Raw genomic sequence first — 70,669 nt, forward strand, 5'->3', positions numbered from 1 at the left:
AATCTCCAGCTAGCAAAAGCCCAGCCTTCATAAAAGTTCTGGCCGGGGCTGATGACATCCTGTGCATTGCCCTCCAGGGAAACAAGTCTAGTCGGGAACAGACGAGCAAATAGGTGTAGGAACATGTTGCAAAAGCTACGACTGGTACAAGCCTGGAGTTTTGCCAAACAGGAAAATAAGAAGTATCCTTTTAGGACCTCGTATGTCACCTGGTTAAGTAGGAAGGAGAAGCGAGCTATGGGGGAATGATTCAGGATGGGAGTAGGATTGTTAGCATGGGGTGAGGGGGCAGGCTCTTCACAAATGCTGCCGTGCATGATACTGCTTCAGCCAGACTGGGGGGGGGCTGAAATTCCACATGTCTAACAATTTCCCAGACATGGCTCATGCCACCAGCCAGGCTGGATGGAAAGCAGTGCAGGAGTGTGGTGGGTGGGGAGGAGCGGCAGATGTGAAGTGGCGTGCAGGGTTAAGGTGGGCAGGGACAGGAATGGGGCGAGAACCTGGGCCATGAGACCGGGCCACTCACACAGACAGATGAGGGGTCTGTACCATCTCTCCCTACCCTGCACTTGGAGCTTCTGTGACACAGATAGAATCACAATCATCTCTCCTTCCTTCACTGTGTCCAGGAATCTTGGGGAAGTCTTTCAGAGATTCAATCTCTCCGCCAAAATGGGAGTAATACTAGCCTTCTCCCCCAGTAGGGTAAGGCTGGAGTGACAGCAAGGGGAGTTGCACTGGCCTTCTCCCTGTAGGACAGTGAGCTGGGGTGAGTGATGGGAGTGACACTGGCCTTCTCCCTGTAGGACAGTGAGCTGGGGTGAGCGATGGGAGTGACATTGGCCTTCTTCCTATAGCACAGGCTGCAGTTAGCATTCACTGATAAAGACATTTTCCTCTTCCACTCCACAAGGCCTACAAGCCCCTATCCCAGGCCTCTCTTGGCACTCATGGGCAACGCCAAGCCCTGGACACACACAGAACGTCCATGTGGCCCAAGCCTGAGCTTGCCACTGGCCTTCTAGCCCTCTGCTGCGATGTGTAGATGTGCACAAAGGAGAAAGCTGGGGTCTGAAGGGGTGATGTTCCACACGCAAGTGAAGCCCGTCCAGTCCTGCGCCTTCAGGCCAGTTCCCTCCTACCTGTCAGCCTCCTCTCCAAGACTGAGGACTAGCCCTCTCCTGTGTTGCAGCGAGGAGAGCTCTCCTTTCTGGGGGTGGAATAAAGACTGTGCGTAAGGATTGTTGCTCCTCCTTTTTGTAAATGTTAAATTCTCTTTCTTGTGATGAAATGACAGGAAGCACTTGTCCGTGCTGATTTATAATGACTTTGCCAAAATGAATTACAGCAGACCATGTTAGTCTCCAATTCTAAGCGATTCCACTAATGGGTGCTGGGAACTCCCTCTGGTCTGGGGTTCAGCAGAGTCTAGCACTTTCCTCTTCCCTCCCAGCCCTGCCTCTCCAGGGACACTGACCTGCCTACATTTCTTGGCCTGTTCTTTCTGCAAATCCTTCCTTCTGAATCATTCTAAAACACATCTTTGTGACAAAGAGATGAAGGATCTCTCAGCCACATCTCAGTTAACAGGTTAGGATTTTCCTGTCCCTATTTTGAGTTAACACTCAAAATAAAACAGTGCAGGTTCTCAGGATCCAGGCCACTGTCCTATGGCCAGAGGTTCATAGACACTTCCAAGTATCACTTGAAGTTCATTACATTTAATTTTTTTCCAAAAAGTTTTGCATTGACAGGTGTACAATACTTTGGTGTCAACCTGTGGCCCTCTTTCCCCTCAGTGGGTTCTGCCCTGCCCATCTACCCAGAGAAAATCCAGCTCCCACCCCACCACTCCCAGGCACTTAGCTGGGAGGTGACGTAGGTATGAAACTGTGAGACAGCCCTATCCCTCACTGTCCTGCACCTGCAGATAGCATTAAGGGTGGGGGCGGTGGCCCGGGGGTGCTATGAAACCAGAAGAGCTCTTGTGGCCAGAGTGGGCCTCTGTGACAAGGGAACAGGCCCAGTCTCCAGAATGTGAGGAGGGACAGTGGCCTGGCTCTCTTCATAGGGAGGACTGAGAGACTGGGAGGAGGGGCAATTAAAACACAACAATCAAACCAACCTTTAAATAGTAACTTTTAAAAATATAAAAACAGCTCATTACAATGACTTTTCATTTTCTTTTTTTCTTCAGGAATAACTTTCTTCTACCCCTCGCCCTCCCTTCTGGCTAGAGTTTTAACAAGAGGTGACGGGTGAACATCTGAGGCCCAGACTGACTCCAGACGCCCCATGCCCCCAGCCTCGGGAAGGCACAGGGTGTGGTGCCGGCCTCCACGTCAGGCCTCCCCACCGCGTCAGGGACGCTGCTCAGCCGGGGAGCAACGTCATCAAAGACGGGTGGTTTCCGCTGCAGCCCCTCCTTCCTCCTTACCAGACAGAATCACACATTATAAAATAATCCATAAAAATGCGGTATAAAAATTAGCTTCCATATGCTACATCCATGGAGAGCCCACCACCAGGACTCACAGTGGCCTTTAGCTTTCTTTAAAAGAAGAAAAAAAAAAAGAAAAAACAAAATCCTAATACCTCTCAGAACATTTTGGTACCAAAAGTGGTACCTGCCAGATAGTATTCTACTGATAACCTGTTCGGGCCCCTAAGAGAAAATGAAAGTTGCAAGGAAATCTCCACAGTGTGCCAAGATCTGTGTTCCCCCCCCCACCCCAGGAGCCCCTCTGCCCTGCACAACATGGGGCGAGGGGAGCTAACCTTGTCGCTCACAACCCTGTAGGGTTAGTACATTTCCCCTTTTGAGGGGAAGAAGAAGGGGCTGGAGGCAGAAAAAGGGGAAAAGGCATTTTATAAAAGGACATCGCTTCTAATTCTTTTTATTCAAATTAAAAAAAAAAAAAAAGCACCCACATCAGTTGCTATTTTTCTCTGGTAGCTCCCTGAGCTGAGTTGCTATGCTTTCCTCTAACTTTTTGTCCTTTTTAGGCTGTGTCCAAAGATTAAGAAGGGCTGGAGGGGATTTCTTTGAACGTCCATTTCTTGTCACAATAACCAAGTATGCACCAAAGAGAAAGACGGAGGCTGAGGGGGGAAAAGACAGAACGAGCGACGGACAGACGCCTGAGAGAGGGGGAGACAGGGCAAGGGGCAGCCGGAGCCCAGGAGACCACAGCAAGCTCCGCAGTCTCTATGCATGGGAGCCCAGGCTGGACCCAGTCTCAGTGCTGTCCCTCGGTCCATCCGCCTGGCTGGCACTCGAGCTAGACGTACACAGAGGCACACTTGTCCTGGAGGGCACCCTGCGTTCAGTCTGGTTGCCAGTTGCAGCTCCTTTTTTGCACCCTAAGGTTTTTCTCCCCACTCTTCCTCTCCTCCCCTTCCCCTACCTCCCCTTCCCAGATTGGACCATCTGTTTAAAAAAAAAAAAAAAGCCACCACCACGAGTGGATTACAAATACAGCAGGCGAAATACACGGCGAGAGTTTCTGGTGGGAAGGGGCTTCCTCCCCCACTGATCAGTCCGAGATAGGAAGTCTGTTATTTACATTTTTCACAAACCTTGTGCACTGCACAATAGGGAAAAAGAGATCCTCCCTCCCCTAGTACAACAATGTGGTCCACTCCAGCATCCCTGACCAGAGGCAGAGGGGACGGGTCAAAAGAAAGGGGAGGAAAAGACAGAGATTCATGACATGGGTGTCTGTGGGGACCCGGAGCCATAAACCTCCAAATAAATCTATTTGTAGCACGTGCCAGCATTGTTAAGGGGGAGGAGGCAGAGAAAGATCCATCTGAGTCTGCAGACACACGTCAATCCGCACACAGAGTCCAGACCGGACAGGGGCACACACCCTCTCAGCCTGCCGGAGCGCAGCCCCGGAACGCTGGGCTGCTCGCTGCCCCTCCTCTGCCGTCCTCGGGGGCCCTCGCCCAGAGGGCTCCCTGTCAGAGCCGAGTTGGTTTCTCCCAGAGTTTGACAGCCCTGTCGGAGTCCTTGTTTAGTAGATGACCTCATAAACTGTGGCCTTCTTGTCACCAGAGCCTGTTACAATATATTTGTCATCCGCTGAAATGTCACAACTCAAGACGGACGAGGATTCTTTAGACTGGAGGAGGGAGAAGCAGTAACAAGGCGCACCGGGGTGCAGGAGAAAGAAAGATAAGAGAATTCATTTTCTCAGCTCGATACCAGCTCCGTGCTCTCAGAATCCAGCCCCCCGCCCCGTCCCCTCTGACGCTCCAGCCTGAAGCACTGCGCAGCAGAGACATGGCCTAGGAGACTTTAAGCCTCCACCCAGGAAAGCAGTTTCTGGATTCTCTCTCCACCTGCTTCTCCATAAGGAAAAGCTCAGTAAGGGGCTCCAACGTGACCTTTAAACTAAGGAATAATGACCCAAACAGAATACTGTAGCATGAGCTTTCTCTTTTGAGCTGGGAACAGGCCAGAAGCTCAGCCCTCCGCGTGAGGAAAAGGATGGAACCTAATTTTTGAAGGAGTTAGGGTAACTAGAGAGACTCTGAAAGTAACATGTGACACATCGGACACAGTGCGGTTCCAGCACCTGGCCTATGGACTGAGGGAGGGCACAGGAGTGTGAGTGGACATGAGGGAACAAGTGTGTATCTGAATGAGCACATGTGTGGAGAGGCCGTGTGAGTGTAAGAGGGAGTGTGTGTGTGCATGTGTGTGTCGTGTGGGCACGCATGCTGGGCCCAGGATCCTGAAAAATTACAAAGTGCCTCTTCCTTCCCTCTTCTCCTTTTCTGCGCCCTCCCTTTCCCATCCCACTTCCCACCAGGCAGAAACACTAATTTCTGTGAACAGGTAACATGCTCTGAAAAGGCTGCTCGCCCGGCACCTTTCCCGTGAACGCACAGCATCCAAATCAGAGCAAAGAGCATATTTTTAACTCCTCACTCTCTAAATCCCACAAGAGCCTCTGCTTAAAAGCCCTTGCCCTCCGGGGTTGGAAGTCATTAGCGGCAGAGTGGTGTGTCCCCGCTGAAGTCCCCAAGTCCTGTCCCCTGAAGAACCCATCCTGACCCCCATCAGGCAGGGGCAGAGAAGTGGCCAGGGCAGATCTGACCCTGGCTGCAGGTGCCTCCTGTTCTCCCTGTCACTGTCTTCACCCCAGTCAGCACTACCAAGTCCTAATTCCAAGTAGAATGGGTCAGAGGACTGAGATGGTAAGAGCTACCTGGAATATGCTGGCTCCGTAAGGCGTCCTCCAGGCGTTGAGAAGGTTATCTTTCCCGGTGCTCACGAACCACTTGCCTGGGGGGGGGGAGACAAACACATCCTCAGGTTATAGCCTGCTGCCCTCTGAAGCAAGACCTGCCCCCAGATGTGGCCGGCTGCCATAGAAACACACTGAAAACTGCTAACTAGTGCTCAGCACGGCTCTCCATGTCTGAGAGGCATTTTTGCAAACATGACACATAGCTACCCCCCCACCCCCAGAATGCCTTTCCCTGCAATCTAGGGGGAAGGTTACGGGGGGCTGGGTAAAGGTAGTTTTAAAGTTAACTGCAGTGATTATACTCCTCCCAAAAGATTCTTATAAAGCCATGAAGGTTTTCTGACCCTCCTAAATTCTACTACTAGAAGGTGGCAGGAAGTATTGTACATAGCAAAGTCCTGGGAGTCTAGAGACCCAGCAAAGACAGCAGTCAGTTGGCAGGCGCCCATCCTCTGAGCAGGCACCCTGCCAAGCGCTGTATCTATCAGCACGCTAATGCTGCCCCAAAGTCATGTGGCAGGCACCATGCTGTTCTCGACCACAGAGAAAAATCTACGAGGGTTCAGAGGGTGGGATACGCTCAAGGGTACACAGCTTGTCAGCAGAGGAGCAGACATTCTAGCCCAGGGGCACACAAATGTCAAAGCCTGTGGTTGTCACCACCAGGAAGAATTGCTTATGTCCTGCTCCTTTACCCCAGGACAAGAAGGACTAGCTCTGGCCCAGTGTCCTGAGAGCTCAGTACTCAATGATGACATCTGTATCCAAAAGTCAAGATGCCCAAAAGGTATTGAAAGAGCCTGGGCCCAGGGGTAGGAGGCCTGATTTGGCACCCCAGGTTATGCTTTTTCCATGGGATTTGGGCCCCTCATCTGTACACCAAAGGCAGGGGGCTGACCCTGTTGGGCCTGCTGCCCTGGCTCCCCACCTCCCTCTATCGGGCCTGGGCCCACCCAGGCTCACCACAGTAGGCAAACTTGAGGGACAGCACGCAGCTCTCATGCAGATGCAACTGGTATTTGTCAGGCTTGGTGTGGTGCAGCACCTCCACATTGCTGCTCTCCATGCCCACGGCCAGCCACTCTCCGGTGGGGCAATAACCCAGGGAGAAGATCTATGATGTGGGGGGGTCAGACACTCAGCATTCCCTGCCCTCAAGGGTAGAGGAGCTTCCCAAGGGTCAGCTCAGAGGCTCTCCCCGGCCCACCCCTACCATCTGTAAAACATGACCCCACCACCTGACCACTACCCCGGGGGCAAGGGGTACCCTTCTCCACACCCATCGTATAGGTGAGCAAGCTGAGGCTGAGGCTCTAAGAGGCTGTTGACTCTAGAAAGTAAACAGCACAGCCAGGACTCAAACCTAGAGGGAGCAGACTCTACTTCCAAAGTTAACCTTTTTGTCTAGGTGATTTCTACCTTTCCTTAAAAGTCAGTAAATAAAATACTAAATATTTAAGATTAAAATATTAAAGTAATAAAGATAACAAGGAACAGTGAGACTTAGCATTTACGGAACCCTTTCTATTAGTCAGGTTTATGGCTAAGGTTTCTAGAGCTATCATTTCAGGTGCTCACATCAGACCCTAGGGGCGAACTACCATCACTTCCATCCCGCAAATGAGGACGCCAAGGACCAAGAGCTCAACAGTAGTGGAGAAAGGCCTCGAATCCCAGTTGGGTCAAGTATGTCTAACTCCAAGGCCTAGTGCACTCTATTTCACTGCTGCTCCCTCCAGGAAGCCTTCCCAGATGGTTAAGGTTGGTCCCTTGGCAATGAGCACCCTCTGAGTGCCCTTTTGTCCCCCGACTTGGCCACTGGGCCCCAGAGGGCAGGGAGGAGAGAGTCTCAGGCCGCACACCTGGGAAGTGAAGTCGTGCTGCTGCAGCTGTCGGCCCTCACGCAGGTCCCAGGAGCGCACGGTGTTGTCCAGGCCCCCGGTCCACAGCTTGGTGCCATCATGGGAGATGTCTATACAGCTGGCCCCATCAGTGTGGCCCTGGAACTGCCTACAAAGAGCAAGCAGGGAGGAGGGTGAGCCCCAGTGAACCACTGACCGCCAGGCTGGCAGCCGTCCCGGGTAGACTGACCGGAAGAAGAGATTGAGGCCCAGAAGGGGGTTGTGCTATGTCCCTTGGTAAGTCTGCAGAACAGCTAGGCCCAGCCCCTCTCCTACTCCACCTCAGGGCTGTGCCCAGGGGCAGGCCCCCAGGGAAATGGGGGTAAAAAACGGGACCTCACACCGGCCACCTAAGACTGAGTCTCCCCAGGGCAGGCCTTTAGCAAGCCCACGTTGCTGTGGAGGGGGTGGAACTGGACACTCAGGAAGGTGAGGCAGGCAGGAAGGCCCTGGAGAAGTTTCTAGGGAGGCGACTGATAACAAGAAAGCAGCCCACTGCCTTCAGGACATAGCTCCTTAGCCTGCACCCAGTAAGTCCCCAATTTGGCCTCTTAATCTATCCTTCTCACCCTGTGTGAACCACAGGGTGGAAGCCACAGACTTGCCTATGGACAACGCGAATAACACAGATGGCAAACAAGGCCAGCCGCTCCTGCCTGCCTTCACACTGCGGGGTAGCTCAGAGAAGATGCAACGCTGTTCCCGTGTGACACAGGGAGAGGTGGAGACACAAGGGGTTAAGTGACTTGCACACAGTTAAAGTGGAGACAAGATTCAAACCCAGTGCTTGAGTCCCAAGACCCCATGGTTCACCACCAGGTGATACTGCTCACCTGCGCCTGTCTCCAGGTCTTGAATCCCATCCTCTCCCCTTGCTCGGCTAATCTCAACTCCACCTCCTCTCCATGGCCCTCTCTAAGGCTCCACTATCCCACACAGGCAGGGTGTGCTGCCTTTTCACCTGGGAAGCCCTAGGCACATAGGGCCAAAGTCACAGCAAACAAGGCTGGGCCAGAGGGGAGCAAACTTCCCCAGGACGAGGCACTGGTAACATTCCCTCCTGCTGCCCTTACCTGACCAGGGTCTGGTTGTGCAGGTCCCAGACGGCGATATTCCCATCACTGCAGCAGGAGAAGCAGACTTTGGCGTCAGGACTGATGGCCAGGGCGTAACAGGCTGGAGCTGAGGATGTCAGCTCGGCCTTGATGCGGGGTGTGGGTGAGGCCAGGTCCCAGATGGTAAGCGTGCTGGCCTCACCACCCACAATGAGCGTGCGCCCATCAGGGAGCAGCTTGCAGGAGCGGATGTAGTTGTCCCTATTCTGAAGAGAGAAGGGGCAGGTTGAGTGCTGCCCACTCCCACCACCCCAGCTCACAGCCTCCCTTCACACCTGGCAGCTGCCAGATGCCCCTACTCCTCAAGTTCACAATCCTTCAATAATTCATGCATTTCCTCACAATCCCCTGCAGGTCAGTGCCATCCCTACTTAGAGATGGTATAACTGGGGCCCAGAGAGGTTAGACAGCTTGCCCAAAGTTGCTCAGCCCATGTGGGGCTGAATGCTAGGCCTCCCCCCTCTGCCCACTGGAGAAGAGGCCGCAACCTGGGGTTCTCACCAGGCAGTCCAGCTGGGAGATGGGGCTCTTGCTACCCGGCTGGCTAATGTCCCAGATCTTCACACAGCCCTTGCCCCCTGTATAGACATGCCGCGTGGGGTTGCTGATGGTCACGGCACACACCACCTCCCCGTGGCTGAGCGTGTTGATCTGCCGGGCGTGTCTTGGGATGCCGGGGCCTGCCAGGGCATCGTGGGGGAAGGGCACGGGCTGCATCTGCCCATCAGCACTCACGTGGAAAGAGTACGCTCTGAAAAGGTGAGAACTGTCACTTCTGCCATCCACCCTCAAAGTTCCCACAGCTCCTGCACAGGTCACCCACACAGAGTGGCCAGGCTCCTGCCTCGTGAAGCCTAATATTCTCACTAGGCTGGGGACTGCTTCCCATTCCAAACTTGATTTTTTTCTCCCATTCATACATCCTTGCTCCAAATCAGATCACAAGCTCCACAGGCATCTGGCATGCCTTCTCTGTCCCCCTACCCTGGAAAGGACCCCGCTGAAATGTTACCTCCTGCTTTAGGAGCCAGGGGTATTAAGGAGGGAAATCTGTGTGTCCCTCCAAAGAGAAACATGGCCCCAGTAGGGTGCATGCTTGGCCTGGCTACTGCCTCAGGCTGCTCTGGGTACTTTCTCCATTAACAGCGAGACCTTCCCTGATGATGTGAGCACTGTGTCAGGCAGTGTCCCAGCACTGCACGTATGCTCAGCCTTCCAATTTCCCAACAACCGTGCCTTTGCCCTCCAGGGATGGAATGCTGGAGGCTGGGAAGGGTCTGTGCACAGCAGCCCACGGGCCTTGCCAGCAAAGGCGTCCCCAACGCTCCTGGAAGCTCCGTGTGATGTGGCTCGGAGCGCTCCTTCTCTCCCAGGGCACAGTGACTATGTACTCAGCAGCCCCCACCTCCTCTTTTAGAGGGTACCTCTAAGGCAGGTCAGGAGTGAGATGTGGCAGCAGTTTCCTGGGGTACAGCCTGGCCTAAGTCCCTCTAGAGGGACAGATACCTTATCCAGCAGATATGCACCAGGGCAAACTCAGGGTTAGAGGACAAGGGTGGCACCCTCCCCTGCCCGTCTCTCAAAGCATGCAACAAGTATAGCCAAAGCTTACGGTTTCCCTCCAGGAATGGAGGCCAAGCTTGAGGGAAGGCCTGTGGCCCGCAATGGGGGGTGAGGGTCAAAACCAACCTGTAAGGCAGACAAGGAAGCCCTTAGTCAGTGCCGCCACCACCCCACCTCCTCCACCCCACCCACTGGGCACTGACCCCTGACCGCACAGCTCACCCTCTGGGGAAGCCAGGAGATAAGCAGAGCAGAGAGTGCTCACAGCTCAGACCCCAGCTCTGACCCAGTTCCCTGGCCCTCTCCTCTCCTCCCCTGGTGCCTTAGCAGGCCTCACATGGACAGGAGGCCACCCAGGAACAAGAGGCAAAGACAGAAACTATCTCCTGAAAAGGAACCTCTTTCTGCCAACCCCCAAACTAAGAGTTCCTTCATAGTAACAAGACATTTCTTGCTATAACCAGTCCCATTTACCAAATCCCTGCTCTGTGGACATTTGTTACATGACTCACTTTGGGATTCCCACTTCCCCAGGCCCAAAAAGGTATCTGTCAGCCTCTTTTCCCAGATAGAAAAGGGGTAGTCCAGAGAGGCCACTTTATATGAGGTCCTGAGAGGACTAATACGCTGTTGGGTGGTGACCCCAAAGCCCATGCCCTCTGGTTTAAACCTCAGACATTTCTGATAATCCTTCTTCTCCCTGTGCAGGCAGCTGCCTGGCTTTGAGACCAGAAGGCCCCTCAATCCCCACTAGTTCCCCACACCGTGCCCAGTCCCCAAGAAAGGAGCCAAAAGGTCTACGTACAGCTCCAAAGCTCACCATTGGCGATCGGCCGTAGGCGGCAGCAGCGGCAGCAGCAGCAGCACTCATCTGGGGTGGGATGTTGTGGAGACCTGCATAGGCACTAGGGCTGGTGAGGGATCCGTTCATCTCATGGTGGCCCATCATGGCAAAGGGTGCCGCATAGGAGCTAGTGATGGAGATGGGCGTGCGCAGGGCAGAGGCTGTGGGAAGGCAGGTGTCAGCAATGGACGAACCTCAAGGGACCAGACCCTCCTCACCCTGACAGGACAAGGCCACGGCCCCCTCTACCCAGCAGCAATCCTTTCTATGTTCTATAGCTGCCTGCTCCAGGCAGTCCTCTCAGATTGAAGGGATCCCTGTCTTCAGGCTCCTCTTAGAGCTGAGAGATGTACCCACCTCCTTTTACAGAGCAGGCATGGAGGCCCAGGGAAGGGGCTTGTGCAGGCCTGGAAGAACTAAGGACAGAGTGGGAACAGATCTGGGGCACCCTGCCTGACTTATCTGGTGCTCCTTCCACATGCCTGGCCTAGCAGTGGCCCCAGTAAACCCTGAAGTCAGTGTTGAAGTCTCAAAGATCCATCTTCTCCTCAAACTTGACCATGAAGCCCGCAAAGGCCCTAGGAAAGCCCCAGCATGGACATGCTCCCTGTGCTCTGGCCCCAGCCCTGGCCTGGGGCAGACTCCCTACTGGCACCCCCCACCCCCACCCCCAACACCCCAGCCCTTGGTGCCTACCCATTATACCTATCGGGTCCATGCCTGGAGGCTTGCCCGGCATGGACCGGAGCCCTGGGGTCGTGCTGGTGCCTGGAGTTGGGGCATCATTCCTCGGAGTTGGTGTATTGGACTTGAGCCCCGGGGTGGAAGATTTGTCATTCTAAAGAGGGAAGATGCAGAGACCAAGGGAAGCCATGAGGACTCCTTTCTCCTAGCTGGGCATAACACCTCGTACGGAACCAGCAAGACACCCAGCACCAGCACCGGTTATGAACCTTCTGCTGAAGAGCCTCTCCGTCCTTGCCCAATCACACTGGGCGGGGACTGTGGTGTCACTACTATTTTACAGAGGCAGAAACCAAGGCTCAGAAATGTTAACTAACTTGTACAAGGCGCAGCTGGCAGGCAGTAAAGTCAGAGTCTTTTAGGTCTTCACCTCTGCCCTCCAATCAGTGCCTCTCTAGTTCCAGCCCCTGATCATCCCCTCCCCATTCCCAGCCGCCTCACAGACCCACTTACGTGACCAAGGTCTTTGGTCTTGGAGGAGGGTGTGCTGCTGGAAGAGGCCACAGAGGCGGGACTGGTAGGGGCATCCTTTTTCAGGCCACGGGCCTTATCAAGCCCATTCTCAGGAGGGGAGTGTGCGGGGCTGACCCGGGGCGTTGCTGGGTCCTGAGAATACAAGTGACAGAGATGTGCTGCCAGCTACAGCCAGACTGGCATCTTCCCTGGTTTGGGAGGGGGAAAGGGGGGGCATGGTGATGGGGAGAAGAGCATGGCTGAAAGACTAGGGGTTCCCAACAGGGGGCACCAGCTCTTAACCATCTAGTCTGACCCTTCATCCCACAGATGGGAGACTGAGGCCTAGGAGGGAAGAGTAGTGACCTGCCCCAGATCAAACTCAAGTTCAAGACTCCCATCAGTGCTGCTGGGCTTGCCCTGGTGTGGATTCCTTCCAGCTCCTCCTACCCTGCTGGGGCTGACCCTGGGGGCTCAACTCTCACCTCAATAAGGTGGGGGAGGTTGAGGGAGGGGTGGGCATAGCTGACCTGAAGGAACATAGAGAACAGAAGCTGGCCTCTACCTGGGATCTTTGAGGATCTTTCTCTGGGACCCACGGCAGGAAGCCCTCAGTGCCCACAAAGGCCCAGCCCCAAGGCAGCAAGGCCCTTCCTGACCTCAATACCCCAAGACATTGTTACCCTGCTCAGGCTGCCAGTAGTGCCAGAACAGAGGACAGATCTCCCTCCTGGAAGGACCTGTCCCAAATCATCCCAAACCAAGAGCCTCCCTGCAACCCAGGCCTGCTCGTACCTCATTGGAGACATCCACCACCAGATCGTCACTCTTGTCCCCGTCACTATCCTGCAACCAACAGAGAGAGGCCAACTGGCCAGTAAGAGGCCATGTCCTTCCCATCCCTCCTTCTGCCAGCCTGGCCCTGAGCAAAACCCAAAAGTCCAGCTTCTTCCTCCTCTGCTTCTCCCCTCGACGAGCTTAGCTCCTCGGGGGCCCGGTCTCCCAGCCCAGCCTCCCCAGCTCTGCAGTTACTTCACTGCCTGCCACTGGGCAGCCTCACTGACACCTGTCCCCTCTCCCTAAGGGCTGCCTCGTAACTTGTCTCTCTGATGCCAGAACCATCTTTCCCACTGGGTTTATATTCTCTGTGACTCACAAGTCAGTGCAGAGTGCTACTCTCACTTCATCATCCACCCCACGGCGGGACACGTGAGTCTCACAGATATGCAGGGAAAATCAAGTGTGCCGTGTGCCCACGGCCACGGAGCAGCCTGGTGACTGAAGAGGGCTGGGGGCAAGACCACTGAGTCCCAGCACCCGTTTCCCCTTCCCTTGGCCCTTTGCAGCCTGGTACAGGGCAGATGTGGATAGCCATGCTTCCCCTGGGGCCTCTTGTTTCAGAGGCATCATATGATAAGGCTATTAAAACCCAAGGTAGAGTGGCCGAGTAGGTGCACACCTCGGCCCACCTGTGAAGACTGCAGGGTCAAAGTGTGAGGCACCAGGCAGAAGGGGATTCTCGGAGCACTGCCGCAGCAGCGCAGGTAGCCTGCCTGTGGAGGGACACAGAGCACTCCCCACTCCCATCCACTCCTGCCTCACAGTGGCTCACATGCTCAGGGTGCATCTAAACACCCCAGCTGTACTTGTGTCCCTTCTTGGTGGGCAGCCTCTCTGACTCACTCCCGGACCCCAAGAGGGCTGGGGCCACAGAGCTTGAGCCTTGCAGACACCCCCATCCTACCCAGCACAAGCCCCAGCTGACCCACTGCGCCTCAAACGTACATATCGGCTCAGGCTGTCCTTCTCCTCCGCTTTCCGCTTCTTGGCTTCCATGCTGTAGTCTGCGGAGCCCCGGTGCTTCTCACTGGCCCGGAGGCTTTCCGAGGGTGACACAGAGTTATTCTGGAAATGAGAAGAGGATAAGGGGTAAAAACCTCTTGCTGAGTGCAACATCTCAAACATCCACGGCACAGCTAAGCACAGGTGACCACCCAGGAGTCCAGAGGAAGGAATAGCAGCTCAACTCTGAGGTGTCTTACAGACCTCAGCTCAAGCATAGCCTCACCAGGGAAAACTCCCCAACTCCCCAGATGGGGACCCAGGGAGACATGCTGGGAACATCCCCACTACTCTTTTATAACAATACCATGGCTATTAAATAATTAACTTTGCAGTGAGACCATGCTCCATGAGGGCAAGGGTCACTCGTGTTCTCCTTCACTACCCACCTCATTACCTCGACACACTTAACTTGTTCAAAGGAGGGATAAGTGGAATTTCCACTGAGTCTTGTAAGATGGATCTGAGCAGACAGACTGGGGCCATGATCAACATTTCATCTGCTGAGCCAACAGGAATGGGGAGACTGGGAGGGGAGAGAGCGTCAGGCTGCCTGCAGGTTGCCAGGCAGATGAGCAACCCAGCACCATCCTCCTCTTCCTCCATGGGAGGCCTTCAGAGACTTTGGAGAAACACCAGAGTTTTAAAGAAAACAATAGTTAAGAGTCGGCATCTGTGGCTCAGTGGGTAGGGCGCCGGCCCCATATACCGAGGGTGGCGGGTTCAAACCCGGCCGGGGCCAAAGTGCAACAAAAAATAGCCAGCGTTGTGGCGGGCGCCTGTAGTCCCAGCTGCTCGGGAGACTGAGGCAAAAGAATCGCCTAAGCTCAAGAACTGGAGTTGCTGTGAGCTGTGACGCCACTGCACTCTACCGAGGGCGATAAAGCGAGACTCTGTCTCTACAAAAAGAAAGAAAACAACAGTCAGGAAGCCCTTCCCTCTGAAGGACAGGAAAAGGTGCAAGGGCAGAGGTGATCACGTGCTCCTTTGTAGCAGGCAGAAAGGAGGCTCCCAAGAGGTTGGGGCACACGCCCCAGTACCCCCAGTAGGACATAGCATGAAGGAAACCCAAGTTTTTCAGGCCAGGGAGAGTTGAATTTCTCTCTCAACTATAAAGCAAGTGAGGACAAGAATCCTTTGGGCTTGGAGACCTGGAAAGGGGGAAAAATGAGAAGCACTTGCAGGTGGGCCTGGGGGTGCAGCAGTCCTGGAAGCTGAGATAGTGGTCAGGAGCCACCTGCATCACATGGCTGTTAGAGGAGCAGGACAGAGGAGCTGCTAGCAAGGGCACCTGTGAAAAACCTTTGTCTCAAGAGGACCAACGCCCCTCTATGACGCTGGGATGAGTTGCTTCTCCCTGGGAGCCCCAACTTTACCTTCCCACCCTCACCCTCCATTTTCTGAGCAGCTGCCTTGGGTCAGGCCTGGTGCTGTGGCCCCTATTGCTATGGGGAAGAAAAGGTCTGCCAGTCCCATCCTGGTCCCTGTGCAGCTCAGGGGTGCCCAAGGAAGACACGGAGGGGCGTCTCTTCGGAAAAGAACAGCCTTGCAAGGCAAGTGGGCTGAGCCTTCACTATTTGTCTCCCCGTGTCACTGGAGGCCAAGGCCAGCTCGGGGGAAAGGGTCACTTGGAGGGAACAGGGAAGGGCAGCGTTTGTGGGGAACAGCACGGGAACCAGCCACAGAACTTAATTTCCTTTCCTAAGCCGGTTTCTGGGCAGTCCTTCCCTGCCAAGTTTCTGCCTGAAGCAAATTAAAATGGCAGAGTTATCAAGCCTTGAAGAAAAAAATGGAGGTTATAACAGGGACTGCAGCTCAACCTTCCCCCCAGCCGCACAGGGGCGGCGGCGATGCGCACACAGCCGCAATTCAATTAGCTGCTACAATCGCCGGCAGAAAAATCACCGTCATTTCATTTCATTTCCTCCAATGGTGGCGGCCACCCTGTGCTAAGCAGAAACGCTCCCAGCCCCTCGCTGGCTGCCCCAGCGGGTGGGCGGGCTGCGGAGGGGGCGTGCGGCTGCTCATGTTTCTCCTGGCGACCTGGTGGTGCGCGCCCCGAGAACAGCGAGCTCTTTCTTCTCATGCAGTCAGGCTGAAAACCCTCGCCGCTACCGGAGAGTCATGTCAGGCATTTAGCGGCATCGATCCAGCCCGCCTTTGGCTGGCAGGCAGCCAAAAAACTAAGTATTTTTTATTGCTTCAGCTAGGCAAGGAAATATGAATGAAGCTACCTCTAATTGGACTCCAGACTAACCCCTCTGGGACAGCTTCCAGCCCGTCCCTCATACCCCTCCCGCTCCGACACAGCCCTGTCCTTCCTGCCCTGGGCCTCATCTGTTGACAACCTGGTTTCCAAAGCCTGATTACTTCAGTCTACACCCCACCCCACACCCCGTCACCACATGTGCAAAGCCTAAAGTGCCCCGGGGCCTGAGCGGTCCAGCCCACCATCCTTCCCACCGCTGCCTTTCCATTCCTTCCCACTGGATTCTCCAGTGGCCCTAGTGCGTCCCTCTGCTCTGGAAGTCTGCCATGCACACATGTCAGTGAGCATGGTGGAGTAAAAAGTTCAGCTCTTGGGGGTTGCCCAAGGGGTTCTATTAGCAGAAAGCTTTCCTACATGGGGCACAAAGTCAGAAGCAAAGAGGAAAGAGGGGGAGGATGAAGGACCATTTCACCGCAGTGGGTCCCCGTGAACCGGGTAATCTAGATCCTGAGTCTTGTCATAAGAGGGGCTTCCCAACAAAGCTGAGAGCTCAGCCACGGAGGAATTATCCCTATGGTACAGATAAAAAAGAAAAAGAAAAACACCCTGAGGCTCAGAGGGGCCGAGGGAACTACCCAGTGTCTCATAAAACTAAGACCAGAGCTAAGCCTTGAGGTGTCCGATCCAGCCGTCCTTCTATCTAGGCAAACTGCCTCTCCAAACACACCGCTGCTAGAGGATGAACACTAAAGCATTCAAAATGGATTTTCAGCTTCAATTACTCCCCTTCAGTACCTAGCCACTCTCCCCGGCCTAAGTGTGGCCTGGCTTTCTGAGCACGCAGGCGGGGTGAGAGGAGAAGCCAGCATTACTACTAACAGGAGGTTTAAAAAGTCAGCCAGGGAGGGAGAGGGTTGGGGAGGGGAGGCGGGTAGGATTGGAGGGACCTGCCCAAGGAAGCTTCGGTCTAGATGGTTAGTTAACTGCCTGACCTTCCAAGTCCTACTTAACACGAGGTAATAACCAAAGCCATCCTAACAGATTAGATGGCCCCAGATACAAGGACGGCGATGAGGAATAAAATAGCTTTGCTAATCGCTAAAGGATTTTTTTTATCCAGACTCCACTGCACTTATTCAGAAGGCTTATTCACTTGAAACAGAACCTCGGAGCCTCAGTGTGATCAGAAAGATTTACAACAAATCTCAGAGCTGGCAGACACGCAGGCGGCCTGGCCTTAATGCTTGCCTGCTAGCACTTTCTTAAACCGAGTGAAAGCCCAGAGCAGGGAGAAACTTCAGGCGTTTGAAGGAAGTAAGGACACAGCGTCATGCAGGAGGCATCCAACCTGGGAGGTGGATAAGACCCCTGGTCCAGAATGTGGGACACCAGGGTCCTATGCCTTGGGTTCAGCCCAATGACTCCACAAAGCCTCTGGCAGGGAAGACCCAGGGCTGGTCAGCTGACCTCTCCAGTTAAGCATCTCTCATATGAAAGGGAGTGAGAGCTCACTTAGCCCAAGCCCTTCATTTGACAAATTGATGGACTTACAGCCTGAAGAGATGAAGGGCTTCCACAACTGAAGGTCACTCTCAACAGGTGCCAGCAGTCCTATTTTATGACAGTAACTACCTTCCCCCCACCAGCATCTCTGGACTAAGACAAAGTCATCAACACATCAGCATTGAAGCCAGGTCTCCCAGCTCTGGCACAAGTAAACAAATAACCCTCAACTCCAACCCAGAGCAAAACAGAGAACCCGAATGACAGCTTTGGACACCATGGACCAGTCTTAGGTCTGCAATTTTAGGGGCGAGCCTCCAAACCAGAAGCCCTGAGTCCCCTCCTCCTCCCAGCACCCCAACACCCCTGTGGGTTCCACCGTGCCAACACTTACCGCACTGGATTCTCTCTCTTTGGGGAAGGAAGGCCAGGGCAGGAGGAAGGTCAGGACCCACAAAAAAAATAAAAAGGGAAAAATGTCAGTCTAAGTCCAGCTAGCTTTTGTGATTTGCTAGTTCACTGTTTTAAAATTAGCAGAAGGCCTAGCTCTCTGTCTTTGTGGGTCAGGCAAGGAAGGGCCATTAGGTGGCCTTTCTCAGATCAGAAATTAGCCACCCCAATTCCAACCCTTCCCCAACACTACCAGTCCCCAGGGTGGGCTAGGGGAGGCCTCTGGCCTACTTCTCCCTGATATTCCAGAAAGGTACCAGTTTCACTCTCTAGCAGTTAAGAGTTGTTAAGGCCACAAGCTTCACTCTCTAGCAGTTAAAGAGTTTTTAAGGCCACAAGCTTGAAAAGGATTATGCCATATAAAATACCCGTAGGATCTGAGAGTTGAGAATATCATTTTAAAAAAAGAAAGAAAGGAAGGAATTTGGGAGTGGTTTTTAAAATAAGCCCTTGGAAGCTATAGCCTCTGTCCTACTACAGGGACAAAAACTTAGCCTCTGGTTCCCAAGACCTGTACCAAGGAAGGATAGTGACACTTCAGGTCCCTAATGCGGGATTTGGAAGGCCCTGGCCACGTGTTCCAATAAATATCCAAGGGCAGAGCACATGAGGTGGCAACTTGTCAAGAGTCTGCCAGGCCCTTCCTCTCCTGATCCCACCAGCCCCTCCTTAGTACAGCTTCCTGAGTCCACCCGGTAAGGGCCGGGGTGAAGGTTAGAGAAAAAGTTCTGACCCCAAGTCTTTCCAATCATCTCCCTGATGGAGTATGCTCACTACCCGCCCTTACAGGCAATCAAGTAACACATCTTTACTAGAGCACCAGCTGTGTACCTTATCCAAGGCACTGATGAGACCCACATGCTAAGGAGAAACCCAAGAATTTGGCCTCTGTCCTCAGAGGACCAACGCTTCTGGCAAGGACAAGACGCTTTCCAGGAGTGGGACATAAGGAGATAGCAACAAGGGCTCAGTCTTACACTCCAACTCTTAAACTCTTACAGGAATTTGAAAAAGGTCCCCAGTCCAACCAGAAAGGCATCCTGAAGAAGTAGACTGGGGCTAGCCCTGAAGGACAGGCAGGGTGCTTCAGATGAAGGGACAGGTGTCTTCAGGACAGACAGTACCAGGTGCAAACCAGGGGTTGGGAAAAGGAGCCCGGGGACAGTGCCAATCAACATCAGCCAGGGATTCGACAGCTGGCTCCAAATCTTTTGTTAACTCCCTGTCCTTGGGTGACAGTATTTGCTGTGTCCACTCACTGTGGGGCCTATGGTCACCCACCCCTTGCTCAGCCCAGCCCCACCCTCTTCCCCAACCCCTGTTCAAGTCGCACCTCTGTGGTCAAGTTCATGGTGGTTCTTCTCGTCCTTTACTGTCAGGTGGGCCTGGTTGCCCAGGGCGCCCAGTGCCAGCAGCCCAGAGCTGCTCCCCGTCACTGGGGGGATCCCTGGAGGCTGGAGGCCTGACGGGTGGGGTGGCAGCTGGACCGGGGGGCCGTGTGTGGCATGGGAGAGATGCTGCGCCTGGAGCTGCTGCTGCTGCAATGAAGTTGGCGGTGAGCGTGCGGAGCATGGGGCAGGGGAGGCGCGGCCACCCAGAGGGAGCAGCAATTCCGGCCCCCTTGCTCCTTCATTTGGCTCCATGGGCAGCAAGGGGGAAGACAGCCCCAAAACCTTTGCCCCAGCTCAGTCCACGTGCTCATCTTGCTGAAAAAAGTCTGGTAATGGACTGCAGTTTAGATAAAGGATTTATGACAGCAAGTGCCCACCCGCCCACCCTCCACGCCCCAGTTTCGGGACAGAATTTCTCAGTGTTTGTTTCCAAGCCCAATATAAATAATGCATGCATTGAAACACCACAGTCATAGGGTTCCCTCTCAGTGGAGGGATCCATGTTTAAGCTTGCAGCAGCTGCGTGTCTGCTCATGCGTACATGCCTTCCACATTAGCTGCTGGCATCTCCCTCCCCGAGGCCGTACCCTGGGGAAGACTCCCTAATTTGAGGGACTCCAAGCCTGCCTCACAGAGCCAGGGCAGGGCAGGCCAGTGCAGAAAAGTCTCCAGAGCAAGATGAGCTGGGGCCCAGAGAGCTAACATCACCAGAGACATCAGAATAGACAACAAGGCAACAGGAAGAGTGAAAGGAAGCTTTGGGACCAAGCAGACCAGGACAACTCAACCTCTAGCCCCTCTGGCACTTCCTAACTGTGTGGCGTGGGGCAAATGACCTCAACTCCCTGAGCCTCAAATTTCCTTATCTGTAAGGGAGAAAATAGCACCAACCCCCAGGAATTACTGTAAGATAATATATGTGGCAGCTCGGGGCACACAGCTACTACTCATAAAGCATCAGAGCAGCAGCTAACACATGCTGGAAGTTTACAGTGGACTCTTGAGCTATTCTAAAAACTCGACAGGCATTCACTCAGTACTATCCTCAACAGCAACAGTACCGATCCTCCGTCTCCTCCCTATCCCTAGTCAAGGACTCTGCTCCCCTGGCTCCTGAGCCCTCAGACACCCCAACCTGACACTAGCCTCAGGGGTTCTCCTTCCCCTTCTTCCCCACACCCACGAGGCTAGCTTGCACCACCCTAGCGCCTCACAGCAGCCATGACACAGTGCATCTTATCACCCCTAAGACTGTGCCAAGAACCATGGGCGCTGTGGGCCAGCTACTCAACGCCAAGTATTTCTTAGGGATCAAAATACTTCTTACGAGTGGCTGGGCCTTGAGTATGCTGGTATCCACCTGTGCACACATTTCTTCTCACCTAGTTCAAGAGAAGGCAACCAACACCTACTGAATGCCAGGGCACTCGGCAAATATTATTTCTAAATCGTCCAACCACCTGGCAAGGGCGGGGTTATGTCCATTTCACAGATGACAAACTGACGCACAGGGGGCTGGAGTGGGCAGCCAGTAACCAGCCAAATGCCACCACTAGTAAGTGGGTTTGGACTCAAATCTGTCAACCACCAATCTCATCCAAAGAATGTTCTGAAGAAAATCCTCCCCAAAGCAAAAGGAGTCAAGACCTCACACCCAACTAAGGGAGCTCGCCTGTCGATGTGAAACATTCTTTGGGAACTACTAACAGACACCAGGACACAGCAGAGGTGTACAGTCCTGGCTAGAGGAGGCAGTAAGTGTTTGAAGTCATAGGTAAAAGGCTCTCCCCCAACTAAGTTGCAAACTGCCAACCCGGCCCCATTTTTCAAAGTTAAAGGCAGCCATAGTAATGCCACATTCCTGGCCCCAAAGGGCTCCCTTTCTCAGCTCTGGGTGAAAAGCTGGTTACCACAGCCATTGCTCAGACCAACTGAGTGCCTGTGGGATGGTGATTGCTGGGCAGTTTATGGACGCTGGACCTCATTTCTGCCTGAGGCACCACAACAGACTCCCAGGTAAGGGGTGGCATCAGCAAAGTCCAATGCAGAGATTCAACCCCTCCCCAGTCAGATGAAACTCAGGCTCCTTTAGGACAGGAACTTATCCACCTTTCTTTTTAAAGTAATTTTTTTATATCTTATTACAAAACTAATACATGCTCATTGTAAGAAAATAAAAATAATACTGAAAATAAGCACAGGTGAAAGTGTTTTTTAATCTTCAATGAAACATTGAATTCAATCCTACCCTCAAGAAGGGTCTACTCCTCATCTGCCTAGATTTTCTCCTATGGAATCTATAAATTTCAAATGTATTTCTACATAAATGGGATCTTGTGAACCATACTGTTATACAACTTGATTTTAATTTAAGAATGTTCTGAAGAAATCCATTTGTCTTCCTTAATGGCAACCCCTGGTGTGAGTGGACCACACAACTTTATCTGTTTTAAAAGGAAAACTTTACTCAGTTTTAAAAGGAATCTCCAGTGGGGCCTCTTTGGTTTTACACCCGTTGCTGGTAGGCCCTTTAATCCTGCTGGTGAAAACCGTTCAGTAAAATCCCAGAAAGCAAGGACTGCGGTATTTAATCCACTTTTTATAGAGCCCAGCCAGTAAGATCCTGTGAGGAAGAGATAAGAAAGAAGAGGGGGAGGAGGGCTTTGGAGGAGTAACTGCTGTCTGCGGACAGGGCCAGCTCCCTCCACAGTCTTTTTCTAGAGATAGTGTGTGGAAAGGCCTGGCTGAATAGTTCCACACAGACTGCCTCTCACCTTGCCAGCTATGATGCCCTCTCCTCGCCAACCTTCCAGGCTCAGCTCTGCCCAGTTCAAACACCACCTCCCCTGGATGCCTCCCCGCTTCTGAGAGCTCTCACAACTCCAGAGCCCAAAAGTCTAAAGTGGACTTCCAGCTCTATCCTTTTTCAGTGTTTGTCCTCGGCCAAGTCAGTTGCCCTCTGGATCTTAGTGTCCTCATCGGCAAAAGTGAGGATCAAAGTGGGGCCCATCTCCTCGGGCGGACAGGGAGCGGAGGCACCACCACATGTGGACACAAAGCAGGTGTGCAATCAACACTGGCAAACGCGAAGAACACATCACAGATGCAACCGCCATCACTTTCATCTTTACTCAATGCTTGGCAACTTGTGAGTTCCAGGAAGACAGGGACTTTACCTTACCCATCCTGGCTCCTCTAATAGTGCCTAGCACGTTTCCTCAGTACTCATTTCTGGGTGAATTAAGTGAAAATGCTGGAAAAAGTACACATGGGGAGGTTAGCAAGTAAGTCAGCAAAGTGCTGTGTGAAAGCAACAGACGGCCTCCCAGACCCGCACCTCCTCTCCAAGGCCCAACTAGATGCAGCTATGAGTTAGTCAGGACAAGGAGCATCAGGGTGGTAGTGGGTGTTCCGCTTCCCCCAAACGCGAGCCAGTGAGCTGCCATCAGGACCTTGGAATAAAGGCAGCTACAGCTGTTTGGAGACAGTGGCTTTCAAAGATGTTGACCTTCCCCGAACGAATGGATAGTTTTCTGCCTTAGAGTGTCATGTAGAAGCATCCTCTTTGCAAAAGAGGAAAAGGAATCTCCCATACAAAACTGAGGAGTTTCTCATTTTCAAGTATAAGAATAACCCACTCTGCATGGCCAGAAGTTCCTCTGAGGTCTTGTTTGAAGCCACCATCAGGCCTGGCTCAGCAGACCCTGAAAGCAGGGACATGAGGGCCAACAACCTCCCAGCCTTCCTCCTGGGGTGGGAGAAGGAGGTGCTTGCTTTTCTCTCCCTTAACATCACACCAGAACACATGCAGGTCAAGGAATATGTCCCCTGAGACATACATTGAGTCCTCCCTCCGTGTGTGTGCCAAGGACCCATGGCCTGGGCTGGGAAGGTGCGGTCACTCCTAGGCGAGGCTGAAGGGAAGATCTCGCTGTGTGTAATTGGATTATGCACATCACACTTCGTGCCTTTACTTGCTGATTTAATGCTTCACTTCTCAGGTTCACAATTTGGGTGAAACCTAGTGGAGCTGTCTGAGACTTTTCAGAGCCAATACCTGCCAAGGGCTCCCACCAGAGGACGCAAAGACAGGGCCGGAGATGCATAAAATGCACGCTTCCCTCAGTCCCTGCAGTCCCAGGGAAGCCAGAGTGGTCCCCCGCCTCCGACTGTTCCTTCTCCATCACACGGCAAGATGGGCACTGCAGCTCTGCATGGAGTGAGCAGGGAGTGCTCACCACAACCCGTGTCACCCCCACTTCACAGATGGGGAACAGACCTAGCAGCAACCAGAGCCAGGACTCAAACCCAACAATAGCTCTCACCCCACCACAGCTGCCTGGAAGAAAGAAATAGATGGACCCTAAGCACACTCTTTGCCATCCTTTTCCCACACATAAAATTCCATCACCTGAATCCAGCTCATCTACACCCCAGGGGAAGGTAAGAACCTTAGGTGCAGCTTCAGAACACCCCCCGTGACTTTGTGACAACAAACTACAACGTTCCTCTTTCTCCCTGCCCCTACTCAAAAAAAAAAAATAATAATTAAGTTAACACTTTCTATCATCCCTTGTTCTAATAATTCCCAAGGAAACAAAGATCAAAGTGTCTGTCAGTGGGTAAGCAAGTGAGAGCCCTCCACTTCCCAGTCCTAAGGCTTTGGGCCACGACACTGTAATGTAAACGGAGGGTCTCCCTGGTCAGCTGTGCATGCCTGATACATCAGCTCACGGGGTCTTTAATCTGCTTGGGAAAGACAGACACAGCCTTATACAAGTTGCTGACCAAGGGTCCAATTTCCCTCCCTGTGCTTAGCAATATTGTCCTAGAAGAAAGGGCACAGGCACGGAAACAGATCTGCAGGAACCAACATAGATAAGCTTCCAGTCTGTCTTCCTTGGGTGGGCATCTGTGGACCAGCAGGGGAGTGCATGGGCCTGCTTCCCTCCCCTCTCCACCATCCTGACCTTGGATGCTGGCCTTCCTTACCGGGAAGGAAAACTCCCCAAATACTTTAATCCTCATGATAAATTTGCCACTGGCAACCTCTATGCCCAGGCCAGATGGACCTAACTGATTTCTCTTTGAGTTGAGCTGAGTCACAACCTCAGCACCCTTCCAACTCTATGCCCAAGAGAGCTACTAAACAACCAACTATAATGGGTGCGCCATATGAACCCTGCCTAGTCCTCCTTCTCTTTCGCAAACAGGGAAACTGAGACCTGGAGAAACACAGTGACTTGCTCAAAATCCTCCTGACTCCCAGATCAGGATGCCAGGCTGCTTCTCCTTCAGAGTGGCAAATCCACTAGCTGCTGCCCAGGGCCTCCAGGAGCCTTCCTTGCTGGGGCCAGGGTACCTGCCCCTCTGTCGTCGGCCCCTTGCCTTCCTCTTCCCCACCCCAGTTCCGGAGGCAGCTCAGCCGCAGGGTCGCTCTCAGCCCTCCTTGAAGAGAAGATAAAGAAGGCCCTGACTAGATTAGTGGCTCCGCTGCAGCGCAGGCAGGGCTCCCTGGCGTGAGCATGCCTCAGCTGTCCGTAATTCCTGCCTTGTGAGGCTCTGTCAGGCGCAGCGATTAGACGACTGCCTGCTTAATGACAGGGCGACGGCTGCATTCACTCAGAGCGGAGAAGCAATTACCTTGAAAATGGGGGTCACAGGCCCCACTCGTTGGCATTAATTGAATTCCAATGTCTGCCTCAAGCTGCCTTGACCTGGCTTGTAGCTTCCTAAATACTACTTAAAAGAAGTGGAGCTAATCCAAGTGGTGCTTCTTCCCCAATTTTAGTCCTTTCTTGAAACGTAAAAAAAAAACTTTATTTTCATAAGAGGATTTTAATTCCAAAGAGGGAAGCAGATGGGGAGCAGGGACCCCACTGTGGCCACTGCAGGGGTGGGAGGGCTCAGCCCAGAAACCCCCAAGAAGATGCCTGGGAAGAAGAATTACAGGGACTGGAACTCACTAAGCATACCCTGCCCTGGCATCCCCTCTACCACGAGCAGAACCGCCTCACTAGGAGCTGGTCACGGGGACAGCGGACATGGGCCACAGGGCCACAACCAAGCTGAGAAGAAGAGCCCTGGCCTGGCTTGCTGCTAGAGATCCCACATCGGTGCCCCTCTCTGAAAATCAAGGGCATCAGCTAGATCAGTGGCTCTCAACCAGGGGCCACTTTGCCCCCCACAGACATTTGGCATTGTCTGAAGACATTTCAGGTGTCGCCAGTTTGTGTAGGGTGTGCTGTTGACACACACAGTGGCAACAAATCAAGGATGCTGGTGAACATCTCACAATGCTCAGGACAACAGAGATTTCATCTGGCCCCAAATCTTCAACGGTGTCAAGGCTGGAGAACCCTGGGCTCCAGGATCACTGAAGATACTTCAAACTTTAAGATATGACTTTCACCTCTGGGGGTGCTGCCTTCCAGCACTGAATGTATCCTCATGTTCTAGTTTTGTCTGCTCTTCCCCCAGCAAGGGCAGAATTCACACTAGGATCATGTTTCCACCCCTCCCCCAACAGCACTGAGCAGCTTCCTATGGAATTAGGAAGGACAGACCCACCAGGCTGTCTGCACCAAGCAACTCTGTAATCATTACGGCTCCTGACAGTGTGTGGAGGGGTCAGGGTCCACAAGCAACGCTCTTATGTCACTGCCACTGGCTTCCCAGTATCCCTGGTAGGAGTGAGGAGGGCCCAGACAGATGAGCCAGCTCACCCTCGCCTTTCATAGATACAGCAACTGAGGCCCAAGGAACAGAAGGGGCGTGCCCAAGGTCACTCGGGAGAACCCTGACTGGAACATAGGCCTCCAGGTTCTCCCCCAGATGAAAAAGTCAAGAGCCATCATTCATCCCGTCACACAGAAGATAATTCTGAGGCCTTCAGTTCCACCTTGAAATAATAACCTAAGAACAAAAAGAGGAATGAAGACCAACCAGGATCCCAGAATGTCAGGGCTGATGGGACCTCAGACAAACAGTCCATTGCCTCCCAAGCCTGACTACTCTTCAGAAAGATCTGGAAAACTTCAGCAACACAGATTCCTAGTCCCACCTGGAGACCTGTGGAAAAGAGCTCTGGGGTGAGTGACCTGAAATCTGTACTGCCCAGAAGCTCCCTGCACCATACCAACCCTGTGGGTGGGGACTGGGAAGCAGCCATCTCACCAAAACCCTTCACCTGAGGAATGAAAGGTGGAGAGGGAAGAGCCCTGCCCCGGGTCATATCTTTAGCCTCACACCAAAGTAGCAAGCAGGAGAAAGATGCTATTGGAACCCAAGAAATGCACTGAAGGTGCAAGGCAAGTGGGAGCCCCGAAGGGGGGCAATCTGACTGCCCTTTTCCACTGAGGGGGCAGACCAGTGGTAGGCCTCAGAGCTCCCTTGAGCAATTTCCGTTCCCTGCAAGATAGGACTTCTAGAAGGTCAGAAAGATGTCTCTAGGTGCCCCAGCTGTAAGTCCCAAGGGCACATAAAGGAAGCTCAGCCAGGCAGCTCAGCACAGGGGCAGCAAGACCTAAACCCAAATTCCACAGCACAGTGCACACCCACAGTACAGCAGAGACGGTTCTGATCCCAGGTGGCCAAAGAAGGGCAGACCTCTGCCAGGGGGAGGCAAACAGGCCCCAAGGGAGATGGGAGGCGGCAGCCAGGTACTGGTGGGTTGGCCTAGCCTTCAAGGTGATCCCAGGCCTCTGCCCTCCTCAATGGCAGGGACACCAGAAGCCAGGGTAGGGACAAGGCTGATGAGTGTAGAGGTGGATTTCAGGTGCATCTGCACCCCTTTAGTTCGAGGTCTGGGAGGCATTTGGGAAGCCAATGGGGAGAGAGCCTCAAATGGGTCCAAGCCCATGGTACGCTTGCAGAAGCTGGAGCCCTGGGGCCGCCATTCTTTGAGGCCAGCTAAGGTCAGGGTCAATCTCTGGTTATGGTAAATGAGAGGAATAAAAGGGCTATACACACGGTGAGAGGTAGACTGGGGAGTCCACGTACCCCGATGATGGCGTTCAGCTCCGTCATGGTGACCTGCTTGGCACGTTCCACCGCCTGTGCCACCTGCTGCTGGTGCTGGAGGGAACAGGGTGTGGTTAGAAGTGGCCATCCTCCCTGTCTGAGAGGAGGCGGGGACTGCATGGCACAGGCAGGGCCTCTAGGGACAGAGTCCCCCAGAGAAGACAGAGGAGCCCCATTGAGCAGGCATAAAACCCAGGTCAGGAGGTGGACAGGCTATTTTACTTTCTCCTTTAAACTGTTTTCAATGAGCATGTATTACTTTTGTAATCCAAACTTGAAGTTCTAAACTAGAAATGCATGCCAAAAGATGGCTATTAGTCAACCACACATACAAAAAAAAATTTTTCCAGGAAATTTGAATACGAACTAGATATCAGATGATATTACAGAATGATTATTAGTTTTCTAAACATGGCAACAATATTGTAATCATGGAGGAGGTGTTCCCCTTTTTAGGTGATGCTGTTATAGTAGTTACCTCGCAATTTACATTCAAAGGGTTCAGAAGAAAAGCACGTGTGTTTATACATGTGTATGTATACCTAATATGTCTAAATAGTGAGGAAACAAAATATATTTCTAGATAGGTAAAGAAAAAAGTGGCAAAATGAACCCTATATTATAGACTTTTGAGAGACTACGACGTGTCAAGGAAGAGTAATCAATTATAACAAATGTCCCACACTCTGGTATGGGAGGAAGGCTATGGGAAATCTCTGTACCTCCCACTCAATTTTGCTGTGAACCTAAAACTGCTCTTAAAAAAAAAAACATTCTTTTTTATGTGTTGCATTCATTCCCACCAGTCTTGAGGTAGCACCAGCCACATACACAGCTGTCTCCCTACTGGGCTGCAAACTCTGAGGGCATCACTACAACCGATTCTGAAACTGATTCAGTCATTTATTGGCCAAAACTCTGCACAGAAACACAGAACTCTGCAAAGGAGCTAACATGGTCCCAGCCACCAAGAAGGAGTGGAGAGCAGGGCCTGCCCCAGATGAAATGAGATCAACTCACCTGTCTGCCCTATACCACGGAGCCTCCTTGGAGACAGTTCCCTCAAACCACCCACGAAGCCCAGCCCTTGCCTCAAGCGGGGGTCCCTTGGAAGGTATGCTCAGGTGGTGATGCGACCCCTGGTCACACTCCCAGCAAGGGCACTCTGTGCCTGGTGGCTGAGAGTCAGGCCCTGAGCACAGGAAAGCAAGGCTGGGAATGCTAGTTTAGAGGGGACAGAGGTACCCACTGATCACTCCCCTCTGTGGACTCAGGTGGTGGCAGAGAACTACTCCTATCAGAAGAAGGAGCAAATGGTCCCTCTGATGTGGCCTCCTGATTTCGAGAAGGCTTTGTAAATCTCCAAATTGTTAGTTTTGTCAGTAGGAATGGCCAGGCGCTGGGGCTCCAGAAGACCCCAGCAGCCACTGGGCTGATTTGGAAAGAAAAGGAGAGAACAGTAACATAAGGTCTTACCTCTTGTGACAGGAAAGGCATGATCTGTGCTAAAATTGTGTTCAGTCTCTTCGCAATCTCTGTCTGCAAAGGCAAAGCGACCACATGAAGCTCAGGCAAATAAATCAAGTCACCAAAATGTCACAGACAAGTGGAAGTGCAGACTCCCCCAAACCACAGCCCCTCACCAAGGAGGGGCTCTGTCCTCTTCACCCTCAGTCCACTCCCTGCCAGGAGGCTTGCTCAACCTACAGCATGAAGAAATCTCCCTGACTCACCCTGCATTGAAGCCAGGCTGCCTATACTTTGGGGAGTTCCAATTTCCTACCAGAGGTGGTCTGTTTGGTTCAGGATATAGTTTGCAACCTCTGCATGAATCCTTAACTAAAAACAAACAAACAAAAAATCCACCCTCCCACATCCCAGCAAAACCCACAACAAAAGTGAAATGCAACTTTGTGAGGGAGGAACTGCTTTGCCCAATTGTGTCCACTGGCAACAGGACACGGGCTCTCAGACAACTGGTGGGGGTGGGGGGGGCAATGCGGGAGGTTAAGAGAAGCCCCTGGGACTGCAGGAGGTAAAGGGTTCCCTGGGGTCAGCCTTACAAGTACCCTGCTTTTCACTGCTGCCTCTCCCCAGCCAAGACCAATCCCTCCTCCACACATGTGTCACCAGCCTGGTATCCCACCATTAATGCTTTAGTTTTTAGGGCATAACAATTGCCTTGTCTAAGAAACTGCTCAAAGAGGTAAAATCACTAGATCTCTAACCCCTCATAGAGGTTGGTCCTGGTAAGGTCAATCAGTTCTCTGCCTCACACTCACACACCCCAGAAAAGTTTGCATTTAGGAAAACATTAGCTGTCTCCACCAGTGTTCTGTCAGTCCCTGATCTCAGACCAAGAATGGTACTAAATGGTTAACCGAATCCAGACAGAAAGGCCTAGAACCACTCACTGACAGACAACTTTCAGAACTGCTTTTCTTATCTCATTCTGAATCCTGAGCCTGCCAGGACTGAGGTCCCAAAGCTGGCTTCAAAGCTTTCATCAGCGCATAGCAATCTTTCAGAGACAAAACCATGACAACAGCCTTTAAAAATCTGTGATCATCTGCATGTCAAATGATTCTGGATGAGAAATGCTCGTGCACTTAAAATAAAAACAATGCTGTCTGAAGGCTTACAAACAGATCCTGGGCCTCAGGAGAATTCTTGGAGTCAACACCCTCCACCCCTTCACCCCCCAGCCACTAAAGGCGACAGCTTGGTCTGCAAAGGGACAGGTCATCCTCTAAAAACCTAATGGGCTTTTGAGGGCCTGTGTCCTGGGCTGCTAGCCACAGTGCCAGGGGCTTGCCAACCTCGAGAGCCCAGTCCACTACAGCAGGGGATCTTGGCAGGGGGACAAGGGATTGTTGCTGTCAGCTTTCTGCCTGGAACACCCGGATCCTCAAGAACAGAGCCAATGTTTCCCAGCAGGCGCCATTGTTGGCATTTGAGGTGGAACAATTCTTGTTGTGAAGGACTGTCCCTCACATCCCAGACCAACTGTGTCAATAAAATGGTTCTCACTTCCAAACTTTCAGAGGAGGGAGCATCACCTCTAGCTCAGACTCACTGGGTCCTGACATTTGCACATTTGTGGTATACTTTAGCAAGGAACACCACACATCAGGGTTTCTCAACCGCCATGCTATTGACATTTCAAGCCAGAGAATTCTTTGTTGTGTGGAGTTGTTCTGCGTACTGTAGGATTTTTAATAGCATCTCTAGTCTCCACCCACCAGGAGCCCGTCATTCATACTGTAAGGAATGTGGATGGATTACTAAATAATTATTACATGAATCATTAATTTAGGTTAAGTGGCAAGAATTCTTCAAAATAGGGTCCTTTCTCATTCTGCTTACTTTTTCCTCCCCCAAATCACCTGATAGTAGGGAAGGAGAATGAAATAAAAAAGTCAGGGTTATATGGAGAAACAACCAGCTAGCTTGCATCTCAGTGCAAATCTACACAGAGCAACAAGTTCACTCTCCTGTCATAGGCTCACATGCCAAATAAGAATAGAAAGGTACATTAACAACAAAAAACAGTCAAAAATAAAATAACCCAGGCTTATGGGTTTTATTTTTTAGACAGAGTCTCACTATGTCACCCTAGGTAGAGTGCTATAGCATCACAGCTCACAGCAACCTCAAACTCTTGGGCTCAAGCAATTCTCCTGCCTCAGCCTCCTGAGTAGCTGGGACTACAGGTACGCTCCACAAAGCCTGGCTATTTTTAGAGGCGGGGTCTTGCTCTGGCTCAGGCTGATCTGGAACCTGTGAGCTCAGGCAATCAACCCACCTTGGCCTCCCAGAGTGCTAGGCTTACAGGGGTAAGTGACTGCACCGGCCCAGGCTTATGGTTTATACGCTCATGGGTTCAAGTCCTGTTAAATTCAAATGACTAGTATAGCAGGCACATAGTAGGTGCTCCATAAATGTTGACTGAAAGATTCACATTAAAAAAAAAAAAAAAAAGATTAGTATCACTTCTTATTGGACATTGACCCCAGGCCATGGATCTGGGCCTGCCTCAGTGTGGGCAGCATCTGTGGAAAGGGCTACGGGAGACAGAATGCTGAAATTTGACTGACAGGGTGGTGGGGTAGACAGTGGCCCAAGCCCTTCACCAACAGTCAAGCCAGACCAACTGCAAGACCCCTAAGGCAAGGGACAGGCTCTGAACGTTCCCTGTCCTGTACCCTTCAGCAATTGTAACTCACACTCTCTAGGGGGGCTGGGTGATGATGAAAGGGTTCTAGCGATTGCCTACTTCCTACTTCCGCTATCAAATAGAGCAAGGGTCAGAATCCTGGCAGGTAAAGGAAAATATGAAAAGTAGCTAAGCTTCCCCTTCCCACACCTTTTAGCAATGGCTTGGCCATGGGCTTCCCACAGGCAGGATCTTCTTGCAGGGCCTGGTCCAGAGTCCAGTACCCCCTAGCTATGAGGAAAAGGATCTGCCAGGATTTATGTCACTGTGCCCAGTTTGAGGCTCAGTGTCCAGGCTACCAGGTGACCACAGCTGGATGACCCAGAGCAAGCTCCTTCTCAGCATCACCCCTCCACTCCTCTGTGTCCTTGCTCTGCCTCCGAACACTACAAACAAGAGTCTAAGGACCCTCAGAGCAACTCCACACAGATATGGCCCTTCCGGAAGCCCGGGGTACTGGCATTCAGGCTGTCTTTCCTAAGGCCCAAAATTGATGCAGAGAAGCCTCTCTGCATACAGGAAGGACTTTGGCTAGTCACGAGACAGGACCATACAGGGTTGGGGCAGAGGGAAGGGGCGGGTTTTACATTTGGAGACCTTTCATAACAAACCAAGACTTCCTTGTCCTTGGGTCCTGATTTTTTTCTGGAAGAAAGGAGTGTGGAGAAAGCATGCAAACCCCATCCCTCCCAGCTATAACTATACCATCATCTGCTATTCCCCTCTTGGTCTCCTCAAAAAGTAGGAGCAAAGATTGAGCCTACTCTTCTTAACGGAGGCTGCCCAACCCTGAAAATGGGCTCAGTACATTCTGGTGAGTCAAAGAATGAACAGGAAAACTGTTCATTAAACAATGTTTTAAATGTTTATGTTTTTGAGGGTGGCGATTGGGGGAAGGGAAGTTCCTGGAAATAGATAGTTAGCCAGCCGAACAGAACCACTTTGAACAATAGTAATAATGGCTAACATCCGCTGACCCAACCGTTGCAAGCAAGCATTTTACATGTGTGAGCTCACAATAGCCCCACAAGGGAAGTACTTAAACATCTCCATTTTTCAGATGGAGAAACCAAAGCTCAGCAATGAAGCAACTTCACTAAACGACTTCCTACGAAGAAGCCAAATTTTGAAATTTTGAGAGTTTAGAGAAATATTTTTGAAAGGAAAAAAACCACCATTAGGGTTAATAATTGACAGCGTGTCCAATTAGAACAGCTGTTAAAACAGCATTTGATCCAACTCAAACAAGCTCTAAACATCAGTTCCAAAAAAGTGGGGGGCGGGGATCAAGACGTGTGACTTCAACAATCGGGACAGGTCACAAATTACCAATTAGAACTGGACCATAGGACGGAAAACTTATTTTGGCGACTCAGTGAAATCTGTTACCAATAAGGTGGCTGTGGTTCTTGTGCTTCTCTCCACCTTGGCTGCTGCAAAGTCTGGGCTTTTGAGCCAGGGCTTCAGAAGCAAACCTGAGAAGAGTGGGTGGTGGGAACACAGCTTCCTTTGGAAAGCACTTTGGAAAAGGTGCTTGGGGAGGCTGGTACCGCCTTTGAAAGTTTCTTTTCAAGTATGGCTCAAAGAAGGAGGCTTTGCTGGTGGAAAAACTTGGTTCCTCAGAAGGAACTAATCTGCTAGGCACAGACAGAGAAGTTCAGAGAAACAGGCACTGAGGTCCCGCTACATTCAGTCTGCGCTACCAACTGGGTGCTGGGAATAACATCTGCCCTGAATCTCTGTCGAGGTTGTTAGGCAAATAAATGACAGAAAACAAGATAGTGGGGGGCAAGTGTAATTTCCCAAAGAGCAATCTGTTCAGTGTGCCTTAGCAGCTCCCATTTGCATGCTCATCTCCTCCTCATTAAAACAGGACCTCTGAACATCCCGCTGCAGACTGAGGGCACTTGAGCGTTCTCAAACTGTATTTCGCTAACAAAACTCTGGTGTTCACTTTTGCTGCTACTTCGGACCATCCTTACTTAGCCCTTGACTCAAGACACTGAATTAAGGGGCACAGAGCCTGCCCTCAATCCTCGCCCAGAAACCACTTGCTCCTGGGCACACCAGCCAGTCCTCAGCCTTTATTTTTAATTTAGCCAACTGTGCCCAATACACAGTCAAGAGCCACTTTCACCACCAAACGGTCTCTCTGCTAGTTAGTTTTAAACTGCCCAGTTGCCTGTATCTATGAACTCTTGAGTGCACACTTCCTTTTAACCTCAGCCAAATAAAAACAAGGAGAGGAGAAAACTGCCACTTTAAAGAGCACGTTACGATCTAAAACCACGCAGGAATGACCTGGCTTTTACTTCCCGCTCTGCCTCCATCTCACTGTGTGGCTTTGGGCAAACCACTTCCCTCCTCTGGGCATTAATTTTGTTACCTGCAAAATGGAGGGGCAAACTAGGTAACTTCTAAGATCCAGGAGCTCCAATTTAGAGCTTCAAATATCCCCTCAATAGTCTCCAATTGCTCTGGGACATATTATCTCCTCCATAAAGTTGCATGAATGTTAAGTCCCCGCAGAGAAGAGCCGGCCTTGAGATGCGGATGGATGCTGGGCAGTGGCTGGGTAAACTAGCTAGGGCCAGGTCCTAAGGACCAGTCTTCATCACATAAGCCATTCCAATTTGCCAAGGGGCAAAACTGCACATAACTGTCACAGAGCCTCCAGGCAAGAACAATAATATACTTCTAAGTGTCAGATACCTACTGTCCAGATTCTGCAATTCACAAGAAAAGACCAGTTGGTGAGCCTAAGACAGCCAGACAAGAGTTCTTCAAGATGGGCGGCGCCTGTGGCTCAAAGAAGTAGGGCGCTGGCCCATATGCCGGCGGTGGTGGGTTCAAACCTAGCCCTGGCCAAAAACTACAAAAAAAAAAAAGAATTCTTCAAGATGTTCATTTAGCAGGAAGTAATCCAAGGTCTGTCAGACAGGCAAACTACCCCCCAATGCTACTAGGCTCCTGGTTACATTTCTAAAATGAAGATTTCTTCCTCAGAGAGTCAGGATAATGTCTTGGAAAGAGCACTGTACTGTGAGTCTGGAGACCCATTCGTGGCTGCATGTGAGGAAGATGAGGCCAAGGGAAAGAGACACGCCCATCTGAAATGTGAATTACACTTCAAAGCCATGGGGAAGTGACGCTTTCCATCCTAGCTCCATGTCTGGCATGCGGTCTTTGGGCATCAAGTTACTTCCATAAAGACCTGTGTGTTTGGTGTGGGGCCTCAGTTATCTCTGGAGGTGTTGAGTTATAATTAGGTCTTACCTGGTTCTCTGCGTCCTAGGGTATGTGAAGTGAGTCTGCCTCACTTGAATTAAGATCCCAGGGCTGCAGGTGGGGCAGGGAGGTATGTGCAGAAGGAGGTGGCTCCCGCCCTCATGTTCCCAGCAGCCCGCTGGGAGCCAGGCGCCACAATCACCCAGTGATCAAATACTGGAAGACTCCCGAACAATGTGTCTGGGCCATTTTAACTTAAAACATCCCATTGCATGTCCTAGGCAATTCTAAATTGATAGTCCAATTATTTGACTACAAGATGATATTCCTTGCCAGGCGGCTTCTCCTCAGGCTGAGCTCTGAGAGCATAGAAATAAAGCAAGTGGGTGTTTTATCAACGGAGGAACGGAAATCCATGGGTGGGGTGGTACCAACAAAAACTGGGGTGAAGTTTCCAGGCCCCATTCCATCCACGCCATGGGCTCTGGGGGAGGCAGTGCTACAGTGTAAGAAGGGGGATGCATGTCAATTAACGATCTTGTGTAGCAGCCTTGGGAGATAATGCCCCCTGCTCGTGTAGGAGCTGGGGAAGCTTTACATCACATACCACTCAATGATAGGTGAGCCTCCTTGAAGGCCCTTTTAGCACTGACATATTGATCAAATTATATATAACTACAATGCTATTAAATATTTATGCCTTCCGAGGAAGCCTGCTGAATTCTTTATGCTGGGAGAACTTGGTACAAGAAAGGCCCAGCCCTCAGCATGACCCTGAGGATTTGTCTCCTCCGGGAGGGAAAGAGACTCTGCACAGGCCTGCCCATGACCAACACTGCACCCACCACTGTGCCCTTCACACACAAGTAAGGATGACAGTGCAAATGCCTAGCGTTAGGAAGAAACACACTCACCTTTCTCTTCCCCAGCTAGGACCAATGCCTGCAAAGGAGCCTAGGGTCTGTGGGGTTGGGACATTTCCCTTCTGCACCCTCCCTGAAAAGAATTCTGCCTCCCTTTTTCTTCCAAGAGTCTATGGCGTAAGGGAACTGGGAATAGCCAGGCCAAAAGAGCATGATTCTAAGCCACTGACCCTGCAAAGAGCTGGCAACATACAGTCCCAAGTCCTACGTTCCTGTCCCAGATTGGGTCTGTGCTAGGCCTCAGTTTCCATTGCACAAAGGAGGCAGATTTGAGTCCAGGGTAGTAATCAGAGCCCTCCGGAATAAACTGGCTGCTGTGTGAGTGTCCTGCCCTTGGGAGACCAACAGAGACATGGAGGCAGCACCGCCCTGAGGAAGGAGCAGTGCCTATATGACAGCCCAACTGCCTCCCCAACATGAAGACTCTCAGCGTTTCATTTCTCAGATTCTCAGTTTCCATCCACCAGGCTTCCTGTTAACAAGATCCAATAATCTTTAAATATTTGTTCACTTTAATTTCTTGGTTCCCAAACACATTAAACCCTGCTTGCCTCCCACCACCACTTGGGGGGATGGCTCTCAAAGAGCTTGCTTGTATAGACAGAACAGGCAGCGCTTTTTCAGGTCACACCTTCCCCCAACACTGCCCATTCATCCAGGCGCCACGGCCCCCCTCTTCTCCCTCCCCTCAGATAACCCCCTGCTCCCATCCCCCACCTTCCCAGACTCCATTGGCCAACTCCTGCCAGGAGGAAAAATTCTCAATTCATCCCTGTGGGGTTGCCATGGCAACCCCCAGCCACCTAATCCCCCTTGGAACATTATGCAAATCTTCCCTTGTCTCTCAACAGGCTGTAAAAGTCACATTACCCTTGCAGAGGCAGCTCATTAAATTTTGGGGGTCTCTCCCAACAGGTCAGCACTACAAATGAAATGCTGGCTACGACTTTGGGACTCTTTGGGAAGATGGTGGGGGAGAGACAAACTGACTGCACAGAAACAACAGAGCTCCATACAATCCACAGACGCTGCGGTCACGACCAAAGAGAGCACACACATCCTCTCCTGCAATTACAAGGACCAGAGGAGTCTTCTTTTCCCAAATAAGAGTGGTAGGAGTGGTGTGGTATTTCATAAGCACCCCCCCCCAAAAAAATCAAGATCAGTTATTTAGAAATGTGTATGATCTGCTCCTTCTCAAACCGACCTCCTGAAGCACCACATTTAACCTCTCAGATGAGGCAAATGAAGCCCAGAGAGGGAAGGAGCTACCCTAGGTCACACAGCAAGGCCAAGTGGTGACCAAGTCTCCCAGTTTACAGCCAGAAGGCCTCCCCTTTCCTCAAGGGTTCTCAACCGACAGTGATCTGCTCCACAAGACATTCTTACCATCTAGAGATATTTTTGGTTGACACAACTCCGGTGGTGCTTACTGACAAGTAGTGGGTAGAGGCCAGGGATGCTATAAATGTCCTATAATGCACAGGACAGCGTCATCACAAAGAATGACAAAGGTCAGTGGCACCCAGGATTAAGAATCCCTGATCTATACATTGCTGATGCCCATGGTTTTACTGAATTCTTAGAGAGCTTTCTTCTAAGCCCTTGCCAACATTAGCATCAAAGCCCTGAAGTGGGGTAGGCCTGTGGGTGGGCTTGTGAGAAGACTATGTAAGCCCACACCTCAACTTGGCCTGTGGTTAAAGATCACTGGTTCCTAAGTGAAGCAGACATGGATTTCAGTTCTGAACCTGCCACTGCCCCCCATAAGACAACAAGCCACCTACTGAACCTCTTTGACCACCAGTCCTCCCTGTCATCTGGTACACATGGTGCCTAGCTTACTTACATTGTAGGTAGGACTGTGGCGCCAACAAGTAATACAAGAGTAAGGACTCTAGACAGTCTTATACATTGCACCTCTCTCTCATCCTCTCTCTGAGGCCTTGACAACTGGGAGATTCTGTCCCATTGTGAGAATACCTTGCTGCGGTCTTCATGAGCAAGGCCCTGCCCTAAGTAGTTCATATACATCATCTCATATCATCCTGTAACACTCCCTACAACTGAAATGTGTAACTTATAAAGACACGTATGATTAGCTAAATTTAATTAGAATTAAATTAAAAACTCAGCCCCTCAGCCACATTTCAAGTACTCAACAACCACATGTGACCGGTGGCTACCATTATGGAAAACTGCAGACTTAACAACACTTCCATCACTGCAGGAAGTTCTATTGGATAGCACTGCTCTAGCAAGTCAGTTCACAGAGGTCAAATAGTCTGCCCAAAGTCATGCACCAATAAGTACAAATCTAGGGTTCAAAGCCACATATGCTTGACTCTAAAGCCCATTTCCCAGCCATAAGGACAATTCACCTCCCGGCTCCTGGTTTTTTGCATTGGTTTTAGAAATGTGTACGATCTGCTCCTCCCAGGATCCCCCTGCAATAACCAGCTGACTTCTAAGGGAGAAACTCTTGAATCCAGGGCACAAAGATGACAAAAAGCAGGCTCATCGAGGACCCATCCACTACCCAGGGAGCCTGAAAAATGCCCAATGAACATTTAGCACCTTGGGAGTTTAAGAAAGTGGTCTGGGCAAATGGACACTCAGGAAAAGCTGGGGAGAGGTCCCTTGGGAAAGGGAGTAAGAACCAGGTAAGAGAATAGAGAGAAATCACAAAAAAAGGCTAAAAGAAAATTCCTCCCCCTTTCGAAGTTCCTTCCCACAGGCCGAGCTGTGAGGTGCCATGGAAGTTGGTGCCAAACCAAAAGCGGGAGGACCCTGGCAGGGGGAGTGCAGCTCATTAAGGCTCTAACTCAAGTTGCTTCTCCGTATTTCATAAAGTCTGGCTTTATGGAGATTCCCCTATTCCTCTGGGATGAAGTATGGGGTCCCAAGGACGGAAGGGTGGAAGACAAAAGTTTGTACCATCCATCTCAACGCCTCCAGTCTTCCCCTAGGATTTGTGCTCGGAGGCAAAGCAGAATAAGAACCAGACTGTAACTTTCTTCACCGGAGAGTGAGATCAGAGGAAGAGACACTCTTCTAGGGAAAGAAGTAGGTAAGGGTTTAAGGACAAGCTAAAGCACCTATTGCTTTGTCAATCAGCCCCAACAGGCTTATTTCCTCTGTCTCCCCAATTTCATCCTTACTTTATCCAACCCAGCCACCTAGCCCCCTCAACTTTAGACCATTTGGTACGACCTCCTGTTTCACCTGAGCCCAGTGAGTAGCCTACCTCTTCCTAGACACAGTCCAGGAAGGTGGATAGCTCTTATACCCACCCCCCATCCAAAAGCTAGGATGCACTCCCATCCCTTGTCCACCACCAGTCCATACTGAACTGCCTTCTTCTTTCCTCTGTCCACAGCAGAGATCACGGCTGGTTGACACAAAGCACGTACCTGCCAATATTATCAGAATTACTGGTTTCAGACCCAAAGTCAGGAAAGACCTGTTACAGGCTTGCCCTAGGGAAGTATTTGGGGAGTGGGTAGAAGGCCTTCTCCTCTAACCTGTTGGACACTGAGTGAAGGTTTAGCCTCCCAGGGCAAACAAAAAAGGAATTTCTCCTATAGCCTGCTGTGGTTTTCATTCAGAACTAAAGGCCAAAAGAAAAAAAAAATCAGTAGAAGAGCTATGAACAATAGTCATCAAAGATTTAACAGGCTGATGAGATAATGCCATAACTCTTGGAACTCTATGCCCAAACAAACAGCCAAGGCAGAACAAGGGTAATTTGCAAATTTACCTACTCAGTTCCTTCTTATAATCAAAATTCAGCAGGTTTTACCTGTCTCTTCATGCATCCTCCTTCCCCCATACCTCTGCTCTGTCATCTCTCCCTCCCAGTTATCTCTTTCCCCTTCCTCTCCTTTCTTCCCCTTTTGCACTTAAGTTGTTCAAAGTGTGCAACGGAAAGAAAACAAATGCTTAAGATGTGTTAAAATAAAGGTTTATAATACTTCCGTAACTCTTTCTATAGTCACTTTTGCAGCCCACAGGCTTTTCTCAGAAACCCGAGAAGGCTTATGTCCTTCCCAGAAAATCTGTAAAGCTTTAAGGTCAGGAAGAACCCTAAATTCCTTGAGTCCCCCACAAGATGCAGCCAGTATGAACCAAGCACCATGCAGGACTCAGAGGCCCCACGGCCTCATCATTCACATGCTTCTCCTCCACCCACCCCAACCCTAACACACAACCCTCCAGTGTCCTAAATATACAGGCCTTCAATTCATGCTGTGATGCTTTTATCCTGGTGTCTGTTTGTCATAGACCCCAAAGCCCATTACTTTAGCTATTTAAGATAGAAATCTCTAATCAGCTTTGCAATCAAACGCTAGAGAAATACAAAGGGACTATATTAGCATCATCTATGATGTTTGGAAAATCAAATTTTTCAAACATGGTATCTTCAAGAACAGCTTTCCCCTGGGGTTATTTGCTGCCCAGAACTCTGGCCCCTGTCTGTGTCCCTCACACAGGGGGAGAATGAGGACACCTAGGACGCACTGACTGAGCCCACCCATGCTGCTACCCTCTGCCAAGGGGGACTGCCTTGGAGAGAACCGGGTGACAAGGACTACAGACCCTGACTGGATTCCCCTGGCCTCTCAGGTCCCACCCCTGATCTTCCCGCGTGGCTGGAAACTTGGTACTCTCTTCACTCTTTACAGGACACAATGGGCAAAGGAAATCTCTTCCCAAAGGGGCGCATCTTCAAGCCATGGTGATGTCTGGCTGGGGTGAAGAGGAGGGAGGTACTTGTTCTCCAGTAAAATCCTCAAGGCTGACTAGATGGAACCCCTGGTAAAGCCCCTAAGCCTAGCATGAACCTCCATTTAAGAATACATGCCCCCATAAAAGGATATTTGTATATTTTGAATCAGACAAAAGCTTGGTAACTAGGATCTATAGAGAACTCAAATTAATCCACATGAAAAAAGCCAACAATCCCATATGTCAATGGGGAAGAGAGATGAATAGAACCTTCTCTAAACATGAATGGCTGGCAAAAATAGGAAAAAATGCTTATCGTCCCTAATTATTAGAGAAATGCATATCAAAACCACCCTGAGATACCATCTAACGCCAGGAGAATGGCCCACATCACAAAATCTCAAAAACTGCAGATGCTGGCGTGGATGTGGAGAGAAGGGAACACTTTTACACTGCTGGTGGGACTGCAAACTAGTACAACGTTTCTGGAAGGAAGTATGGAGAACCCTCAAGAACTCAAGCTAGACCTCCCATTTGATCCTACAATCCCATTACTGGGCATCTACCCAGAAGGAAAAACAATCCTTTTTACCATAAGGACACTTGCATTAGACTGTTTATTGCAGCACAATTTACAATCACCAAAATGTGGAAACAGCCTAAATGCCCACCAACCCAGGAATGGATTAACAAGCTGTGGTATATGTACACCATGAATACTATTCAGCCATTAAAAAAGATAGGGACTTTACATCCTTCTTATTAACCTGGATGGACGTGGAAGACATTATTCTTAGTAAAGCATCACAAGAATGGAGAAGCATGAATCCTATGTACTCAATTTTGATGCAGACAATTAATGACCTAGTACACAGTGGAGGGTGGGGGAAGGGGAGAGGGGGAGAGAGAGAGAGACAGAAGGAGGGAAGGGGTGGTGGAAAGGAAGAGCAGAGAGAGGGAAAGAGGGAGTGGAGGGAGAAGGGAAGAGCAGAGAGAGGGAAGGAGGAGGGGGCAGGGTCTCAGTGTGTGTCACACCTTTTGGAGGCAAGACAGGATTGTTAAGAGGGACTTTACCTGACAAATGCAATCAGTGTAACCTGATTTCTTGTACACTCAATGAATCCCCAACAATAAAAAACAAAAATACATGCCCCTGCCCTACCACTCTATTGGTTTCCCAGTGGGCCTCTTGGTCCTGTGAACTCTACAGACGGAACAGGAATCTGACTGGAAGAGGCTTAATGGTCTGAGGTCTGACTTTCCCAACAGGCTAACACTTCCCCCACATCCTTATCCCCCAAAGGGGGCCTCTGCCCAAACATTCCCAGTGACAGCTCAGTAGCCCACTGACTGTGCAGCATCCTTGGCAAACAAAAGAATTCAAAATCAGTGCTGATGAGAACTGAGACTCTCCCATCACCTCCTTGAGAAACATAAGCCTTGCTGTCTGGAAGGGCCAAAAATGCAAAGCAACACCCCCCCCCAAATATTCCTCACGCCGGTGCAGCAGGGCATCCCTCCTTCCTGAAGTTCCTCCTTAGCTCCAACTCAGGGGAATGCTTTACTTTTTAAAGAAAAATTTTTTTAGTTTATTTTAAATGAAAGATAAGAAATAGCCAAGAGAATAAAGAAAACAGAGAAAGGAAGAAAGCATCTTAGATTTGAGTCTCAGAGAGCATTTGTCGAAAACAAGATATTGTCCCTTTAAGCATATAAAAACAAGGCCCTTGAGCACGCAGTTCTCACTCTGGTACACAATTATGGGTGCTTTCAGCTGTCTAGCACTACTTCAAGTGCTCTCTTAAACCAGACTGTCAATGGCATGTTGAAAGCTATTTTGCTGGCTGCTATCATTAATAGCAAAGTGGAGAGCCAGGCTGATGAGAATTAAATATGGGGGAGGGGCGGGTCATAACCAGTCATTACAGAATTACCAATATGAGAAAGGAGACGATGCTACTTTGGGGAATAAAGTTCAAACCAACGTATCACGCTGGAGAAGCAAGGGAGGGAAGGCCACAGCTGGCTCATAGCGTCCCCCTCCCCCAGCCTGTGGCAGATGGACTCAGACCAGCCCTGCAGAGCCATATGGGGACAGAGGGAGCCACAGAGTTGGGAGTGGTGAATGTCAGGGCAGAGAGGCCTTGGAGATCCTGCTGCTGTAAAATGTCACCACCTCACCTCACTTCTCAAGTGCTGTCCCCGCCCCACGTCATTCACGAGACTAGAATATATCTCCCTGCCCTCCCATGCGCTGTCGCCATCCTGCAGGTGCCTCCTCTGCTGGCTTCTGCCTAGTAAGCTCCCACCCTCCCTTAAAGACTTGCCTCCAGGAACGGCCCTTCAGTGGAGCCTTCTCCCCTCTCCCAGGAAGAACGCGCTATTCTGTCCTGGGTGCTCCTCTTATGACACTTTGGCCACATTAGCACTTACCTCACTGCATTGCAATTACTTATTCAGACGCCTGATTCCCAACCGGGGTGAATGGTGTCTTATTTGGCTATGTTACCAACCCCAGCCCACACCCAGCACATCCCCAGTGCCTAATAACCATTTTGGGAATGAATCCAACTCCCTCATTTTACTGATGAAGAAACTGGATGCTAAGCCACAGGAGGAAGGTTACAGAGCCAGCACCCAGCCCACAGTGACAACCCCTGCCTGCTTCCTGCTCATAGGCCTCAGGGAATCCCAGCTCCACCCTCAAACAATTTTAATAATTTTGAGTAAAGAAAAACCAACATGTTTACTGAGCACCTATTACATACTAAGTGCTATGGAGACGTGGGAAGGACATTAAGAGTCCCCAGAGCTTAGAGGAAACCCAGCTGAGACTGGGCCTTTGTCATTTTTGCCCCTGGTATCCCAGTACTTTCTACAAAAATAAGACGGAAAAACATTCTCTTATGCAGAAAGCAAAAGGAAATTCATTCTTTGACTCACTGCTTTAAGAAAAGCAAACAAAGGGCCTCTAACATAAACTAGACCTTTCCTACATTTGGTAGGAGGGAGGAGTCCAAAGAGAGGAAAACTCTGTCCCTCTATGGTGCCTGGTCCAGGAGAGTTCATGGAATGAACTCTTTTTTTTTTTGAGACAGGGCCTCACTCTGTCACTCAAGCTAGAGTCCCATGGCATCATCATAGCTGACAGCAAACTTAAACTCTTTAGCTCAAGCTATCCTTCTGCCTTAGCCTCCTGAATAGCTGGGACTACAGGTGCCTGCCACAATGCCTGGCTAGTTTTTCTGTTTTTAGTAGAGATGGGGTCTTGCTCTTGCTCACACTGGTCTCCAACTCCTGAGCTCAAGCAATTCACCTGCCTTAGCCCCCACAGTGCTAGGGTTACAGGTATGAGCCACTGCGCCCAGCCTATGGAATGAGCCAGGTTCCCACCCAGACTCTTTCCTTGATCTGTAAAGTACAAGGGACCATTTGCCCATCTCCCAGAGTCACTTTGATGGTCAAATACACAATAAAGAAACTTTGATGGTCAAATACACAACGCCATTGACAACTAGATAAAAGGGGTTCCAAGAAGCCTGGGGTAGATGGCAGTCTTGAAGAAAGCAGACACCCCCCTCTAGGTAGACAGGACAGGGTAAAGGGAGCTTTCCCTTCAGCAGACCCCAAAACTGAGCAAGGCAAACTTAGACTGGTAGGATTAGAAGGTCTTTTCCAGGTTAGAGTGATAAGGCAGGAAAGGGCATATGGAAACCAGGGTATAGAGGGGTTCTTGGATATAACCACTTAGGCAAAAATACATGAATTTCAGCTCCACCCAGATATCACACAAATAGGCACTGCTCTAGTATAAGGACCTGTGTTCTCTTCTATTTTGAGAGATGTCTCACTGTCTCCTTACCTGGTGGCTCCCCTCTGGCCACACTCAGAACTTCAAGTTGCTATGTCTCGGGATCTTCAAGCAAGCCCCTCGTTACTTAGGTGAGAAGACCCAGAGAAGGGAAGGGAGTGACAAATGACAAATGGGGACTTTCCACTACCCACTTCAGCCCTGTGTTTATGGACACCCTTGTAGCTTGGCTGAGGCAAAAAGTTCACAGAATTTACCACCTTTACCCCATCTGCAGGGATTGCTAGTTATGCACCCTGTGTTATTACTACACATATCAAATCATTAGTTGTGCAAACAGCTTGCAATTCAGAACAGGACTGTGGACAAAGAAGATTCAGCTGATATGGTTATACAAGCAGAAATGCGGTACTTTGGACTTGGGTGGAGCCAGGTTTGTAGTCTTAGCCTCTTGGGATAATAATGCAGGAAGAGTAATGGCAATTAAAGACACAGAGTGCTACTCGTTAGGAAAGGAGCACTCTTCACTTCTTGAGTCTTGCAAAAAAGAGGGGTTGTTGGTAAGGAAGCTTGCAATAGCAGCTTTACCACTCAGTGGGACTGAATGACTCTGGATACACTGACTCCCCCTCTCTGGACCTCAGTTTCCTCATCTGTACTTTGAAAGGTTTGCATGAGAAGCCAAAGGGCTCTTCCAGTTCCAGGTTGCAAAAAGAAATGCTGTTTGCTTAACAGAAAAAGGTGACTACATCACATGTTGGCATTGACACTGCCTCCAAATCAAAATCCCTCGAGTCCACTTTCAAAACATCAGTGCTCACCAACAGAGGGTGAAAAGGTCCCAGCCTCCCACAGTACCAGTGCCTCAAGTCCAACACACACCATTGCTCTGGAGCCCTTATTTCTGAGCTGGCTTTGTTGTATGTGGCTGACATTGGAAAGCCTCCGCAGGAACAAGATGGCAACCGATGTGGTGGTCAGCCATCACTGCCTCCCTGGCCTCACTGAATCACCCTTGACATTCTGCCTGGAAGCAGAGGCTTGGAGGAGGTGGGTGACCTCTTGAAGTCCTGGGCCAGGCCTGTGATTCTGTAACCTTTGCTTTACCATAATTAGGGAGGGAGGCAGAAGAGTAGGAGGAAAAACCATTTATTACTTCTCTGGGATTTGACAGCTTGGAAAAAAGGAGGTAGACAGAGAAACAGCCAGGGAAGAAGCCAGCCACAGTGAGTTTAACCTCTCAGTAAAATAAAAATGGGCAGGACGCACCTCATCAACTGCCCTCTGTCAATACCCAGGCCCATCTGGCAGAACTCGAGGTTCCCAGCTAATTGGCATTTCCCATAGAGCCAGCAAAGAAAGAGCTTTTAAAAAAAATATGTGGTGGTGGGGTGTGTGTGCATGCTTGTATTTGTGTGTGTGTGACAGAGAGAGAGAGAGAGAGAGAGCGCGCTGGCTAGGGACTGCCACACTTTCCAAGGTGCTAGCTCTGTAGATCATCTATTATATAAAAGTACAGACAGTCCCCACCCCCAGCCCTGAGCGTAAAGATGAAGAATCCTGCCTGTTTGTTCCAGGCAGATGTAATCACACGAACAGTCAAGTCTAGAGGGCAGGACACTGCATGAATAATTCAAGCACTCCAGTCACTTGATTGTGTGTGCAGATAAAACACCAGTCAACCGCTAAACAGGTCAGCTGATAAACTTGTTTGCTCAGGCCTAACCACCATCCGCCAAATGTACCCAAGACCCACACTACAATTAGTGGCAGGGCTTTCTTCTACAGAACCTGGCAAACCTAGGGAGTAGCCAGCCCCATGAGGTCAGGGTTGCATTTTTCAGTGCAGAGTTTCTTCATCTCCTTGCCTCTTTGTTCCTCCACAGACCCAGGGTGATTTCACCCAGTTCACAGACTGCCTTAAGCCTGAAAAGGCACGGCACTCGTAACACACACATTTGTGCCAGGAACTGAGGCTGGAAGGCAAAGGTGAGTGGCAAGCAGGGGAAAGTGCCCAGCTGGGAATCCAGAGGCCCAGATTTGAGTCCCAGCTCTGCTCTCCTGGCTTCCCTGAGGCCTTGGTTTCCCCCCCTATAAAAAGGGGCCAAAGAATCCCTCTATCCACCACTGGCAGCTGAGAGGATTAAATGAGACAACGAAGCCAAACCTCAGACATTTTTCCCCTAAGAACCCTGTTTAGGGGAATGACCAGAAATCCCAGATGCACACAGCTGCTCTTTAGACAAACCCCACCACCAAATGCATTAAGATGTTTAATTCTTCCTGCTTTCAGAGTCCTCAAGACTCAGAGAGCACCTTTGTTGCTAGCCTAGGTGGGTCCTTTGTGCCAAAGAACCATCCACTCACAGATCCGGGAACACCACCCATGCAGACCTCAACATGCAACAAGATATTACACCTTACTTACGAAGCTCTTAGAATAACTACTGCTATAAATGTTAAACCTGGGTGCAATTACCTTCTTTAAACACACCCAAGATACTAAGCACTAAGAAAAAAAGAGGAAAAAAAAAAAAAGGGACAGTTAAGAAAGGGAGGAAGTAGCACCTGTGTAACACCCCAAGGTCCCCCAAACACCTGGGACCCTGGATCCATCCATGCATTCTACCTGGATGCAACAGACCTGGTCAGTTCCGCCTAGAGTTGGCAGAAGCTGTCTCTAGGTCTAATCCTCTCAAGAAGAAACACCTTCACGTATAAAGCCATGTCTGTTTATTATTTTTGTGTGTCAAGAAGTAAAAATATGGTAACCTAGATGTGCCTTCCTAAGAAACTAATCCCGCAGGAAGCCACAGCTGGCTTCTCACATCGCTTAATAAACTCAGCCCCCTTTTTGGCTGCCCTTCACCCAACACTGGGGCTCCCTCCAGGCCTGGAAAGGAAAGTACAGATTTGAAAGGCTCTATAGGAAGCCACTGGAGCGGGCAAGAATCTGCATGCTTTCCAGGGGTCACCTGCCCTTCTCACCTGCCCTGGGTCCTGCCCCTTTAAAAAACAAAGTTTAAACCTTGTAAACGACTGTTAATTCAGAGCAGAAAATCCATTCAAGTCACGGTCACCAAAGGCTAGAATGAGTCAACAGCCTTCTGAGATTTCAAGAACACCAATTGTTAAAAAGAACAACCGGCCTGCGCCATTTATATGTGCCAAGTGCCAAGTCAACTCTAATCTGTTGGCCAAGCCAAATTATAGGCAGCCTTTCCTCAGAACACAAAAACACAAACAGACCTCTCCCACAGCCCAGCCTAGCACCGGGCTAGTTACTGATATGCACTGAGATAAAGGGTGTTTGTATTTGCTTGGTTTGAGGTATACTGTTATTAGAAGGGTGACAATATGAGGTAGTTTACATAGCCATCAAACAACACCACACTAGCTAAACTGGTTTGACTTCAGGATTTCAAAGCTAAACTCAACCCCCAGCCATCTACAAAGTCCTGGCTGCCCCTGGGCAAGTTACTTCACCCCTGGAGCTTCGGCTTCCTTCTCTGTGAAATGGGAACACAGCTGCCTTCAAACCCAGAGACGGTAATGCAAAGCATTAGAGTTGTACTACATCTGGGTTTTTGTTTTTAAGCTGTTAGTAGTTTTGTTTCCTTGTATTTCTACAGCTCAGTCTGGCTTTTAAGGCTCTAGAAGTTTAATCTTATCAAGGCAGAACATCACATTTTTGCAAAAAAAAAAGAGGAAAGAAAAAAGAAAAGAAATCTTCCTGCATTTCCTCTTGAGAATTTTACATTAAAACAGATAAAAGCAACCAGGCACCTCTGGGCTTTCAGGAGTTTGTAAAACAGATTCTACAGGTCCCAACTTTCCTTTTGGTCTTTTATTCTCCACCAAGACCAGGTGGAGGATAAAAGTTCCAATGCTAAAAGCTCTTGGGGTCCAAAGAATCAGCAAAGCCTCAGACCCAGCATTTCAAGACTGGATCCATTCACTCTTCAAGGAAAAGTGGGAGGAACAGAAGAACCAGGCTCATTTTCAAACGAGAGGAAACATAAAAAAGAAGTCCACGTAGATAAGTTTTTAAAAAATGAAATCTATTTCAAAGAGAAAAGCACTCACCTGCTTGTGCATTTCAATGTTCAAGCCATAGGACATCTCATAGTACTAAAAGTGAAAAGAATTGCATTAACACACAAGGCCGGAATCCGTTCATTTTTCAAAACCAGTTTTTTCTTGGTAAGGTTTGGCAGAGACATACTTTTATGACACATTTGCTAAAGAAGTTTAAATCAAACCCCAAAACCAACTTACTGAGAGGTTTAGGAGCTGATGAGGGTGAATCCCTCTCCTCTCAACAGAACATTATGGAGAGGAGCCCTCCTTCCCACAAGCACTCCAAGTGCCATACATCCTGTTTATGCAAGGCTGGGCTTCAACAGGGAATCACGTGTACACTGGGACCCTCTTGTCCTCTGAGAGTTACTTAGCACTGTGTGGAAGGCCTCTTCTATGGAAAGCAGTGCAGAGATGTGCCTGAGGGCCTCCGTGCCCTCACAAATGGAAGATTTAGACTTGCTGGCACAGACACTGGGCAGAGATGAGAAAGTCTACCTACTGTCAAGGGCTGACGAGACCCTCAGGGGATCCCAGAGGAGAGGGGCTGATGCGAGGGCTTTAAAAGGCTCCTCCACACTCCTCAGAAAACCCTGGGGAAGGAGGGCTTCTGCCCCACTCTGGCAAAATCCCAGGACTGCAAAGCAGAAAAGTTTCCAAACACTCCCAGGAGGTCTCTAAGAGAGATTTTTATCCAACCCTGACAGGCTGATCTAATCCTATCTTACAAGTGAAGGTAGGGCATCTAGCCCCTGGGAAACCTTCAAAACACAAATTAAAAGGCACACAAAGGTCCCCAGCCTAGAATTTGGGTTGTTTCCTCACCCACCCTCCTCAGAGGGCCTGGCTAAGGGGACCAAGGGCAAGGTGCAAGGAGCACAATCAGATTACAACGGCTCCCAGGGCTGCCCTGTGGCTGAGCCACGGTGGGAACCAAGCTCCGGTCTCCCCGGATCCACGCCGCGCCCCCGTCCGGGGTCGGCGCCCTCCCAGGCCCGTGGCCGCCTCTCACCATCACATAATGGCGCTGCATCTCCGTCTTCTCGTTCGCCAGCTTGTCGTACTCCACTTTGAGGCTGCGGGGGCAGGAGGAGCAGGCTCAAGCCTGGCGCCCGCACAGCCTCCTCCGAGGCCCCAACCCAAGGGCCTCTGAGAGCCACTATCCCACTTCCCTGACACCCCTCGGGGTACCCCATCACCCCGCAGCCAGGAAACGTAGGGGGATTTGAGTTCCTGCCGTGGGGATGTGAAACAACTCGAAACTTCCCGCAGCCCAACGAGTGGACTTGACTTATTATGCCAAGTCAGCCGCGGGGGAGTGGGACCCTGACACCGGTTCGACCCCCCAGAACCCGGAGCAAACCCGCCCACAACACAGAACCTACGCAGAACCTCATCCCGGGGCCCCGTGGGCGGCGCTGGGAACCGGGCGGCGTCGGGCAGCAAAGGGTTAAGGCGGCGCGCTCGGAAAGGGGAAACAAAAGGCAGAGGCCAGGGCTGCCCCGCCGCCCCGGGGTCGGGAGCCCCCTCCGACCCGCGGGGGGTTGGCAGGAGCCGCGCCAGGGACGCTCCCTCCCCGCCAGCCTTACCTGTGATATTGAGCTTGCAGAAACTGGAATTCGTCTTTGATCCTGTCACAAGACTCAGCCACCGTGAATTTAAATCCCGGTTGCCCGGGTTGATGGGGAGCCTGCAGCCCGCGAAGACAAGACAGGGGAGGGGGGCGGGGGCATCAGACGCGGCACCAAGCTGCCCCGGCTCCTGCTAGGCGGCCCCAGCCCCTCCCCGCCGGCGCCCAACCAGACAGACCACCCTCAACCCAGCACCTTCCCAGCAAGTTTCTCAGCTCCCCGGCTGGGCGAAGTGGGGGGCGCCCCATCCCTCCCTATGGGCAGTGGGGCTCCCACCCCTTTCACCAAGGGTCTCCCATTCCAAAGTAAGGCAGGAGCGCGGAGACCTACCGGGGGAGGTGGGAGACTTAGGAGAGGGGGCAGGAGGCAGAGCGAACAACTCCCCCCGGAACACAGGCAGCCCCCAGCGCCAGTCCGGCGGAATTAAATCTCCTCTCTCAACGACGCACCCGCGTCCCCATCCTCTTTGTGTGAGGACACACACACACAAACACACACCATAAAGGTAGCAAAAAGCAAAATGGAGGTGCCAGATAAACTGCCTCGTTTACCCTGCCGTGATAGATGCTTAAATAAACCGAGTTGCAATTACTCACCGGATGTCTGCCTTGCGGATACATGGCAGGGAGGGGTCGTGATTCCGAGAGCGTGGCAGCGCCGAGAGCCCGGGCCGAAGAGGTGCGGGGGAGGGGGGAGCCGAACCCCAGCGGGGGGCGGCCGGGGAACCGAGAGCTCGCCCCCGGCCCCCCCAGCCCGCTCTCGCAGCGAAATCCCAGAGTCGGGCGCCCGCCCCAAGTGGAGACAAAGAGCCGCGGAGCAGGCGGCAAAGTCGTCGGCGGGCGCCGAGGCCGGGCGACTGGCGCGGGCTTTGTGCGCCTAGGGCTCGGCGGGTTGCGGCCGGTCGCCTTCCCCGGGCTGCGTTGAGAGCGTCAGATCCCGGGGCTGCGCGGTCATCGTCGGCTCCCCGGCGGGTCCGGCGCGGGGTCCCGAGGCCGGGGGCCCCTCCGGATCACTCAGCGCGTCACGCCAGGAGGGGGCCGCGTGGGGGCAGCCCCAAACATCCGGGGCGCGAGGATCCGGTGCTAGAGACGGCTGGGCCCGGGGTTCGCGGCGAGAAGAAGAGGAAGGAGGCAGGCAACGAGGTGGCGGCTTGGGGCCGCAGGAGCGCCGGAGGGTGAGGGCGGGAGCCCGGCGCGGGCGCTTCGACGCCCCCCCTCGGAGAGCACAGCCTGCTGTTCCGTCTGCTACTGCCGCCGACGCCGCCGCCGCTGCAAGCCCTTCCCAGGGCCGGGTAGGAACTCCGAGCTCAGTAGGTGCGAATCAACCGCCCTGGCATCCTAACTCCAGCGGGCACGGGAAGCCTCCGCTAAGGGTCCTCGCTGCTCCCAGATCGAGCGCAGCGTCGTTAAAGAGGAGCGCTCAGTGCCACCGTAGCTGCCGCCTCGGAGCTCGCAGGCTGGAGAGCACTGGAAGGGAGACGCAGCCTGAGACCCGGCTTCCTTCTTTCCCCTTGGCCCGGCTCTCCTCTCCGCGCCCCGACAAACCCCCAAAACACACACACACACACACACACACACACACACACACACTCGCGCGCGCGCACTCACTGCAAAAAAAAAAAAAAAAAAAGTGCCCCGGACCTGCGGATACCACACACAGACAGGCGAGGGGGACAAGCACGAGGTCTGAACTGCCGCGAGAGCAGTTCCAAATAGGGACTGAAAAGTAACAAAATAATGTGGCAGCTTCGTCAGGCTCTGGCCAATGGGAGCGCGGGGCCCCCACGTGGGTCATCGCGACTCGGCCTGCTACTGGGCGCCGCCGGGCGCAACGTCACAATGCCCTCTTGTGTCTAAAACTATGCATGAAAAGTAGCAATCAGGCCCTACCCGCTGGTGACTTTCGCATGGGAGTGAAAAACAGCGCTCCTCAGATCAGGAATTAACCGAAAGACATATAATAAATAGATATATATTATAGTCCTGGGCTGCGAGGTTTTTTTACTCCTCTTTTTTTTCCCACGATCTACTAGCAAATAATTATTTGGCAGGAGGAGGAAAGAGAGAAGACAGAGGAATAACAACAAAAGAAAAAAAGACAAGCTGTACAAGCCTCAAAACCTGTGGCTGGTAGTAATGTATCAGTTTATTCTGCAGCAGCGGCAAACTATTCCTCCCTCTAATCTCATTAGGTCTGCAAAGCAGCCCAATTAGATACTATAAAACAAACAGAATCATTTTGTCACTTTAATGTTTTCACTTCAAAAGATTTAGAACTGATAAAAATGGTGGCTCCCAAAGTTGCCCCCGACCTTTTACAATTTGCTGGGAACTAAGGATGTTCCCTTTTTAAAACCCCTTCTCCCCCCTCCCCCCTCCCCCCTCAGCTTTCTTTGTTCACTCTCCTTTCTTTTCAGAAACCCAAATAAACAGCTTCTTTGAGGTGAGGAGGCTTCCTAAGAGAAGTCTGAGGGGCTCTGGCGTGGCGGGCAGCGCAGATGGAAGGGCCGGCTGCTCGCGGACAACAGGCTCAGCTCACCGCTGGCCTCGCTCCGGGCGCCTTCCCGGTGCGGACAGCTACGCCCTCGCCCCAGCCTGGCCGCTCGGCCGAGGGAGAAGAGTAGGGGCGCCTTGCCCGACCGAGGCCCAAGAACTCAGAGTTCTGACACGGTTCACTCAGCCTGAATGCGGCAATGTCACGGCGTTGGTGGAAGCCTTGTGGGTGTCTCGGTTACCAGCCAGGACGCCCCGGAGTGGGGTGCCTACGCTCCCCCACCCGCCTCTCGCCCACCCCTGCACCTTGCCCCCACTCCCTGGGTAGTCGCACTAGCCATTCAACTGTGGGGCTAGGCAAACCAATAGCCTTGATCTCCTGCGCCCAGGGTTATGTTAGGGTAGACAGGCCAGAGGAAGTGGCCCTCGGAGCGGGCACCTCCGGGTGGTCGGCTCAAGTGGGTCCCAGGGGTCCCTCCCCAGCATCTGCGGGAGCCAGCACGCACCCTGGGGCCCGCGGTGGGCGCGCGCGAGCCGGCTGCGCGCCCCGGATCTATATTTTCCTCTCATTAGTTGCCGGAGGTTAGCTTTTGCATCTTAATGAGGAGCTGAGCGCGAGCGGGAGCTCGGAGGCCGGTGCGCCGGGAGTTACACGTGAGAACCCGCCTCGGATTTGAACCTCCTAGCTCCCGCTCAGGCCGCTGGCCCCAAACTGCGCTCCTCTCTTCATTTATTTATTTTCCTAAATAAAAACATAAATCGTGTGCGGCGCGCACCGAAGAGGGGGGGTGGGAAGACTCCAGGCTCGACAGATGCGAGCATCTGGCCGCAGCATTCATTAGACACAAAATGGCTCCTCTTTGGAGCCTCCTTTTACCCTCCCCCTTCTCTGCCCTCCCCCTTACGTCACGGGTGGGCGCACCGCCTACCCGCACCGCCCCTTTCTCGCTCCGGCCCCCACGTGGGAGACGCTGACCACGCCCCTGAGCAAGACTGGGAAGACCAATCACAGATCGCTGAGGAGACTCTCCATTGCTAATTGGTGGAGCTGCTGGGCGCTGTCAGTCGGCGGCTAGAGCTGTCAGTCAAAACCACGCGGGGTGGGGGAGCGCTGACAAATGCCGAGGCTTCTGAGCCTCCCGCTTGCAAATAGTGCTTGGAATGGCTGCTTAATTAGCTTTGAATGGCTTTTCCTTCCAGCTCAAACAATCTGTCACTACCATGTGGTATAAAGGAGCCATGCATAAAAAAGTAAGCAGAGGCTAAATATCAATTTGATTTTGTGTATCAAAGGAATATTTTATTTTTCTCTCTAGTAATGAAACGTATCAATTTAAATAATAAAAGGTAAAAACACACACAAAAACCAAAAAAAAAAAGAGTAGAAAAAGAAAGAAAAGAAAAAGAATAAGAAAAGAAACAGAAAAAGAAAAAAATAAAACCAGAACTCCACCGTGTTCCGTCTCTTGCGCACGCCTGAAACATCACTTCAACAGCCCACGGTCAGGAGAAAACCTGACGATTTCCCCCTTCCCCCTATAAAGTTGTGTTTAGCGTTTTGTTGTTGGGTTCCTCCAGAAGTCTTAGAAGCGGTAACGGGGGAGGGGTGGCCTGTAAAAGAGGACGTGGGGGCCAGGAGGGGGCGAACTTTAAAGGGAGCTCTTTGAAGCCACTAATCAAAGTGGAGGGGGTTTTAAGACCCCATAAACTAGGGGTCTTACAGCAGGTCTCGATTTGGGCGCTGAGAGGAGAAGGGGAGGAGAGCGGGTGTACGTCTCGCCTGGATTTATTAAACACAATGCCTTCAAGATGCCCGGGACGCAGCGCCTCGCCAGGCCTCCCTCTCTCCATCTACCGCCGGACTGGCTCCAATGGCTGGCCAGAGTCCACAGGCGGCTGAGGAGCCCCCGGGCCCCCAGGTCAGGCCCACAGGAATTGTGTACAGAAAAGTTCAGCAGTTCTGCTTCTGGTCTGGACGCCACTCCAGACCCAACGCTTATGCTCCTGATGACTCCATGAGCCAGTGCGCTCCTGCAGAGTAGACGCGCGTCGAGTTCACCTGTGAGCTGAGCCCAGGGCCAGAGTCAGCGCCGAGCCTGGCACCCAGAAGGAGTCGTTGGCGGCTGCGTGTCATGGAAGTGGTTTTGTAGAGTGCCGCCTTCTCGGCAGAGCCGGGCTGAAGAACCAAGCCACACAGGAAGGACAGCGCTGGAGCGCTTACAATGTAAAAGGCAGGACACTGCTACTCAGACAGCATTCTCTTCCTTCTCGAGGGAAATGGTCTGGCTGGGTGGCCCCATATTAGAATGGAAAAGAGATGCTCAGAAAGGTCAGTAATTTGTCCTAAGCTGGGCAGAGGCGTCAATTCGAATCCAGGGCAGCTAGCTAGATAGCGTCCCATTTTGGCTGAGCAAGCAGTATCCATAAGAGCGTTTGCTGAAGGAAAGACATTCATTCATTTATTCATTCATTCATTTCCAGCCCCCTCTGAGCTCTCTGGCCGTGGGGTGACAGGCCCAGTTCTCCTGATTGTGGCTGTCATTCATTCCGCACCCAGTGTCGCTCCCAGTTCTCACCCGCCGCTGGAACCCTGAGCAGGAAAGGCGCAGGCAGGCAAGGATCCAGGTCAACATCTCTTTAAGCTCATCACCGCTCTGCCCACACATGGCACCCCACAGTTTTTTTTTTTTACGAAGAAAATGCATGTCTTTTATGCTAGGGAAAGAGAAAAGAAAACAAAAAAACATGTATACAACACCCTGTCCAACGCGCTTGACAATTATTTTAAAGAAGGAGGGGAGTATAGAGAAAGAGTTCAAACGTCTCTGTCTCCAGTTCTAATTGGAAACGTTTCAACTGTTTATGTTACAAGAAGTGTCAGGGTCATTTGCTACCGGAGAGCTGACTTTTCATTGGCTGCTTAATTGAGTACCTCCGAGTCCACCCCACGTGGGAGAGGAATTCCTGGCACATTAAAAAAAAAAAAAAAAAAAAGTCATCCGGGTGAGACAGAAAGACTGGACTGGATTTCCAGATCCTAGGCTCCCCAGCCCCTCAGTTGGAGGGTATGGTAGTTGGTGGGTGGCTATCTGCCAGCTCAAGAGCCCCCCTCTGGTTCTTTAAAAATAATTATGAAGAACTTTGGATGGGTATTAATAGGTTTCCTACCCTTTCTCAGGAATTAAAGGATCTGGCTCCGGCCAGCCACTAGACAAGGCAGTGTCCTTCTTATTTGAGGAAGTGATCACAGTGCCTTGGGTGGGGTTGCAAACCTCTCTCTGTCATCCCTTCCCTGAGTGCCTGCACTGGCTTTGATTTTTTGAAGGCCTCTGGTTGGAACTGCCTGAAGAGGAAAGAAATCTCCCTCACTACTGCCACCCCTCCGTCCTGGTGGATTCTGTAAGGTTCCTCTGATTCTTGGACTTCATCATCATTACTAAGGTAATTTTGTCTCCATTACCCCCACTCCACATCCACCAGTCATTCCATACCTTCCCTCAAAAGCAAGGCACCTCACCAATCAGCAAGGGCAAAGGGAGTTTTAAGTACTTAATTTACACAGAGCTCATTCTATTCCAAATGCTGTTCTAAGCACTTGACAATATTAGCACATTTAATTCTCTCACACAAGAAATGAAGTGGTTCCATTAGTGTCACCCCCATTTTACAGCTTGGGCCATTGATAAGCACAATGAGATACCCAAGGTCACTTCAGTGACTGATAAACTCAAACTCAGGCAATTCAGCCTCCCAGTCCCTGCTCTTAACTATTATACCCTGCTGTCTCCACAAGCGTGGCTGTCCTGGGAATGCAGGTCAGGACTGCAGGGTGGACCACAGAAATCTGGAGAACCCCAGAAGACCTCAGAAGAAGCGCTGGTAAAACTTATCCTAGAGCCCCCTCATTTCAGGGAAGAGGACTGAGGCTCATGAAGATGGAGGGAATTTCCAAGGTCTCCCAACCCTTTTCTAGTTCTCTGACTGGTTCAAGCTATATGACTTTGGGGGACTTACTTAATCTTGCTAAGCCTCCATTTCCTTATCTGTAAAGTGGAGGTAATAATCTGTCTACCTTAGAGGATTGTTTTGGGGATCAATAGAGATAATGTATGTGATGTACTTAGTACAGAAGCTGGCACATTAAGTGATCAATAACAGTTAGCTATGGTGGCCATGATGATAGAGTAGAACCATCTGGATGATTCAGCTCCTCAAAAATTTTCTGAGTGCCCATGGCGATTAGAAAGGTCTCACACCCCAGCCCTGGGGTGGGGGGTGGAGGGTAAATCAGGAAGTAGTCCCAACTGTAGTCCACATATTGGTAGCCAAGCCCAGGTGGGGTTGGCGCCTGTCCCCTGAGCTTTCAGGAAGGCCCTCCTGAGGTCAAGGGTCATCTCCTTCCTCTTTGGAATTCTCACTCTTAGTTCTCAGATGACCTTGAACATGCCTACTGCCTAGGACCCCTGGGGTGTATGGTAGAAGGAAAGGAAGGACAGGGAAGTGGCAAATGCAAAGCTAAACCCCTGGGGGACGTGGAGGTGAGAGGCAGAGAGAAATTTGTCTGAAACAGTGGAGTTGATAGCATTTCTGACAAAACAAGCCACAAGAAATATGTGCATGTCAGTATGAAATAGGTGGGGATAGGAGATGTCAGAAGGGCAGTTCTCAAAGGACTTTCTGAAAGGGTAGAGCTTGAGCTCTGCCCAAAAGGATGGACTGAAGTTCCAATGTGCACAGGGAAACAAGATGGGCAACACTTGTAACCAAACCCTTCCCTTCCCCGTCAGCCTGCACCAAGGTCTTCCTTGGGTCCTTTCTTTGTTTTGCCACCTAACAAGGTGTTTCTGCTCCCTAAGGAGGAAAGCTAAGAGCTTGCTTCTCTAAGACTCCCACTCCCATTTCAGACTCCTAAGAAAGATGCTTCTAAAGGCTACTATGGTGAGGAGAGAGGAGACCACTCATCGGTACTGTGTGACCGCAAAGCCTGGGGGTAGGAGGCCTGAAGATCTGCCATATCATGAGGTCTCACTTTCCACAATGGCAAAATGAGAATGTAATAGCCCCTAACTGGTTACCTAGGGAGTCTTCAGGACTCCTTCGGAGGTACCCAAATGTAAGTGAAATCCTTACCTTTAGGACATCACGAGGACAGACTATCTTCAGTTCCAGTCTGTATGTGGACTGTAAGAGCTAAATAGAATCTGTATGGGGGGTAATATTGCGTAAAAGGGTGGAGGCGACCCTCGGGGAACCTGCCTTCAGAGGGTGGCCCTGGGTGCCGCTGAATGCAGAGGAAGAGGAAATTCCATACAGGAGCAAAGGTGGCCAGCTGGGATACTCCAGTGAACACTGATTTGCTCTGTGGCCCAACTAGCAGAGAAGGCCACTGCCTCTCACCAGAAGGCTGTGGAATCCAGACTACCAGGTGATGTTGTCCAGTGAGGGCCTTATGCCACCTGGGACTTTGTGGGAGGGCAGGTGTGCAGAGCGGGCCTGGAATGTTTGTTCACCTGGCTTTAGCAGAAGCATAAGGCTGGAAACATTCTCCTAGCACCTCCTCCAAAGCCAAGCTGAATTGCATCCCGCTGTCCCCAAGGTGCACTTTGCTGACCTCTATTGACTAACGGTGCAGGGTTTCCATGCCTCATGCTGGAACTGAGTAAATATTTATTGAAGTGATTGGGCGTCCTAATTAAGAGATTTGTGCCATTTCTTTCTTTCCTTTTTAAGGATTCAAAGCTGAGGCTTAGGAGATTAAGAAATATTTTGCCGGTATTAATGCATTCAACTTCACCAGGGTGGAGGCCCTTGCTGCAAGAACTGTGCAGGCCAGTGGAGGGGGAGGGCTGGGGTCAACCTGCTGATTAAGGCAGCTCTTTGACAAGCATACCTTGTCTTTGATGGTGGTTCTGAGTTGGGGAGGTGGGAGGAGCAAGGGGGGAGGAGAGAATATTTGCCTGACAGCTTTGATTTTTACTCCCAAATCTGTTTTCAGCTTTGTACCCTTTCAGTGAGTGAATTTATAAATGTGTGTTTGTCACATATACACAGCAATAATGAGAGTTGGATTATCAAATATGTTCACATATAACAGTGGTTCTCAACTGGCAGTGATTTTGCTTCCAAGGGGACACTGGGCAATATCTGAAGATAGTTTTGGTTGGGTGCCAAAACTATCAGGGTAGGGGTGCTACTGGCATCTAGTGGGTACAGACCAGAGATGCCTCTAAACACTCCACAAGGCATAGAATAGCCTCACAGCAGAGAATGATCCAGCCCAAATGATCTAGCCAATAGTGCTGGAGTAGAGAACCCCTGTATACTATCTCATCGAATCTTAACAAATAGGGAAGCTCTCTAGATCCCTATTTTGCAGATGAGTAAACTGTGATACAGGCGAGAAAGTGTCAACCTGTATAGGAAGGAGCTGGTTGTTGAACCCAGACCCTCTGTCTCCAAAACCCACTGTCTTTGCTCTATTCTCAGTGCCCTATCTCCTAGAAAGTGATTAAAACTAACCAGTTCCAGGTTCCTACTTTGTGTAAAGTTTAAGGCATTTTACAAAAATATGGCCCTACGAGTTAAGCAATTACAAAGTCATTCAGATAAAATCTCTCTGTGGAAAGCTGACTCTAGAAAAGTCCTAGGAGCCCAAGACAGCTCTTATAAGTGGGGATAACAGGCCTGGGCCCTCTAAGTAAGTGCCTGTGTTACACTGGAAAATAGTCGTTAAGAGTTGCTATTGATACAGCTCTGAAGGAAATCAGGGTGAAAGGCTATATAGATTGTGTGCAGTTTGGCAGCAAGTGGTAGCTTAATGGGATGTTCTTTGCCTTCTTTGGAAGTATGCTTCCCAAAGCCCAGCTTCTGCAGGAGGGAGACAGGAGCAATTAGAGATGGGGTGGGCTGGAGCAGGGGTAAGGGAAAAGAAGAGAGGGTGATGGGGACTCTGAAGGTCCAGGCTACAGGAGGACCCCAGAGTTTGGGAAGTTGGAGATCTGGGGAAAAGGGAGCTTCATTTTTAAGAAAGGAGGAAATGAGGTCTACAGATGACTGCAGATTATGATATTTGAACAAAATTGCAAAAGAATTGAAAGCCTGATGGTCCAACTTATTATTTGACTAATAACTCACTACAAAACATCTGTAAGATAAAGCAAGGTACAAACAAAATCAGCACCATACTTTCATGTTTTTGGCTTGAAGCACCGTCATGTCTACGGATTCATAGGCAAAACACAACATGTAGAGCAGGGAAATTATCCCCATTGACAGATGAGGAAAGTGAGCACTAGTCCGGGTTAACAAACTGACCATGGCAATCTCTGACCAGGGTTAGGCACTGGTCTTTCCATAAAGCAGTCAACTTTTTGAATTGTGCTCTGGGTCAATTGTGAATTGAGGTCATGGGTCATCAAAAGTTGACTGGGTGGAGAGAAGATGGGGCAGTGGGGAGAATGCCATCGGGATCCCTCCTCCCACCTCGCTCAGGACAGCTCCAATCTTCATCTGTGTTATAGGGTTAGGTTCTATAAAAATATTTTGATTGGAGGGAAACAAAGGGGGGTTCTGGGGCTAAAAAGAAGAATTTTTAAAATCACTAAACAACACAGTAACTATCCAGACATTCTCAGCTATCACTGTAGAATTTTTTCCTGCTTAGAGAAAAGGATTGCGGAAGTGCTGAGAGGTGTCGAGATGGTGCCTTATCTCAGGAGACCTTGTGTTGGCCTCATACTGAGGGAGTCTTTTAGCTCTGATTCAGCATCCATTTGCTCTTGTGAAATGGTCTAATAGGAAAGGAAGACTCTGAGAGGCTGAGAGCCTTTTTCATACCCACAGAGCTTGTTAGAAGGGAAAGTAAACTCAAACCTAGGCTTTGCTGGATGGAAGGCAGCCCAGAAAGGGCATGCTGCAGATTATTCTGGACCAGGCCCGATCCCATGCTTTTATAGAAGGAATGGAAGACCCAGAGAGGTGGAATGACCTGGCCAAGTAACACAGCTGAGGTTTGGTAGGCCTGGGATGCTATGCCAGCCCTGTCTCACCACAGAGGCTGTGCCCATACCCATTGCATTACCCTACCCAATAGCATCCTCCCTCCCCAACTGCTACTTTTTCATGCTGTGTCCTGGTGAAATATTGCTGTGCTCTCAGCTAGGCAGGGGCTTGGCACTTTCTAACACATCACCTAATTTATTACCTTGGTTTACTAGCATTTGTCTTCCATTTGAACCCCCTTCATTGGACCCCATATTATACAGAAAAGGCTGACAGCTAAAAATCACACTTCTAGACTTGTTCCCCACCAGGGTTCTGGATGAAATTATAGCTCCCCTACCAAGTGTTCCCAAGATGAGAAAGCAGCAAGAAGATAGAGACCTCCTTTGGCTACCCTATTTCTTTCTGATTAGTGACATGTGGGGATGCTTAGTTTTTCTGCACCCACGCTCCAAACTCACGCTCCAGTGTCCACAGCCATTATCTTCTAAATGTCAAGTGTAAGTTGTGTGTATGTGGTGGGGAGGTGCAATTTTCTGAGCTATGAATTTTGGTCTTCTTGAAATCAGAGATTCTAGAGGCAGCTGTCTGTTTCCCCATCTTCCTGACTGCAGAAGGGGAACCTCCCATAGACCTCCTCTCCTCCCCAGATAAAACTAGAAGAAAATATAGGGGAAAACTTCATAAAGTTGAATGTGGTGATGAGGCAACAAAAGCAACAATAGAGGAGACTGGAGCAAACTTTAAAACTTCTGCATATCAAAGGAAACAACAAAAAACTGAGAAGGCAATCTACAGAGAGGTGGAAAATATTTGTGAATCTTATCTGATGAGGGATTAGTATCTAGAATATATAAAGAACTCCTACAACTTGACAACAAAAAAGAAAAGACTCAATTGGAAAATGGGCAAAGAACTTGAAAGACATTTCCTCAAAGAAGATATACAGTCAACAAACATATGGAAAGATGTTCAACATTACTAATTATTAGAGAAATCTAAACCAAACCACAAGATATCACTTTCATATCCATTAAAATGGCCACTATTAAAAAACAAAACAAAAACAAGAAAAACAGAAAATAACATCTGTTCGTGAGCATGTAGGGAGATTTGACCACTTATGCACTGTTGGTGGGAATGTAAAATGGTAGTTACTGTAGAAAATAGTATAACGGTTCCCTCAAAGATTAAAAATAAAATTACCATATGATTAAGCAATCCCACTTCTGGGCATATAGTCAAACAAATTGAAAACAGAATCTCAAAGAGATATTAGCACAGCCATGTTTCTTTTTTTTTTTGTAGAGACAGAGTCTCACTGTACCGCCCTCGGGTAGAGTGCCGCGGCATCACACGGCTCACAGCAACCTCTAACTCTTGGGCTTACGCGATTCTCTTGCCTCAGCCTCCCGAGCAGCTGGGACTACAGGCGCCCGCCACAACGCCCGGCTATTTCTTGGTTGCAGTTTGGCTGGGGCTGGGTTTGAACCCGCCACCCTCAGCATATGGGGCTGGCGCACTACTCACTGAGCCACAGGTGGCACCCAGCACAGCCATGTTTCTTATAGCATTATTCATAATAGCCAAGAGGTAGAATGTCCATCAACAGGTGAATAAATAAAGAAAATGTAACACACACACACTGGAATATTATTCAGAAAATCCTGTCATATGCTGTAACATGGGTTAACCTTGAAGACATTATGCTAAGTGAAATAAGCCAGTCAAAAAAAGGCAGATAAGGTATGACTCCACTTACATGAGGTATTTAAAGTAGTAAAATTCATAGGAAAAAAAAGTAGAATGGTGGTTACCAGGGGCTGGGGTGCAGTGGGGAGTTGTTCAATAGGTGAGGAGTCTGTTTTTCAAGATGAAAAGCTTTAGAGATCTGTTGTACAATGATGTGAATATAGTTAACATTAACTGTACACTTAAAAAATGACTAAAATGGTAAATTTTTTATGTGTGTGTTTACACAGCAATTGAAAAACAAAAGAAGCAGCACCCTGGAAAGGTGAGTTCTGTGGAGTTCTAGGCAGGATTCCTGCAGACCTAGCTCTCCAGCCCTCTCTTCTACCCTAAGGTGCTAATCCCTTCTATTAAAGATAGTCTGTTTCAAATAGCTAGATGGGTTCCTGCTCCCGACACCTGAGCTCTGACTAACTTCTGCTTCTCTCAGCAAATTTCCCTTTTGTGCCAATCTCAGCCTGCCTGGGACTTCGGGGGGCGATATGTCTTTCCTTGATGTTTACTTGTTTGATAAGAATAGTGACATTGAAAGTGACAGTGATGCAAGGCCATCAAGTCTGCGCCTGACCTGATGAGTCTGGGGACCTGGGCACACTCTGCTATTCAGAGCTTAAGTGCTATTGGGAGACAGACGTGAGTTTGGAATCCTGATGCTCTGTTTTCCTTTGGGACCTTGGGCAAGACACTTGTTCTCGCTAAGCCTCAGTTTCCTCATCTGTAAAACTGGGGGGATCAGAGTGCCTTCCTCACAAGGTTGTTTCCAGAGAAAAGTGGGAGAGTGTGTGGCAGCGAGCCTGGGATGACTGTTAGTGATTCTGAATGAATGGGGACACAGCAGCGTGCTCAGACTCCTCAGCCTCTCTATCTACATCTGAGCTTAGACGCTTTTTTACCTAGAGCCAGATTCTTTGCTCCAGAATTTAAATATGTCTCACATTAATGGGAGACATGGAAAGATAGCAAGCTGGGGCTCAGGAGGCCCTTAGAGTCCTCAAAAAAGGGGAGTGCAGGGTGGATGGGTTTTCAGTGGGGCACCAATGTGAGTGCAGGGCAGTGAGAGGGTGAGGGGCTTTCTCATCCAAAGCCAGCAAGGGACAAATGTCCCTTACCTACCTGCCTGCAGACTCCTTCCCTATGGAAGCCAAACCCAGACAGAGGCTGGGAGCCAGAGCCGGGCTGCCCTCCACAACTGGCACGCAGGGGTCCTCTTTTAGCCAATGATGAGAAGCACTCCCTCCAGCCTAATTAACTGCAGACTTGTAACTTCTAACTCAGACAGAAATGAGACCATACACAGACAGGGGAAGAACAAAGCCCCCACAACTATGTTTATGGATTTGGGCTTAAGACTGAGTCTTTAGGAGAAGATCTATGTTATGCTATTGGTTGGGATTTGCAGATCGAGTGAGGGCTGGAAAGGATCAACACATGGGGTAACCACCCCACAAAGGAATTGTGAACCAGGACCCCCTCCCAGATGATCATTCAACATGCCTGATTTGAAAGGGGGTCCCCAAAAGGAACAGAGGAGATTAAAAGAGCAGACAACTTGGCTCTGGGATGCCCCAGTTATAGGGAGCATTGGGAACTGAAAGCCTTGAACTGAGCCCCCCTCTTGAACTGCCCTCAGTAGAAGCCATGCAAAGGTCATACCAGCTCCCAAGGAAAGTCAATCTCCAATGACATTAGGGTGTGGGGGCTCCAGAGGGTTGCTGAGGACTTGTTGTGTGACTTCTGCCTCTCCCCACTTCTTCCTCTGCCTCATCCTGCTTGGGGACAGGTGCTGACCCTGAAGCATCCTCAGTAAACGCTCTGAGTGGGCACATTCTCCACTTTAGAGTTGCCAAATTTAGCAAATAAAAATAGAGGACACCCAGTTAAATGTGAATTACCTTTAAACAATGATTTCTTTCTTTTAGTGTTACTACATTACAAATATTGCATGGGGCATACTTACACTAAAAAAAAAAAATCACTCAATGTTTATTTGAAATTAAAATTTAACTGGATGTCTTATATGTCATCTGGCAACTCCCCTCCACCTCAGACTCTGTTCTTTAGGGAACTTGACCTATAACAAACTGCATGAAGTGGGTGTTATCATTGCCCTCATTCTAGAAAACAAATAACTGAGCCTCAAATTCTGGTCATGTAAATGACCCTGGTTGTAAAGGGAGGAGGGAAACAGCATTAGTGAGTGTGGGAGCTGATCAGCTGTTTGGGGTGGGGTGGGGTTCAGAAACTTTTCAACCACTGTCAAAGCCCCACTTCTAACTGTACCTATAGCTCTGAAGGAAAGGGCTCCAGTCCAGGTTTTCCAGCCAGCCTTCCCTAGGCAGGGCTGAACAACCCCCTGGAAGAACATTTTAATCAGCCACCTTGTCTCTGCCTCTCTTGGCCTTTGCTTTCATTGTCAGAGTCTATGTCAATAGCTGGAAATCCAGGCAGCAGCACGAGTAGACATTTCGCTCCTTCTCAAGCAGAAATCTCACAAAAGGGCAGGGCTCCCCTCTTTACAAGGAAAACAAACAGGTCTCCAGGCTCCCAGGAGCTGGGGATGGGCTGGGGTGGGCTGGGGTGGAGGAAGAGCTGGAGGAGGAGGAGGGGGCAGCCAGCTGGTTCAGCCTGGCCTAGGCTCCTACCCTCACCAGCTTCCCACTTCCATCTGCCTTTCCCCATGCAGATTGGGACTGCAGAGGAACCCGGGGCGGGCTCCCCTCTCCTCTGCAGAGTGCAGCTGGCTCACGCCTTAGTATTGCTGAGCTGGGCCCTTGCAGTTCTGCTCTGTCCCTCCCTAGTAGCCAGGGTAGCCTCTAAGCATGTCGGATTCTACCACTCCCCTGTTCAAAACCCTTCCATAGTTCCCTGCCGCTGTAGACTGTGCCTTCGCCCAAGTCATTCCCTCTACCTGGAATACCCTTTCTTCTCTATTTGAGCTAATGCCCCTCATTCTTCAAGACCCCTTTTTTTCTGTGACGCTTTCAGTCTGTGACCCTTGGTTTGAATGAGTCACATCCTCCTCTGATGCCCTCACCCTGGGGTGTAGACTACAAGCATTGAGCATTCATTTGATCTTTGTGTAGCATTTTCTAGTTTACAAAGTGGTTTTTACATTCGTGCTTGATTACAGCTTTCTTGGATAGACACCTTTGACCCCATTTTAAAGATGCTGCGGTAGAAGCCTGGTCAGTTTCCTGATGTGCTCGTCATCAGGTAGCTAAGAACGGCAGAGCCGGACTCATTTACCCAGGTCTCTGAATCAGATGCCAGCACTGTTTCCAGGAAAGGCTGGGCTTCTGACTTCATGGGCCAACACCAGCTAGCTCAGTGGCAGGCTCACATTACTTCAACAGTGCTGAGAGGAACCCCTTTCTCTGGTCTTCACCCCCACCCCCCAGGTCCTGGCTGGGTATGGGGATGCTTGGGCAGGAGTTCCACTTCCGGTTCTGACTGCTTCCTCTTTAACTGGAATGCTGGGGCTGGGTGACTGGGAGGTCAGCTTCTGGGGAGTGCAATAGGAAGCTACCATCATTGTGCCACTGACGGTAAAGCTAAGCGGAACTGGGATTGGGGCCCGAGCAGTCTGGGGAAGGAGAGTTGTATGGGTGCTTTCCACCTCTGGGTGGCCCCGGCATCACCAGCCTACCTGGGAAAGTAGCGGACCTGGAATCTCCCATTTCCCATCAGCCACCTACAGGGCTGCCCTGAGGACAGGGCTTAGGTAAGGCCTTCTATCCTAGCCCTTTAAAGTCAACACTGGCTTCCTCAGGGAATCATGAAGGCTCATCATCCAAGCAGATCCTACCACTGGTTGTCCCAGCCACTGTCGTGCCTCTGCTGGCTGACGCTAGCAGCCCCTAATAGGCATCTGCATTTCTACCCTTCCATCTCTCCACACAGTCTACTCTGAACAGAAAAGTCTGGAAGATCACATCACTCTGCTTAAACCCTACTCTGGCTTCCCTTTCATGGCTGAGAAAAGTCCAAGTCCTTAAGTGGCCCACCAGGCCCTCCATGATCTGTCCCCATTGTCCTCTGTTCTGTTAATTCCTCTCCACTCCCCTGCCCCAATCCTCTGTGCCAGATGTCCCCTACCCAAGGCCTTCACTATGGCTGATTCTTCTGCCTGGAAGGCTCTTTCCCTACAAACCCACTTGCTAACGTTCCCTCCCTTCTCTTTCCAATCTTTGCTCAGAGACCTAACCTTCTTTTTTTTTTTTTTTTTTTTTGTAGAGACAGAGTCTCACTTTATGGCCCTCGGTAGAGTGCCATGGCCTCACACAGCTCACAGCAACCTCCAACTCCTGGGCCCAAGCGATTCTCCTGCCTCAGCCTCCCGAGCAGCTGGGACTACAGGCGCCCGCCACAAGGCCCAGCTATTTTTTGGTTGCAGTTTGGCCGGGGCTGGGTTTGAATCCGCCACCCTCGGTATATGGGGCCAGCGCCTTACCGACTGAGCCATAGGCGCCGCCCAGACCTAACCTTCTTAACAAGGCCTACCCTGGCTACCCCATTTCATATGGAAGTCAGCCCCACTCTACCCCCACCACTCTCAGAGCCCTCCCTACTCCCCTTTCAGTTTCTTTGGTTGCACTTGGACCTTGTACTCACTTGCGTTCACTGCTTACTGTCTGCCCCTGCCCTGAAATGCCAACTCCATGAGGCCAGGGACTCTGCCTGTCTTGTTCACTACTATAGCCCTAAACCAGTGACTTGGCATGTGGCATGCACTCACTAAATATTTGTAGGGTGAACTTGATCTACACAGGTGGATAAAAATGATCTCCCTATCATTGAGCTATATAAGAATTAAATCAATCCATTAAGAGCACTGAGCCCTCATTACCTGGTAAGTGTTCAGTGAATGTTCTTTCGATCAATAAATTAAAATGAATAGATGAGAAAAAATAGAAGGTACAAGGGGTTGTCTCCAGTGGAAGGGGGCCAAGGGTGCCCCTACCCTCTTCCTGCTGCTAGGGCCTGGTACCTCCCCTGAGAGGGCCCTTAGCTAGTGGAGACCTTCTCCCCATATAGCTGTTTTCTCAGCTGTCTTCCCCAAAGGTGGTGGATGGGACTTCATCTGATGGGCGGTACTAGGACAGCCTCAAATAAAGGAACTCAGACATCAGCTGGTCCAACCCCCGTGTGTATCTCCTAGGAAAACACCATGGGCCAGTGTGGGAAAAGGACTTGACTGAAGCCTGATGCCTGGTCTAGGTCCCTGTCACCTTCAGCAACTGCATATTGAGAATCCTAAGGCAGGAATCAGTGTCTCGCAAAGGACTTCTTAAAAGGAACACAGTTTGTGTAATGTTTTAATATGGAAAATTTTACTTGGCATTTTCAATCTTCTTTTTATTGTTTTAATATTAAATCACCTTTGTTGAAAAGAATAAAATAATATGAAATTTAAAGTGTCCTGAAAAATCTGAGATATATGATTGTCTATTTGCATTTTTCATTTCAACAGATATTTACTGAGGACCTTAGGTGTAAGTTCTGGAGACGGAGAAGTATAAGACATGCTCTTTGCCTTCTGAGAGTGCTCAGCTGGGCTTGTGAGAGGGTGGGGGAGCAGCCGCTGTGCTCCTTGTATTTACCCAAAGGAGCTGAAAACTTATGTCCACATAAAAACTTGCACATGGATGTTTATAGCAGCATTCTTTCTTTCTCTTTTTCTTTCTTTCTTTTTTTTTTTTTTTTTTGAGACAGAGTCTCACTATGTGTCCCTGGGTAGAGTGCTATGGCATCACAGCTCACAGCAACCTCCAACTCTTGGGCTTAAATGATTCTCTTGCCTCAGCCTCCCAAGTAGCTGAGACCACAAGCGCCCGCCACACACCTGGCTGTTTTTTTGTTGCAGTTGTGATTGTTACTTCGCTGGCCCTGGGCCGGGCTTGAACCTGCCAGCCTGGGTGCATGTGCCCAGCGCCGTAACACTGTGCTACGGGCATGGAGCCAGCAGCTTTATTTCTAATCGCCAAAAATTGGAAACAATCAAGATGTCCTTCAGTAGGTGAGTGACATCTGGTAGGATCTAGGACAAACTGTGTCACATCTAGATAATGAAATATTTTTCAGGCATAAGAAAGACATGAGCTCTTAAGCCGCAAAATAACACAAAGGGACTTTAAATACATGTTACTACGTGAGAGAGGCTAGTCTGAAAAGCTACTTACATATGATTCCAGTGATATGACATTCTGGAAAAGGAAAAACTATGCAGACAATAAAAAGATTAGTGGCTGCCAGAGGTTGTGGGAGGCAGGGATGGATAAATTTTTAGGGCAGGAAAATGACTCTGTATGATACAGTGATGGTGGATACAGGGCATCATATGTTTATCCAAGCCCAGAGAATGTGTGACACCAAGAGTGAACCCTCGTGTGTACTATGGGAACTGGGTGACAGCGACGCATCCACGTAGCCTCACCCACCGTAACAAAGATTCCAGCCGCTCTGAAGAGGGAGGCTGTTAACGGGGGAGGTTAAATACATGTGGGGCAAGGGATATATGGGAACTCCCTGTATCACCCATTCAATTTTGCTGTGAACTTAAATTGCTCTAAAAGATAAAGTCTGTTAAAACATTTTTAAAATTAGGTCAAGATTAATACACAGAAAGAAGCACACCTGGAAACTCAGCATAGGTGAGGTTCATGGATTCAGGATCTCAGCAGTAAGAAGGTCTTAAAGAACCTGTTTCCCCTGACTCCACTCTGTGACCATCACTTTCATGAAGGCTTTACTCAATAAACTGCCCCAGTTGGAGGACTTTTTCCCTGGGATGTGACTGTCTTGGAACCTCAGTATTTAGAAGTAAAGGACCTTAAAGATTATTGCCCAGTCCCTTTGTGGTTTTGATGAGAACTGGGCTGTAGAGGACAGCAACCGGCCCATGGTCTCCCAACCACTCCAGCCTCAGGTGTAGAGCTCTCCCAGGACCCTTCTCCCTCTCACTTTCTCTTCCCCATCCAAAGGTGGCCTGTGAGGTTCAGTCTGGGGAAGATTAGGGCGGCCGAGGTGCACAGTGCCAGGTACAGGGCGAGGGGTAGTGGGTGACAGTAAAGGCCCCCTGAACTCCAGGCCAGGCCAAACAATTGTCCTGCCCCTTCCAACTCCCCTCCTTCTCCTTCCTGTGAGTGGCTGAGCCTCCTGGGTTCCGACTTCCCATCGCCTTGCACAGAGAACAAGCTCCTCCTGTTTTTGCTCTGCTCTTCTCCTAAGAAGAGACTGAAGAGATGCCTGACACCCTGGGCGCTCAGGGCCAGTCCCCTTAGGGAGGCACAATGTGGGGTCTGGACTTTTTCATTGCACCCTTCTCTTCCCCCTGCTCCAGTTTGACTGCCCAGTTGGATCTCATCAGGCCGGAAGGGATGGTGAACAAACAGCCTACATGTGGTGTGCCACTGGGAGGGAAGCAGAGGCTGTCCTGTGGGTCCCATCCATGGCTACGAAGTGCCTGCCCCCCTTTCGCCAGATGAAAAGCCAGCAATTGCTCCTGGGAGGATCTAATTGACTAATTCTCCCCTTGTTACTTAACACCAGGATCTCTGGGCCCAAGGTATAATCTTGCAGAGCTCTGAGGGGAACAGGATGATGAAACAGAGATGTGTGGTCACAGTCTACACATGCCATTTGGTAGCTAAGCCCACATTCCCTCTGAAGCCTGCAGGGCTCTGGGAGATCTCAGCAGCCTCCTGTAGTGGCCTCCAGTCACAAGGTCTTCCTTCTGTTCCTTCAACTGCTGGACCTGCTTCCTACCTGCCTCAGGCCCCACACCCAGGGATGGGTCTCTTGCTGACTTGTGATTGTCCACACTCACTGACATCATGCAGCAGTGAAAGTATTTACACCACAGCAATCGGCAAACACTAGCAGCCATCTGCCCCCTCCACCCCTGAGAACCAGTTATTAGAAATCAACCAGAGGGCCACCGGGCATGTCATCATTTTGCCAGAAACATGCTTCCCTCCCTTTTCATATCTCAGTTTCAATGGGCCTTCCTCAGAGTGGCCCTCTCTGCTTCCCCAGGCCTGGTCACACCTGCTGCTACAGGTTTATTTCTTTTGTCTCTCCTTGGAGTTTAGCAGAGTGTGGGGTACAGGATGGACTCGGTGAGGGTGTGGGGAGGTGGATGGGACAGGCTAAGGAATGACAGCTGTGAGATGGGAAGGAGCATGGACACCCTTCTCGGGGGGCCTGCCATGCAGTACGCCCTCCGTCTGTTCTGGATGAGGATGATGTCAGCTTCCTGCAGCCTCCTCCCAGGGGCAGATGATTTTCATTTTCTGCCTTAATAGCTTCAAGTCACTGCCTGTCTCTGGGAGAACTCAGGCACTTAACCTTTCTTCACCAATGCGAGTGGACCTCTAAGTCTGGCTTTCTGCTTTTAGCAAATCCCTCAGAAGTTGTAATCAGCACCCTCACCACTGCAAGGTCCCCTGCCTTTTCAAGCCCTCTCCTTTTGTAGTGTCACATTTCCCTCTCTTCCTCCTTTAGGACC

General features: G+C 50.5%; 1 protein-coding gene across 12 annotated transcripts; it reads right to left on the reverse strand.

Annotated features, from left to right (window-relative positions):
* Positions 1–2,887: 2,887 nt before the first annotated feature.
* TLE3 (TLE family member 3, transcriptional corepressor) lies at positions 2,888–50,802 on the reverse strand. Of its 12 annotated transcripts, none has more exons than XM_053594239.1 (20): positions 50,515–50,802; positions 49,877–49,977; positions 49,300–49,363; positions 48,294–48,338; positions 28,778–28,840; positions 27,281–27,355; positions 19,222–19,423; positions 17,833–17,849; positions 13,670–13,789; positions 12,680–12,730; positions 11,885–12,037; positions 11,393–11,525; positions 10,664–10,848; positions 9,893–9,969; positions 8,782–9,031; positions 8,239–8,486; positions 7,127–7,274; positions 6,228–6,378; positions 5,223–5,299; positions 2,888–4,130 (listed from the first exon to the last, which is right to left on the reverse strand). In XM_053594239.1, exons 1-20 carry the CDS (start codon positions 50,536–50,538, stop codon positions 4,023–4,025), a joined length of 2,292 nt encoding a protein of 763 aa, XP_053450214.1. In that variant the 5' UTR covers positions 50,539–50,802; the 3' UTR covers positions 2,888–4,022. The 12 variants fall into 12 exon arrangements, with proteins under 12 accessions (XP_053450214.1, XP_053450210.1, XP_053450212.1 ...); XM_053594235.1 differs by having other exon boundaries at positions 10,649–10,848; XM_053594237.1 differs by having other exon boundaries at positions 11,384–11,525.
* Between the last annotated feature and the right edge of the window lie 19,867 nt (positions 50,803–70,669).

This window comes from Nycticebus coucang, chromosome 6 (genome assembly GCF_027406575.1).
Source record: "Nycticebus coucang isolate mNycCou1 chromosome 6, mNycCou1.pri, whole genome shotgun sequence".
NCBI lineage: Eukaryota > Metazoa > Chordata > Mammalia > Primates > Lorisidae > Nycticebus > Nycticebus coucang.

What these genes read in the sequence shown, in the direction of transcription:
- TLE3 (XM_053594228.1), bottom strand. Translation starts at nt 50,538, where the DNA reads ATGTATCCGCAAGGCAGACATCCG. An exon ending in CTGCAAGCTCAATATCACAG is followed by an intron (nt 49,364 to 49,876) that starts GTAAGGCTGGCG and finishes CTGCCCCCGCAG; the next exon opens with CCTCAAAGTGGAGTACGACA. An exon ending in TCCCCAGTCTACCTCTCACC is followed by an intron (nt 19,427 to 27,250) that starts GTGTGTATAGCC and finishes ACTTCATTGCAG; the next exon opens with CAGCAGCAGCTCCAGGCGCA.